The sequence below is a fragment of the Phaseolus vulgaris genome, chromosome 6, assembly GCF_000499845.2.
Source record: "Phaseolus vulgaris cultivar G19833 chromosome 6, P. vulgaris v2.0, whole genome shotgun sequence".
Classification (NCBI taxonomy): domain Eukaryota; kingdom Viridiplantae; phylum Streptophyta; class Magnoliopsida; order Fabales; family Fabaceae; genus Phaseolus; species Phaseolus vulgaris.
In genome coordinates this window covers 28364486-28434529 of record NC_023754.2, presented here as the reverse complement: position 1 = coordinate 28434529, position 70044 = coordinate 28364486, and the positions used below count along the sequence as shown (strand labels likewise).

At 32.9% G+C, this 70044-nt stretch overlaps 10 protein-coding genes across 21 annotated transcripts in view; 2 read left to right on the top strand and 8 right to left on the bottom strand.

The window, feature by feature from the left end:
• Positions 1 to 2048: 2048 nt before the first annotated feature.
• LOC137832570 (ethylene-responsive transcription factor 11) lies at positions 2049 to 3073 on the bottom strand. The gene has a single exon (XM_068640795.1). It carries the CDS (start codon positions 2975 to 2977, stop codon positions 2318 to 2320), a length of 660 nt encoding a protein of 219 aa, XP_068496896.1. The 5' UTR covers positions 2978 to 3073; the 3' UTR covers positions 2049 to 2317.
• An 11702-nt stretch (positions 3074 to 14775) lies between these two features.
• On the top strand, positions 14776 to 17279 carry LOC137832562 (uncharacterized protein At4g28440-like). Its single transcript, XM_068640782.1, has 2 exons — positions 14776 to 15252; positions 16801 to 17279. The coding sequence occupies exons 1-2, from the start codon at positions 15003 to 15005 to the stop codon at positions 16989 to 16991; spliced, it is 441 nt and encodes a 146-aa protein (XP_068496883.1). The 5' UTR covers positions 14776 to 15002; the 3' UTR covers positions 16992 to 17279.
• A 2394-nt stretch (positions 17280 to 19673) lies between these two features.
• On the bottom strand, positions 19674 to 22472 carry LOC137832561 (protein NUCLEAR FUSION DEFECTIVE 6, mitochondrial-like). Of its 6 annotated transcripts, none has more exons than XR_011084586.1 (5): positions 22189 to 22472; positions 21993 to 22114; positions 20837 to 21339; positions 20149 to 20195; positions 19674 to 19949 (listed from the first exon to the last, which is right to left on the bottom strand). XR_011084586.1 is itself a non-coding variant. In XM_068640780.1 (4 exons), the coding sequence occupies exons 1-3, from the start codon at positions 22329 to 22331 to the stop codon at positions 20188 to 20190; spliced, it is 273 nt and encodes a 90-aa protein (XP_068496881.1). In that variant the 5' UTR covers positions 22332 to 22403; the 3' UTR covers positions 19674 to 19949; positions 20149 to 20187. The 6 variants fall into 6 exon arrangements, 2 of the variants coding, with proteins under 2 accessions (XP_068496881.1, XP_068496882.1); XR_011084588.1 differs by having other exon boundaries at positions 20837 to 20907; positions 22189 to 22403; XR_011084587.1 differs by lacking the exon at positions 20149 to 20195.
• Positions 22473 to 23054: 582 nt separating this feature from the next.
• Positions 23055 to 26880, bottom strand: LOC137832560 (uncharacterized). Of its 2 annotated transcripts, none has more exons than XM_068640777.1 (4): positions 26727 to 26880; positions 26238 to 26418; positions 23702 to 23860; positions 23055 to 23543 (listed from the first exon to the last, which is right to left on the bottom strand). In XM_068640777.1, exons 2-4 carry the CDS (start codon positions 26247 to 26249, stop codon positions 23313 to 23315), a joined length of 402 nt encoding a protein of 133 aa, XP_068496878.1. In that variant the 5' UTR covers positions 26250 to 26418; positions 26727 to 26880; the 3' UTR covers positions 23055 to 23312. The 2 variants fall into 2 exon arrangements, with proteins under 2 accessions (XP_068496878.1, XP_068496880.1); XM_068640779.1 differs by having other exon boundaries at positions 23055 to 23540; positions 26727 to 26876.
• A 3500-nt stretch (positions 26881 to 30380) lies between these two features.
• LOC137832559 (protein E6) lies at positions 30381 to 31533 on the bottom strand. The gene has a single exon (XM_068640776.1). The coding sequence runs from the start codon at positions 31487 to 31489 to the stop codon at positions 30653 to 30655; it is 837 nt and encodes a 278-aa protein (XP_068496877.1). The 5' UTR covers positions 31490 to 31533; the 3' UTR covers positions 30381 to 30652.
• A 4232-nt stretch (positions 31534 to 35765) lies between these two features.
• On the bottom strand, positions 35766 to 39600 carry LOC137832558 (uncharacterized). Its single transcript, XM_068640775.1, has 9 exons — positions 39369 to 39600; positions 39110 to 39237; positions 38777 to 38824; positions 38496 to 38609; positions 37245 to 37313; positions 37075 to 37131; positions 36702 to 36842; positions 36283 to 36363; positions 35766 to 36166 (listed from the first exon to the last, which is right to left on the bottom strand). Exons 1-9 carry the CDS (start codon positions 39499 to 39501, stop codon positions 36110 to 36112), a joined length of 828 nt encoding a protein of 275 aa, XP_068496876.1. The 5' UTR covers positions 39502 to 39600; the 3' UTR covers positions 35766 to 36109.
• Positions 39601 to 40760: 1160 nt separating this feature from the next.
• LOC137832557 (uncharacterized) lies at positions 40761 to 57428 on the bottom strand. Of its 5 annotated transcripts, none has more exons than XR_011084584.1 (22): positions 56512 to 57405; positions 55151 to 55265; positions 54189 to 54289; positions 53967 to 54058; positions 52235 to 52370; positions 52035 to 52103; positions 51787 to 51888; positions 51385 to 51483; positions 50322 to 50432; positions 49178 to 49384; positions 48690 to 48839; positions 47531 to 47626; positions 47380 to 47436; positions 46771 to 46917; positions 45687 to 45746; positions 45496 to 45600; positions 45003 to 45164; positions 44758 to 44831; positions 43980 to 44095; positions 41573 to 41664; positions 41250 to 41370; positions 40761 to 41165 (listed from the first exon to the last, which is right to left on the bottom strand). XR_011084584.1 is itself a non-coding variant. In XM_068640773.1 (22 exons), exons 1-22 carry the CDS (start codon positions 57175 to 57177, stop codon positions 41013 to 41015), a joined length of 2997 nt encoding a protein of 998 aa, XP_068496874.1. In that variant the 5' UTR covers positions 57178 to 57428; the 3' UTR covers positions 40761 to 41012. The 5 variants fall into 5 exon arrangements, 3 of the variants coding, with proteins under 3 accessions (XP_068496874.1, XP_068496872.1, XP_068496873.1); XR_011084585.1 differs by having other exon boundaries at positions 48732 to 48839; XM_068640773.1 differs by having other exon boundaries at positions 43980 to 44103; positions 48732 to 48839; positions 56512 to 57428.
• Positions 57429 to 59248: 1820 nt separating this feature from the next.
• On the bottom strand, positions 59249 to 63597 carry LOC137832556 (uncharacterized). The gene is made up of 8 exons (XM_068640770.1): positions 63293 to 63597; positions 62893 to 63022; positions 62441 to 62554; positions 62260 to 62313; positions 61816 to 61862; positions 60824 to 60934; positions 59605 to 59659; positions 59249 to 59514 (listed from the first exon to the last, which is right to left on the bottom strand). The coding sequence occupies exons 1-8, from the start codon at positions 63392 to 63394 to the stop codon at positions 59498 to 59500; spliced, it is 630 nt and encodes a 209-aa protein (XP_068496871.1). The 5' UTR covers positions 63395 to 63597; the 3' UTR covers positions 59249 to 59497.
• Positions 63598 to 65898: 2301 nt separating this feature from the next.
• On the top strand, positions 65899 to 69286 carry LOC137832555 (uncharacterized). Its single transcript, XM_068640768.1, has 3 exons — positions 65899 to 66355; positions 67017 to 67465; positions 68650 to 69286. Exons 1-3 carry the CDS (start codon positions 66191 to 66193, stop codon positions 69056 to 69058), a joined length of 1023 nt encoding a protein of 340 aa, XP_068496869.1. The 5' UTR covers positions 65899 to 66190; the 3' UTR covers positions 69059 to 69286.
• Positions 69287 to 69540: 254 nt separating this feature from the next.
• Positions 69541 to 70044, bottom strand: part of LOC137832554 (homeobox-DDT domain protein RLT1) — a 10794-nt gene continuing 10290 nt past the window's right edge. For both annotated transcript variants that reach the window (XM_068640766.1, XM_068640767.1), the window contains one exon: positions 69541 to 70044. This exon is cut by the window's right edge and continues 552 nt beyond it. In XM_068640766.1, the coding sequence (XP_068496867.1) occupies positions 69826 to 70044 (219 nt within the window). In that variant the 3' untranslated portion in view covers positions 69541 to 69825.

Below are 70044 nucleotides of genomic sequence, written 5' to 3'. Positions count from 1 at the left end.
TTTTAATATATTATCAAAGTCGCATATTGTTTTCCAATAATAAACTGAAACTTATTGATGGAAGTATGTATTTTTTGTCTGATTGATACGTTTCTTTATGAAATTTAGGAGAGGTTTAATATGATAGTTGTGACAAGAGTCACGTGTTCCATGAAAAATAACGTAAAATAGTTTGATAAAAAACATTATAAAACACAGTTTAATTTCTAACAGTTAATCAATCCACAATTCACGTTCTTTTATACCAAGCCTCTTGAATAAGGAAATTTCAATTCTGCTCTTTGAAAGCTCAAGATTGGACATCTATTGTGGATCTAGAGGGTTGTTGAGTTTTTCTCCCTTTTTTGTTATAGTTTTTGCTACTAGATTTTTTTAAAGTTTTTTTATTATTTGAATGTTCATATTATAAAAGGTGATTGAGTGTCTTTGTAAATAAGTAAGAAAAATATTATATAATATTTTTATCATTTTCCTTTCTCTCTCTCTTTTTTCATCTTTCTTCTTTTCTGCATGCTTGCATATGATCCACCGATCTTGCATGCACTATCACTGTTAAACGAGAGAGATAATAGAAAAAGTTCAATATGGGTGAATTAAAGAATGATGGTGTTTATACATTACCTTTAATTCAAATTTTAAAACGAGATAAATTACTTGAAATTGATTTTCATAGAAAATAAAAATGTCTCAATCTCGAATTTACTTAAGACAACGTTTAAAATGGATTATTGTGCTCTAATTATTATCTATTTTAAAAGTTGATGTTTCTATCGTAATTTTATTCTTAAAATACCAACACAACAACGTATCCTTCCACTCCCTCGTGACATGCGTTTTAGGAATTATAAATGATATGTTTTCCTTTTGATAAAGTCAAACAAAATAACGATAGATGCCAAATTTTCTTTGGTGTGATTAGTTTAATAAGGTTACGAAGAAAGGAGAGGAAAGAAAAACAGAAAACAATACAGTAGGATTCAACGAATCAAAACATCTAAAAGATACACTTCGTCATAAATGGTTAATTTTAATTTTGTGTTGCACAATTATTCTTCATGAGAATTAGTCCTGTTTAAAGTATACGCTGGAAGTAGATGTTTTGTAAAAGAGATTTATTTTTAAAGAATTGATTGCGTATTGAATATATCTGATCGCGTTATGGTTGCTCTCTCTCTCTTTTTTGGGTGGGTTTGGCAAGGAACCTTCGTCCTTTGTGGAATTAACTAATGTTTCATCATTCGTTTCGGCCGCAAAGTCATCTAATCAAGATAAAGTCACATGTTCAGTTTCGACCAAATTTAAGGGTTCCAAAATATTTAAACTTCAACGTGCCGTTCAAAGATATAATAAAACTCCACTCAGTTATACAATTTTACCTTACATAAGGTACACATATCCTTATATAGTAAACATTGAGTGAAACATAGTGTGGATTATAAAATATACAAAATACTTTTATTTACATTTGAGAAAACTAAATGAAAACAAACATATACTGTAAAAGGAAAAATATTTAATGTGAATGCTGGTTAAACGTAGAAAAGATATTTGGCTTATTAAAATAGTTAATCGAATATTATGAAAAGGATTAAAAGTAATAAAAAGTTGAGATGCGGTGAAGGAGATTAAAAATTGCGTTGGTAGTGATGATGGTATGGTGGTAACAGATGGATTTGTTTGAGATGTGTAATGAGGAAGAAACGTAAAATGGATCCGTTATCTGGTGTCACATCTGTAAAGAAATAGAAAGAATTAAAAGGAGAATAGATTTTAGGATGGAAGGAATGAGTGTGGCAGTGGGACACGTGTGGTGTGACCTTCTACTTTTGAAGAGAGAAGCAGGGCCGGGGCCAGCTGTCACGTGGCGGCAGGTCAAGAAATCAACGCCACAACAACGACCATTACTACCAATTCCTATCCCTATCCATTTTTTCATTCTAAAACAACAATTCTAAAACTACTTCACAATCAACATCATCACAATTTTTCCTGTTAAATTCATTCAACCAAGAACATTACACCTTACAGAATACTACTCGCCACTAATCAAAACCAAAAATAATAACCGTATCTTCATTTAAGAAACAACAGCATCAAACCGACGCTTCGGTTCTTCTTCTGTCGCAAAAAATACAGACAATCATATGCCTACCTATTCACATACTACTATTCTTTTTCCTTTCCTTTCTGTTATTTGAGCTCATCGGACGCTGCTATTTTCTCTACTTATAAAAAACCTAAAGAGAAATTCATAATCCGAAAAACAAAAATCAAAATTAAAAAAAAAAAAAAAAACTCAAGGGTGTCAGATTCCGGATCAGGCCATCTCCTGTGGAGGAGGGTGGTTAAGGTCAAGATCGAAAATTCTAGAACCGTTCCCCTTAACATCGCCTTCGCTGTGGTTCAGATCGATCACGGAGGACGAGTCGGAGTCGCTCGTCGTCGCGTGGAACTCACTCGCCGCAACGGGATGCTGATTGTAGCCAAACCCAAAGCCACGTGGACCGCCCAAACCGGCGCGTAGGACAGCGTCGAAGTACAAAACCTGGTTGGCCGCCGCCGGGAAAACGGGAAACTGTTGCTGGAAGGGGAAGCGTGCAGCGGAGATCGCGGCTGGGGCGAGGTTGAGGTCAAGCGGGGAGGAATCGGCGGCGACATCGCGGTCGCGGCTGGAGGACTCGACGGTGCTGCTCTGGCTAGGGCTGGCGTTCTTGACATTATTATCGGATGGAGGAGGGAAATTGGTCTTGGCCTTGGGGCCGCGAAACTCGCGAGCGGCGGCGTCGTAGGCACGCGCCGCTTCCTCCGCCGTATCGAAGGTGCCGAGCCAAACGCGGCTCTTCTTGCCGGGATCTCTAATCTCAGCGGCGTATCTCCCCCAGGGCCTCTTCCTGACTCCTCGAAAATGCGCCTCCTTGACTCCGGCGTTACCGTTAGTGTTAACCTTAACGGCAGTGGTCTTGTCCCTGGGAGCCATAATAGCTTTGATTGAATTTAATTTTGGTTTGTGTGAGAGAGTGAGAAGAGAGAGAGAAAAGAAAGAGCATAGATGATGGATGCAGCCGAGTAGGAGGGAGCAGGTGGGTTTTTATAGATTAGAGGGGATGGGATGGATGGGCCATGCATGATGGATGATGAATCAAGAGGAAGAGAGAGACAGAGTCAACGATGAATTTGACTGGGATGTGGGAGATGGAAATTACCATTGTAGTCCCCAAGTTACAAAGTTACGTGGCATGTGGGTTGTCCAGAGAGACAGCAGACAAAGCAGTTGGTTTGGTCTCATCATCACATCCTCCACCCCACTTATCCTATGCCTCCGGACAACCCTCTCTCTCTCTCTATCATAAATCATTTATTAATTGATTTCTAAGTATTTATTCTGTGGTTAGCGTTTTTATGGGGTCGTCTGGTGGTGATTTGTCTGAATACGGGCAGCTTTTTATTTTATGGAATATTGAATTTTGAAAGTGCAAAACATTTAATTTAATAAAAGAAAAGTGTGTGGATTTGAAAATGGGGAAGGGGAGAGGATAGGGATGGATGGATAGTGTAGTAGTACGTAGAAAAGTTGTCGGCGGAATCTTCTGTCTCGGCGCGTGACTTGATAGTTGGATCTAAAATGAATTATTGGTTGATTTGAGAATGATTTTGAAAAGAAAGAGGGTGGTGGCTGCTGGGTGGCTGGCTGCTATTGTTTATGGGCATGGGAACCGCTCACTCGTTCCCTCTCCCAATCACATCCACACGGATCAAGACATATCAATCTGCGGCGGCTAATTATATTATTATTCCAAACCAATCACTCACCCACTCATGCTTCAACGCCTCTTCCTTACCCTCACTCCACTATCTATTTTCATTCCCCTTTTCTTTCATCTTCATTCCCCACTTTTTCTCCCTTTTCTTCTTTTTTTACCTTGTATTTATTTACACACAAATCACTATCTATTTCCTCAAACATAACTTCTGCTACACTCCTACCCATCAATTCAATACTTAAATTAAGTTAAGTAACTTTTCAGGAATAAGGGACTCTTCAATTTCCTCTCCCTCTACTAAAACCATCTTATAACTACTGTGTATTATCTGCAGTTTCGTAAACGTCTATATGTTTGGGCAAAAACAAAAATCCTAAATATCCCAAGTTTTGAGACCAAAGAAATCATGTCAACTCCCTCCAATAATTAATTTCCACTTTCCAAGACACCATGATTACAAACCTTATCTTTCATGATAATTTCATGCATAGTTTGTATCATTTTCTTAATCACTAATACAAATACATGTTAGCTTCTGATTTACACATATTTTAACCTTGTAATATTTATTATATTTGTGTTTTATTTTTTTAAATAAGATAACTATTATATCATACTTTAAGACCTTAATCACAAATCAATTTAATAAAAATATCATTCCATAAGTGTGCTTGTTTTTATTTTGAAACTTCAAGTGAAAATATTTTGACAGTTTTTATTTGAAACTTAAATGAAAATATTTTAATAGTTTTTTAATTTCAAACTTTAAAGTAAAAATATTTTAAGTTGGATAAAATTAATATTAGAATATACCATGTGAAAAATAATAAAATAATTAATACAAAATTCAAGAGTTTTAAATTAACTTAAAATGAAATCATAAATATTTTAAAATATATTTTTATCAATAAAAATAATGATTTTTACTTTGATTTTTTTTATCTCTGCCCATTGTATGATGGAACACAATATTTTTAACGAGTATTTTTAATAAGATAAATTACTCTTTAATTAAAAAAAACATATAATCAGATAATTTTATCTTCTAATATATAAAAATGCTTAGCTCTTCATATATTTATGTAACTTCAATACTTAAAATAACTAACATGGAAATTTATTTTTAACTTTTCAATTATTATTTTTTAAATATTTTGATTCTTATTTAAAAGTCAGGATTGTAATTATATAATAAAAACGCTTTCAAGATTTCTTTGGATTATTATTTTAGATAATAAAAAATAAAAATAGTAAAGAAAATATAAAATGAAATTAGCAAAATCTAATTTAATTGTATTTGTTTTTATCTTAAATTGTTTTCTTTTTTATTAATTAAATTAAAAATATTATTATCTTAAAATTTATAATATGACAAACAAATCAGTGGATTCTTGTAAAAAAATCACAAGTAAAAAGAAGGAGAAAATGAATAAGAAACACATCACATCAGTGTGGCGGAGGCAGTAAGAGAATAATGGGCATTAATGAAGATTGATCCATTAGTATGGGTTGAATTGAATGCTAGCGTGATTAAAGGTCCATGGAAGTGATTTATAGAAAGAGGTTGAAGAAGAGGAGCACGTGTTTAGTTTAGTATAAAAGAAAAAGGTGAAGCAAGTAAAAAGGAAGTAAGAGGAGAGAAAGCATGTGGTCAACCTTGGTTTGGTGTGAAAGGGCAATAATTTCTGTGTTCTCCACTAAGTGAACACGCAAACAGGCCATTGCCTAATAAATTAAAAAGCCATACACCAAGAGACCAAGAGATACACACACTCCATTAATAACTCACAGAGCCACTCCCCATTATTTACGCACACCTTTCACCCAAGTCCACATTCACAGGTATTCTTGTCTCACCAAATTACCATTAATTCAATTTCATTCATCTTAGTCAACTATATTCTGCTTCCATGTTGCTTCATCTAAGCTTATGCAAATTATTTTATCTATTTTTTCCTTTAGAGTAAGAATTTAATACTATCTCACTAGTATTCTTAGCTATGATCACATTCAAAAGAAAAAGTTAAATATAAGAATTAAATTCATACAAATTTACCCTTAACAAAAAGAATTAAACATATTATTTTACTAAATCTAGCAGTTGGGATCATTCATCTTTGTTTAAGTTAGATTCTTAAGAATTCCTAAAAAAAAAAAAAAAAAAAAAAAAAAAAAAACGTGTGAAGACAGAGTCAAGTGGTCCATTGTATCACCACTCAAAATCCAAAGGAGTAATAAAATTCTTATAAATAACAACTACCAAACTTTGAATTTTTAATATATATATTTAGTCCCGTTCTGAGATAGAAGTACTCTGTTAACTTTGAGCGAATTGCAGACCCTACCAAAACAAAACAAAAATGCACGTTAAATTTGGGTTTTTGTTTTGACGTGAAATTCTTACGTGTTCCGTTCCGCGTACAAGAATTTCCATCTTTATCCGTACCACTGTATTATTTTAGTTGGCTCCTAGTAGCAGCAGCCATTGCTATATGTCCAACATGTGTCAATAACAGAGTGTGGAACATTTTTCTAACTAAGACACGACCCAGTACAATGCTTCGTGACTGGTCCCACAACATTCAACATGTGATTAACACGTGTTCCTTTTTCTTACCTTGGAGCAACAACGCTGTTAGACTCTAGCCTTTGCATTCACACCATTATTCCTTGTGGCTCCTTATTACTTCCACACCTTTCAGAACATTTAAATCAGTTTTCGACTACAAATTAAAATAGAGTTTTTTTTTTTATTGCAAAAACTATTTTGGCAAGATTATTTTTTCTTTAAAAATGTGTTATACTTACTATTATACAGTCGAGATGAAATAATTTTTTTTAATTATGTTTAAAGAGAAATGAAAAGTAAAGAAGTGAAGGATTTGGCATTGTAGAAGAAGAGAAACATCTTCCCTGACTATTCTACTACTTCCTGCCAAACGCTGCCGTCCTCCCTTCAATAAACGTGTTGACGGATTAATGAATTTGACTTTAATGTTTCTTTAGACCCAATCTCAAGCTCAAATTTCATATAAACAGAACTACTAAAATATTGTGATGCACTTCATAAATAATTACCATTTTAAGACATTCATGTAAGGACTATTCCTGATATCTCACTGTATTAAGATTGTTTCATCTTATTCTCAGTACGAGAGATTCCTACTATAAATATAAAGAAAAATAAAAATCATTAATTAATTTGTTATATTTTTAAAATAATATGTTTAATTATCAATTTTATACTAATTATTACATATAGTCATAATATTTGATAAAGATAAAAAAAATCATAAAAAAATATTGTATACAATTCATCAACTTGGGAGAAAGTAATTGGCTGAATGGATTTTAATATTTTAACTGTTAATTACTTAAAACTTGTGGAGATTCACAACAACAAAAAATGCATGACCATGGTTTTTTTGTTAAACAAGTAGTGATACTTGACTTAACAATTAGTTTCTATTGTTTTGTTTAAAAAAGTAAATAATACATGCTTGGTGGAGAACCAGAAGCCCATGAACACTGAGAATAAAACAATCTTAAGTTGATAAAATACAATGGGTTTGTTGGAGAAGACTATGATTAAATTCTCACAAAAAGTATGTACTCGAAAAATAAATATAACTTCAAAGGTGATTTTGTCATGAACTAAATAAAATGTTTCATGATTGGTTCAAAGAACCAAAATTGGTAAAAGATGCAATAAAGTATGACTGGAGAAGTCAAAAGTTGTACTGGAGAACGTTACAAGAAAGTCCATAAATAGTTTAAAACAAAACATTTGAATCTGGTGAGGCATAGACTAACAAAAGCACCATTAAGATAAACTAAAATTCAGAAAGTTAAGTAATCATCGTCTAAATCTAAGAGCAACATGAGCATCTTGGGAAATTAAGTACAAGTAAATGGTATTGTTATTTTTTTTTCTATTATAACACGCTTGCAGTCCAAGTTAATTCATTCAACTCGTACGTAGTACCTTTCCTGATTTTTGTGGTTGGGGGTTTCATATTCTTAAACTCTGTTCCCATTTGTCAAACAAAAAAAAAATTATTCCCAACCAACAACATTTTTTCTTTTCCACTGAATGATGAGTATTATTGTAAATCTACGACTAAAATTAACTACCCAAATGTGAACCTTTGACTGCATCATAAATTGGCACTGAACCTGACCTGAGATTTTTTTCCCCTAATTTGTTGTATACCACACAATGATAATTTATAGTCAGAATTCCTTTGGAACAGCTGGTTGAACAAGCAAGAACGGAACTGACTTAGACATGTTAAATCACCATTCAACGATTATCCCATTGGAGTTCAAACTTTTTAGTCTCCATACATGCCTAATATATTAACAATGTCTTAATGATTAATTATATTTATTTGTTATTTCAATTGTTTTAATTAATTAATTAGTAAGTTTTAACAAACATTTAAATGACTGTGCACATCAGGAGAAAATAATGGCAAATATAGGGTCAAAACATTCAGAACACCCACAAATTGGGGTATATCATTACAAATACTAAGCATGTTCAGAATTTGGTAGTTTGGAGGGCAAGAGAATACTAAAAATGGAAAACAAAAGCAATTGACTTGACAAACATATAAACCAAAAATGCAATTACGTCTCTGTTTGATTGGTTAAAGAAGCCCACCTCAGTTGAATAAAGTTAGGAGCACATTTATATGTTCCATCTTATTTAATTTCCCCCCTATATTTCTAACATCAAACTTTATTTTAATTGGATTTTAAATATAATGATAAAATCATTATTGTAACATCTCTATTTTTCTCCCATCTAATAATATAATATGCATGAATTTTCTTTTAATATAAATATTTACATATATCATCTATATAGTAGTTCAAAATACATAAAAAAAAATCATATTTACAAACATGTAATATATATATATATATTTCATCTATTTGTTAGAGAGCTCTCTCACTTGCAGCCTCATATGCTTCCGTGTAAAATATATGATTATCACAGATAAATAAAACAAAAACACAACAAAGAAAAAAGTAAGATAACTATAAAAGAATTTGCTATATAATTTCAATTAGCAAACATAAAGTGTTTAACGGTCATACATTTATACAAAACCATAAGTGTTTATCATAATTCATCTTTCTTGTGTCAGACTTCTACTGACTCTACTTTTGAAAGACTCGTGTACTGAAATTAGCATTCAGAGACTTGCACCTGTCAAACTACTCCATGTGAATTCACACAGTCATTCACATAATCATTTTAAAATCTTATAATCTAATATAACAGGGTAAACTCATATGACCTGAAAGACCATATTATATTTCAAATCGCACACAAAATCATATGAACTTCATTTGACTCTCACCAACTGAATAACTTCATCTGTGTTTCCATTATATCATTAGGGTCACAGTTGTCTCATTCACAGGACACTTGAAAAAATAGGAAATGACACAATTCCCATTATAATGAAATAAAATTAAATATTGATATAAGGATAAAATAAAAATAAAAATTGAAGGAAGTTAAAGAGTTAAATATTTTGAAAATTTTAAACAATTGAAAATTTAAATATTCGAAATTTCAAAATTTGAAAAGGTGAAAATTATGTAAATATTTTTTAATAAACATTAAAAACTATATAATAAATTACTAAAAAAAATTGTTATTTAAAATATACACCACAAGTATATATTTATGAAAAAGCATAAACAATGATGGTTTTTTTATAATAGTTAAACCCCTCACGGTTTTGGCTTTATACGTCACCTCAAAATATTAAAGAATAAAGGTGTATATAAACTTCCTATGGCCTCGATTTCTAAGAGATGTGGGACTATTGGACATACCAAAATAATAATTATGCAAGTTAGTTAAAAAAAATCAATTACATTAAAAAAATTCAACAAAACATTAACAAATTATACTTTCGGTTACACAATTTCTTTTTATAAAAACTAAGAGTTATACGTCAAATTATGAAAAATAAAACAAAAAAAATGTATTCCTCATAAAAATATACATTATCGCTAAATCAAATGAAGTATGAATTGAATTTTATGAAAAGAAAAAATATAATTTTTTTTAATAAACATTAACAACTATATATTAAATTACGTCAAAAAAAAAATAAATGTTATTTAAGATATACACCACAAGTATATATTTATGAAAAAGCACAAACAATGGTCATCGGCCGTAACTTCACAACTTATCACCGAATTTATCAAAAGACATAATTAACATGAATGAAGTATCAAATTCCAATAAAAATAAGATATATATTATTTTGAACCTCTTTTCATAAGCTTATAATAGTTTAGTGCATTGTTGGTGTTCTGCGAACAAGGGGAAAAAAACTAGAGCACTTCATTTTTCACCCCGGGAGTGAGAAGCTAATAGTTTCTCTATAATATAGCTTTATATTTTTAGGTAATAATTTAATGTTTTACAATTTGGATATGGATATCATTAAAAGGCGTCTTAGAGGGGTTGATTTGACAACATCAGAGAATTTGTGCGCTCTGGGGTTGTTACACTCCTCACGGCTTTGGCTTTACCAGTCGCCTCGAAAGATTAAAGAATAAAGGTGTATATAAACTGGCTTTTGCCTCGATTTCTAAGAGATGTGGGACTATTGGACATACCAAAATAATAATTATGCAAGTTAGTTAAAAAAAAATCAATTACGTTAAAAAAATTCAACAAAACATTAACAAATTATACTTTCGGTTACACAATTTCTTTTTATAAAAACTAAGAGTTATACGTCAAATTATGAAAAATAAAACAAAAAAAATGTATTCCTCATAAAAATATACATTATCGCTAAATCAAATGAAGTATGAATTGAATTTTATGAAAAGAAAAAATATAATTTTTTTTAATAAACATTAACAACTATATATTAAATTACGTCAAAAAAAAAATAAATGTTATTTAAGATATACACCACAAGTATATATTTATGAAAAAGCACAAACAATGGTCATCGGCCGTAACTTCAAAACTTATCACCGAATTTATCAAAAGACATAATTAACATGAATGAAGTATCAAATTCCAATAAAAATAAGATATATATTATTTTGAACCTCTTTTCATAAGCTTATAATAGTTTAGTGCATTGTTGGTGTTCTGCGAACAAGGGGAAAAAAACTAGAGCACTTCATTTTTCACCCGGGAGTGAGAAGCTAATAGTTTCTCTATAATATAGCTTTATATTTTTAGGTAATAATTTAATGTTTTGCAATTTGGATATGGACATCATTAAAAGGCGTCTCAGAGGGGTTGATTTGACAACATCAGAGAATTTGTGCGCTCTGGGGTTGTTACACCCCTCACAGCTTTAGCTTTACCAGTCGCCTCGAAAGATTAAAGAATAAAGGTGTATATAAACTGGCTTTTGCCTCGATTTCTAAGAGATGTGGGACTATTGGACATACCAAAATAATAATTATGCAAGTTAGTTAAAAAAAAATCAATTACGTTAAAAAAATTCAACAAAACATTAACAAATTATACTTTCGGTTACACAATTTCTTTTTATAAAAACTAAGAGTTATACGTCAAATTATGAAAAATAAAACAAAAAAAATGTATTCCTCATAAAAATATACATTATCGCTAAATCAAATGAAGTATGAATTGAATTTTATGAAAAGAAAAAATATAATTTTTTTAATAAACATTAACAACTATATATTAAATTACGTCAAAAAAAAAATAAATGTTATTTAAGATATACACCACAAGTATATATTTATGAAAAAGCACAAACAATGGTCATCGGCCGTAACTTCAAAACTTATCACCGAATTTATCAAAAGACATAATTAACATGAATGAAGTATCAAATTCCAATAAAAATAAGATATATATTATTTTGAACCTCTTTTCATAAGCTTATAATAGTTTAGTGCATTGTTGGTGTTCTGCGAACAAGGGGAAAAAAACTAGAGCACTTCATTTTTCACCCCGGGAGTGAGAAGCTAATAGTTTCTCTATAATATAGCTTTATATTTTTAGGTAATAATTTAATGTTTTGCAATTTGGATATGGACATCATTAAAAGGCGTCTTAGAGGGGTTGATTTGACAACATCAGAGAATTTGTGCGCTCTGGGGTTGTTACACCCCTCACGGCTTTGGCTTTACCAGTCGCCTCGAAAGATTAAAGAATAAAGGTGTATATAAACTGGCTTTTGCCTCGATTTCTAAGAGATGTGGGACTATTGGACATACCAAAATAATAATTATGCAAGTTAGTTAAAAAAAAATCAATTACGTTAAAAAAATTCAACAAAACATTAACAAATTATACTTTCGGTTACACAATTTCTTTTTATAAAAACTAAGAGTTATACGTCAAATTATGAAAAATAAAACAAAAAAAATGTATTCCTCATAAAAATATACATTATCGCTAAATCAAATGAAGTATGAATTGAATTTTATGAAAAGAAAAAATATAATTTTTTTTAATAAACATTAACAACTATATATTAAATTACGTCAAAAAAAAATAAAAAATTTATTTAAGATATAAACTGGCTTTTGCCTCGATTTCTAAGAGAAGTGGAACTATTTGACATACCAAAATAATAATTACACAAGTTAGTTAAAAAAATCAATTACGTTAAAAAAATTCAACAAAAATTAACAAATTATACTTTTGGTTACACAATTTCTTTTTATAAAAACTAAGAGTTATTAAGTCAAATTATGAAAAAAAAATGTATTCCTGATAAAAATATATATTATCGCTAAATCAAATGAAGTATAAATTGAATTTTATGAAGAAAAAAAAAATATTTTTTTTAATAAACATTAACAACTATATATTAAATAACTTAAAAACAAATAATGTTTTTTAAGATATACATCACAAGTATATATTTTAGAAAAAACACAAACAATGGTCATGAGCCATAACTTCACAACTTATCACCGAATTTATCAAAAGACATAATTAATTTGAATAAAGTGTGTAATTCCAATAAAAATAAGATATATATTATTTTGAACCTCTTTTCATAAGCTTATAATAGTTTAGTTCATTGTTTGTGTTTTGCGACCAACGAGAAAAAAACTAGAGTACTTCACCTTTCTACTTGATTTCCTTGTCGTCACTTCGGGAGTCAAAAGTTGATACTTGTTATTTAATCGAAGGAAGATAAGTGAAGTAGTTGTCGAAGATATATGCCAACACACTCCCCTGCCAATATAAATATTTTTAATAAACTTTAACAACTATATATTAAATTATATAAAAAATAATAATGTTATTTAAGATAAACACCACAAGTATATATGTATGAAAAAACATAAACAATGGTCATGAGCCGTAACTTCACTGAATTTATCAAAATACATAATTAACATGAATGAAGTATCAAATAAATGTGTTAAAATATAAATAAATATGTATAAAATATAAATATATATTTTATAAGTAAAAGATCTCATAGTTTTATTAAAATTGTAATTATTGCATTAAACCAATAACAAAATTTAATAAACTCTACAAAAATATAAAAAATTAGTTGAATTAATTTTATCTTACAAACTATTATTCAATTACATTAAGAAAATTACTATACGTAAATTATGTATAAATTATCACGTTTTAAATACTCTGTCCTATTATTACTTTTATTTTTCATATTTTTTAAAGGATAACCATTCAAACTTATATGCTATAAGCTTAAGTTACATATTTGTTTGACGTAAAGTAATTCATTTCTGGTAGAGAAAGTTGATAAAATAATTGTTTTTGGGCCCATGTTGGGCTTAGTTTCTTTTTCTTTCTGTAACCCATTTTTGTTTTAAGATTTCTGGGCTCGTTTGCTTTAGGCCCATTTTCTATTTTGTGTTCCGCATATCCCTGTGTATTATTTTTGGTCTGCAAGCAATAATATACAGAGAAGTTGATTTTGTTGTTCTCTCTGCCCCTTTTCTTCTAGGGCTTTCTTGCTTTGTTTCTTTCTCTTGGGCTTTTGTTTTTGCAATGGTCTTCCGTTTGAATAGAATGATACATTCTAAGACTCTTTCTTCCTACACTTCCATTCCTTCACCCCATACTAAATGTGAAAATACCATTTTATCCTTTTTTTTTCACCCCCTTATATTTGAAATAATAAGCATATGGATTATGTAATCCGGATATATTCTGGATTACATAATCCGGAAGTCAATTTCATATTTAGAAAAGACTTCTGGATTATGTAATCCGGAAGCTAATAACACATTTGAAAAAAAAGCTTCCGGATTACATAATCTGGAAGCTAATCTTATGTATAGAAAAGACTTATGGATTATGTAATCCGGAAACTAATCACAAAAAGACTTCCGGATTACGTAATCTAGAAACTAATTCTGGAGACTTCGGATTATGTAATCCGGAATATTGAGAAGGGTATTTTTGAAATATGAAAAACTTATGGGGGTGGCACAAGAAGGTTTGGAGGTGAAAGAAGAAGCAGCCCATTCTAATTAGACCACGAAAATTATATGTCACACATTCTTTATAAACTTTATGCATCACTACTTGCTTTAGCAACAGCTAGCCAGTGCTGCAGAATGAAACACAGCTCCATCACAATTTACCATGGCAATTTGCCAACACCTTCTATAAATTTATTTATGCATAAAACAATTTAAATAATGGAGTCTTTCCGTTTTCTTTGTTCTTATTTTCCTTTCTTAAAAAGACATGGTCATAAAAAAAGTTTGTCTAATATATATGCAACATTGTAAAAATGAAAATATAAAATAATTAGACTACAGCTTTACATTAAGGAAAAAAATATAATAAAAGTTAGAACGTGTTTAATTTTTCTCAATTTCTATTTTAAGTCGTAATTAATCTTAATCTTTATATTTTAAAAAAGTGATGATTTTGGATCTTATGAATTTATAATCTGTGAATTAAAGAAAATGTGAAAAGCGAGATTATTATTGTAATGTATAGAAAGTAAATAAAAGAATATTGTATATAAAAAAAAATGGGAAACAGAAGTCACGTGAGGTTGGAGGATTGGAGTGGAAACGACGTGTCGCTTGATTTAGAAGGGAAGTGCAATGGAAGGTGCGAAAGAAATGCATAAAACTGGTTGGTTTAATTGTAGGGCTTGTGTTTGGTAGAAGAGTGTTACAGAAAAGAGTGAGTGAGCGAGGAGTGAGTGTGTCTGAGACTGATTCATTTCATTCGGATCGATCGAGTTTTCTATTCCAATGGCATCCTCCAATTCCACTCAGCAAGATGTCAACAAACCTGCCAAGAGAAAACCCGTCTTCACCAAAGTGGATCAGCTCAAACCTGGAACCAACGGTCACACCTTGGTGGCTAAGGTCTTGTCCTCCGACACCGTCGTGCACAAACCGCGACCCTCCTCTGCCCATAACATCAAACCCACTGTCATCGCCGAGTGCCTCATCGGCGACGACACCGGCACCATCATCTTCACCGCTCGCAACGAACAAGGTACTCCAATTTCACCTACCCATCCTTGCAAAACTTATTCTTTTTTACTTATTTCAATTTCCCTTTTATCAAAATGGAAACTTTTCACTTGGGCACTGTTTTATTTGTCTCAATTTTGAGTCTTTATTTTCATTTTGGGGTTTTCTTTTTGCGATCTGCATTGTTATTGGGTTTGTGAGATTGCGCGTGTTTGGTGCTCTGGTTTCAATTATGCATCTGGGTCTATGATGGTGGTGAGTGGATCATAGGTGGCTGATTCGATAGATAAGATAAGCCCTTTTTCCCATATATTTTTGGTTGGACTGCGTGATCCCTTAATTGTTTTTAATCCGAATAATCCTCATGAAATCTCTTTCTTTTGCCTTACTGATCTTAATCCAAGAGGTTTGATTCGGTTCTATAATGTGTCAACCAGCGTAGATTTGGTACTTGTGCTTCTTGCTCTGCTCCTGTGATGAATGACTGTATTTCCTCTTTGAGGTGTTGATACGAACTATGAATATGATTCGATATTCTGGGTGAATTTTATTGTGGGAATGGAAGTGTGATTGTGGTAATATTGTTCCTTGTGTTTTTGTGATGGAAAATTAGTTTTGCTTAGAAGGTGATGCTAACGATTTTAGGTGTCTTCTTTTTAATTTTTGTAGTCCTAATTCAAACTACTTTTATCAAGATTTTAGTTCATGCTTATTTGCACCCATGAAGCTCGGCCACTCTTCTTTCTTTAAAGAGTATCGAACACGAGACACTCGTATGACACCTCTAGGACATGTTAGATTTCTGACATATTACGGTTCAAACACAATTTTAAAAAGGAAAAATACATTAATTTTTTAAAAATTCAAGCTTTATTGTCCGTATCCTACATTTTAGAGATTTTACGTATCTTCGTATCCGTGTCCGTGTTGTATCAGTACCAGTTAATTGTATTTTCCCTTGTCCAATTTTTTTTGTTAACGTTTCTCTTTCTTTTTCTTGATTTCTTTTGTTCATGGGATTGCATAACCAGGAATGCCCTTTTCATTAGCTTATAAATTCTTCATTAATCTTCACTTCTCTGCAACTCATGGGCTTTGGCTTAAATTTTACTATCTCTACATTGATAAACATCTTAATTTTATACTTTTCCAGACCCACGTTCTTGAATAACATCAGTGCCTTTTGTTCCTGTTGACTTTATCAGTAGCAATAAGAGGAAGGAAAATAGGAGCTGGATTATGAAAATTCAATGTATATAGACAAAATATTGATCTGACATTACTTATTTTTACTCTTTTCTCCTTTCTATTTTGAACAAACAAAACCCTGAGTGACGGGTTTAATTTTTATTTGAGTATTTCATACTGTGTGTCAGTCTGTATGTGTAAGCATTTGCATTTACATAGAGTTTCAGTTGATTTCTTTTAGTGAAAGCTACCTTGATGTACTTCCTTGGTAGGTGATCTGCCTATGGGTATTGATAATTGTGATATATGTTTAGACAGAGAATCAAGGTACCAATATATGTTCTATTTAAGTGATTAGATGACCTTTTCTTCTTCTGTGCAGTTGATTTGATGAAGGCCGGATCTACTGTAATTCTTCGTAATGCAAAGATTGACATGTTCAAGGGATCAATGAGGCTGGCTGTTGACAAATGGGGGCGTGTTGAGGTAACTGAACCTGCAGATTTTGTGGTTAAAGAGGACAATAACCTATCCCTGGTTGAATATGAATTGGTGAACGTGGTTGAAGAATAATCCCGTAGAAGAGTGCAAAAACAGCTTTATGATTTGTTTGTGGTGCATTGGATACCCTCAAGGTAAAACTTAACTGGTGATGGATGGTTGGTCAACATTCTCACTTTAATTAGCTTGTATTTCCTCTTTAACATGCTTGACATCATTTTGGGTTAAGTTGATGTCTCACTTGAACAACTTTGTGTCAAGCGAACAAGATTTGCTATTATCTTCATCAGCAACTGTATTCAATGAACTTAAGTATAGTATTATGTTAATATAGTTATCCGTATCACATATTTCCTTGCAGTTTCCTGTGCATTGATATACATAGGTATGAACTGTGTTTGAGTTAATGAAGCAGCACAATCACCATTCATATCTTTGGCTCAAATGAGAGAAGACAGTGAGTGGTTAAAAAATTGGGCTGAAGTTAACAGTTCATAGTTTCTGTTTCTTCTGCAAATGAAATTTCATTGACCATATTCATGTTCACAATGTGTTTTTTCGGCTGTGTACGTCATAACTTTTTTTCCATGATAAAGAATTTTGTTCCCCACTAGTTTCTTGAATATGAAACTTAAATTGTCATAAAGTTGTGAAGGTCATAATTTTTTTTCCATGGTAAGGAATTTTGTACGCTAGTAGTGTCTTGAAGTCTAAAAGTTAAGAGGCAATTGAAAATTAAATTCTGATAAATTCGCCAGACTATTAATATGTTTGAATCGGATTAGAAGCCTACTGATTACCAGAATGTTAAAATATTCGTTGGCAGAAAAATTATTTACACATATATATATATATATATATATATATATCCATTCAAATCTATTGGTTTGATAGCGTGAAAGTTTATATTTCTTTTGTAGATGTTTATTAGAACCCAAACCGCATGCAAGAGTGTTCTTTATTGGGGAAATTCTTCCTGCATCCCATGATTTCATGTTGCACCTTCATAGGGTGGTGAAATTTTCATTTTACACTTAATAAAAAAAAAAAAAACTCACAACACCCTCTATTCATCTTCTTCATCTTTCATGTTCTTCCCCTAAATGTTAATGGCCAAGGGAGTCCTCTTAACTTTCCATTGGTTCCGTTTCAATCACAATTCCATAACAAAAAAAACTTTCTAATTCTCCCCCTTCACTTATTCTATGGGGACAATAACTTTTAAAATCTTTTTAAGAGACTCCAAAATATATTTGTATTTTAGATTGGGTAATCCCAAATGTAATTTTCTATTCTGGAATTAAAAACACTTTTTAGATTATATCATCTATTAGGTAATTTTGTATTAAAAATACTTTATGGATTTTGGATATAAAAATACTTTATGAACTGTATAATTCATAATGCATTGTGTTAGTCCTAAAATCTAAAAAGTATGAATTCATAATGCATTGTGGTGCATTCTTGAATTGTACAGCTTATACTTTTGCATTCTTATTCTGATTGGATTGATAATTTTTGAAATGCATAAAATTCAAATTTTTATATTTTAATTCTGTAATCGGAAAAATCTCTAAATTCAATAATCCAAAATTGAGAAAAAAAAAACATGAATTTAAAAGATATTTTTGGGATTTACTCGGGTATTGGGCGAAATTATGGGGCCCATTTATTGTTAATTCACCTTTGTATAGTGCAGATTAAATACATCCCGGTTATTTTCTTTTCATTTGACAAGATTAAAAGGCAGACTATCTATTGTTAATGTGATTACTAAAATGCACAAATAAACTTTTGTATGTGAATTCTTAATTTCAAAGGTCAACCTAAAATACATAAATCTTGATCCTCTCTAGTTGCACCAAACATAAAAGTTGTAATCAATTGCTCTCATTACATTAGTCATTACTGGTGGAAGAACGTGACGTAATAAATAAAGATAACATTGCAATTTTATCATTCTTTATTTTAATATATCTATTTACGTTAATGATTAAAATTGTGTAATTTAACCTTTAATTGAAGCCCTCTGAAAAAAAGTTAACGGCACATAAAATAATTTTAATTTATTAAAAAGTCAATTTCCTTTTATCTAAAAAAGTCAAAATGTTATGTATATGATAGAAACTTACTTTTATCTTTGATTTGAAATTGTTACTTATAATTAATTGTATTTAAAGTTATGATTAGGTTGTCTATTATTTAATTCATTGATTATCTTTATGCTGATTTGGCTGGTTTTCTAAAAAAAATTTATATTTCTAGTGAATATCAATCAGTGATATATCTACCCCTATAAGATTATTTGGCAAATTGATTAGACGCGTGACATTCGATGCCTCGGTCAACTTTTTAACCTTCAACTTTCCAAGTTATACACTTTTAAAATATGAAAAAGCTGTGAAGTGTCAGTGAGAACATTAAAATCAATTAGTCGAAGAACCTATATCCTGATGATAAAGCGTTCAACTTAATAACGAATATAAATCCTATTTATAAAAAGAGGTTGTATTTTTCAATAATCAACGATAATGTTGACTAAAATGAAGTGTGATTTTTTTGTTCTCGTATTAATGAAATGTGCGTTCCTATGAAGGACTAAGGAATTCAATGCTAGTTTTATGAGACAATAGGATGAAAGATTGGTTTAGCAAATTAGTATAGGTAGTGGAAGCCATTTATGGCCTCGAATTAAGTTCCTGTAAATCAATTCTGAATCTGTATCGAAACTAATCTGTTGCCGTATTAACTCATCTCATCGCACAAGCTTGTTCTTTTAACATTTTAAATAAGCGTGAGTGTAACGTTTGCATGCACTGGGAATAATGTTGAGTTAAAGAAATGTTGCAATAATGTTCTAAAGAGTAATCATACCTAAGCATGGTACCAACTCTGGCGCTTGTACAATTTAAGTCTTGGAGGTTTCATATTCAACCAAGGACAAAAATTCTCTAAACAGGTCTAACAAAGTAAACTGAAATCCATGGAAAGTATGCGCAGATGCACCCACAGACAGCAATCATCATCCATCTAGAATTCAAAAAGACAATATCTTTGAGAAAACTCAAATTCTATATATTACCATAAAAATTAAGAATCAAAAGGCCAAGATAATCTAATAGTCATACATAGTATACTAGTAAATTTAAAATGCAAATCATTTAGATACACGACAGAAATCAATCGAGGTAAGGGAAAGCAAAGCAAAATGGAAATGACGAAACATTACATGGCTAGTCCTCAAGCCTAAAAGCCAAAGTGCAAATGATCACGACCCTAAACAAGAAAACAGCCAAGTCAAAATAAAGAGTTGCAAAGAAGTGTACATGTATAAAAAAAACTTTGGAGCAGCAGCATATTAAAAAGAAGTAAGCCATTTCAACACATTGCTCATTTTACACAGAAGTGTTAAAATTTATACATTCCAAATCACGTGCTTACAGACCAGCATCTACCATAATTTCTTATATCATTAACAATTTCCAATTCATCAAGAACTACAATTCTGAAATTACAGTTAGCAAACGATATATTAATCTCAAGTTTGGCGTAGTGACACTCTAACATCGCAATGATGTTTTTTTTGCACCAGCAAACTAAATAAGAAATAGCTGATAATTTAATTCTATGTATTCTTACTGAGGGTGATAGTTTGCACAGGTGTGGTTAATGGATGATGTTAAACTTCATGCATGAACAAAAACCATTCCCATACATAAACTCAACATCTTTGAGTAAGAAAGCAAAATGCAAAGAGTATGCACACAAATAGTATCTAGAAATCGATATCAAAATGCAATTTTAAAGTGAAGATGTTGCTAAGTTTGAGTCATTTATACACCTTCAGCAAATACTTGTTTGACGTTAAGTTGTACAGTAACAATTAAAATCCCAAAAGAAAAAATTTACTTGACCACCTTTTTTCAAGTGCATCTAGATAAAACTTTGCTCCAACCCTCTGTCATTCATCATACATCATCATTGCAATCTGAGTGAATACAATCAATCAGTATGATCTTCATGTGATTATCTCTTAAGTGAATGTTAGCTAATATATATAATAAGTATAGACATTTTAAAGAATGGGATGCACTAAATGTGACAATCCATAACTTCTTCTAAGAGAAAGAAAGAGGACAATTTCTAAATAACTTAAAATGAAAATTCTTTGTAACGAGAAATCCTCGCAAATAAATTAAACATAATAATTAGGGAACTACTAAGAAATACCATTGTATAGCACCATAGCCCCACATTAGTTTTCATGAGAAATGGTGTTCATTTTTACATTCAACTAAGAAATTTCATGCTCTCCCTAATCTACAGAAGTCAAGATCTCAACGCTTCAAAACCAAAAATTTGAAAGAAATCCATGTGACACCATCTCTGATGCTTGATCTTCATCTAGTCTTCTCTTGCCCTACAAAGAGGAAAAAATATACATCCTTTCATTGTGAGAGCAAGAGAGAGAACCTAACCCAAAAAAAATGAAATGTTTGAACAGCAAAATAGTTGCGCATATGCACCCAACACTTTCATTTAAAACAGTCTGTTCACACAAACCTTCCCCACCACAGAAAAGGGAAAAGGACAAGAAAACATTTTTTGTTTAGCAAAAAATTTAAATCCTATTTTTATGCAACCCAAGAAAAAAGGAAGAAATTCACTATGGCATTGCGTAGTAATGAAAGTAATGCGTCAGACTTTCGCAGGGTATAAATAAATTTTCTGGGAAACCTAGAAACTTAGACAATTCGCATAACACAGCATGTATAATACATGGAGTTCAGCTACAGAAGTCAAAATGGCAGAGCAAAATCTTTCATCCCTAGATTCTAGACCAATTAACCATTCATCAAAAAAAGAAAAAAAATAACAATTAGAATTTAGAATCCACAAGCCAAGTAAAATGAGCATGTTTGCAGACAATCAGGTAGGTCCAATAAGTTACAATAACATTTCATTTCAGAATCCAATGTTGGCATTTCAGAAACTTAGCTCTTCTATCATATGTATACCATACATAATTAACTACGTTGAAGATAATGGAAGGAAAGTGTTTGGAGGGAATACCTTCAGGGGTCCAACCGTAGGAGTGGCGAGACACAGAGAGCATCGAATTCAGCAATGCGGAAGCAGTAGCACTGTGATAAGGAAGCATCGATTCCACGCAGAAACTCGCTTCCACCGGTAACCTGTCCCAAACAAAAGAATATTTTAATCAAATTGAAAATGTTTAGGAAAATGCGATAGAGAGGAGCGGCGTTACCTGAAAACACGATTGGAGATTGAGGTTTGCTTTGGGAGACGAAACGGAGATCGTGCCGATCGCGGTTTAGCTCCGGCTGCCAGATTGGCTGCACCGGCTGCGCGGGAGGTGGCGGAGCGCAGCAAACATCTGGCGGCGGACATCGTGAAGAATCAACAGGAAGGGGTTTTGGCTTTCTGGGTTTTGATATTTCCTTTTCATTAATTTTTTTGTTTGTTCCTTACTTTTGCTCAAGAGCTGTGATATGGGCCACCATAGTGCTTTTGGGTTGCTAAAACATTGGGAGATTTCTTTTTGCACCCCCTGTAAATATAAATATGAAAATCTTTCCTTTATTGCACAAAAAATGTTTCCAATGTAATCTGAAAGATATTTTTTATTTTTAAATTAAAAAATTTTAAAGTCACTTTTTTATAAAAAAAATTATGAATTACATAACTTAAAATTTATTTTTATTTTTAAATTATATAATTCAGAGGTGACGTAGAAGCTGTAAACTATACAAGAACAAGCAACAAGTGCAAGTATTTCGGATCTCTACCTATAACTTCTAGTGTTAGTGTCTTGTTTTTTCTTGGCATGAGACCCTATTTATAATTGATTATTCCTCTTTAGGTTAATAATTCATATTTGTTTACTGATTAACGTTTAACTGTGAATAAATAATTTGAGTGTAAATGAAAAGACTATTGATCAATCAAGTTGGTGAAGTATCAACCAATATACATATGTATTAGAAAATCCGTTTTTGATTTTCCCTTAATGTATGAAAACTTCTTGGATCAATAATAATCACAGTACCAAGATTAGTCTGTACAGAACACACAAAAACAAATGAAGAAAATAATGGTAGCACACGTGAGAAATATAAGAAAATGCAGTCTATAGTAGTAAAAGGGCAAACATAAATGCAATTAAATTTGGATTCCAGTAAGAAAATACAAGTAACCTTCTTTTATTATTTTCTTATGGTATGAAATAAAAAAACGACACAACAAACTTGAGAAAGTTAAAACGGGTCATGTAAGAAAAACTGATTGAAATAACTCGAAATCGTCACTGGATTTTGACTAGGAACAACAACAGATTTATGAATTTGTATTCCAAAATGTTACAATGGTGTTCTAGTTTCTTGAACTCTTCTTACTCTTTCTAATCTTTAGCAAGGGTATGCAAATGGCTTGAGACATATCCACTTTAGAGTCTCCAGAACCAGAAACCTTTGCTAATTTCTTCTTCCTTTCTTCAAACCTTAGTGAGTTTGGGAAGTACAAGCGTCCTCTTTCTCCTGCTCTGATTCCAATTAGCTGAGCAAGGGAAACACTGTTGTCTTGGAAGAACGATGCCGTGGACTTCTTGTTGCAAAACAAAAGCAGTAGAGTAATAAGCTATAAAAAGCATTCTAATTTATGAAAATTTAGCATTATTTAAGTTCAAAATGTTATTCATTGAATACCAACGAGTAAAAACAATTTTTGAAACCAACTGTGGGAAAGGAATAAGAATAGAATACCTCTGTATCAAGGTTAGAGGATGAAAATGAAGAGAAACTGGTGGATGGCACGTGCAATTGGTATGGTGCCACTGAAGTTGCAGGGAGGGATTCCCCAACTCTAAGTCTCCTGTTCAAGAAGCCAAGTCCAAGTGGCCAACCAATTGGCATGTCATCATTCTAAGAAGAGATCACAGTAGAAATTGGCAACATTAGATACTTTAAAAAGTTCAATTAGCAACATCTGTGCATGTCCAAAAAATTCAGTGCCTTAATTACAAGAATATTCAAAAGAACAAGGTCAAGATTTAAATTTGTGATGAATAAAATGATATCTCCTCTGTTGGAACTCTAAAATATACAATGGATATTGTCCGTACATAACCAATTTATTTCACCATATTGAATGATTTCAATTCCAGAACATGGATCTAGTTTATCTCAGTAAAGATCCTGCTTACCACATTCTTATGATTGAAGTTTGGAAGAATAAACAAAACGGGTAGCGAATTAAACCCAAAAATATGTAAAATGTGAAACAGACCCTCTTTATAAATATGAATTGGATGGTGTCGGTTTCTCTTAATCTTGAAGAAGAAATGGCAATTCATCTAATAAGAAAAAATGGGAAGTTGTACTGAATTGGAGAAATTGTAGGGATGTTTTTATTCAATAGATAGTAAACTAACAAAAGAGTAGTGCAATATGGAAGGTACCATTGTTGCCACTTTTCAGTAAGGGTAAAGAGTAAACTGTTTGATATTCTTAGCATTGCTGGTTTTCTATTACTATCCTCCATGTGGTAGAAGTATATATTACACGAACCTAGTTGATAGGACACCACAACTCTTTCATAGCAGAAGTGGTCAACTCTTAAAAATATTTTTTTAAAGCTACTAAGCTTTTGTACTAATAATGAATATCCATCAAAATAATCACATACAGGGATCAAGTTGGCAAGATATTTGATTTTGTCCATAGGGTCCAAGGTTCAGACAACTCATTCTGATAAACTGGGTAGGTAGGTTCCATCGCGGTAAATTCTGAACTTACATATACTTGTTTATATACTTATTTAAGAAAGACAAAACATAGCATTAGAGTTTTACAATGTTAAGCTTTATTACCAGATTACCAAAGTGAAATACTAAGAAGAATAGTACTAACAAGTTAAAAACACCTTAGTAAGAGTGTATGAGATAAATAATACTAACAAGTCACAACTAAAGCATCAAGTGTTTTTTACAACTTTACTGGGACAATTGTTTGTTCCTTCTAGCATTATGCCTAACTGAGGCTTTTTTATCCTCTGTGAAATGGTGAAAGAAAAATATAGTGGAATTATTAAGGGAGATAAGGTTGGGAAAAATTGAGGGAGATTGAACTGTCGGCATAATTAGCAAATATATGGGTTGATTTCTCAAGATATTTTCAAATATATTTCTCACTCCTATGGTACATCTTAAACTGTTCCTTGTTTTGTTCCCTCTTGCTTTTAGATTTGGCCCACTTCATGTGCAATTCACTCGGACTTATTACTTACCAATATAAAATCTAAACAATAGTTACTCAAAATAAGATGGATGTTGTACATATAATTTTTGCATTGAGGCAGACACTTCGGTGAAACTACACCTACACCATCTAATTATGACATGTTATGCTTAAAATTAACAATTTTATCTGCCTCTCTCCTTGCTATAACTCTTTAGCTACTAAAAGGATCAAATTATTATTAACATCTTGATAGGGGACCCTTTTTCACCTCTTTTTTGTTTTTTTGTTTTTTTTTTTGTTTTTTTTTCTGTTCTGCATTAAAATGAGGACTATTAGGACTGATGTATCAGTTCAAGTTACATTCCTAACATTAAGTTCGGACAGCAAACTTTGATGGTTTTAATGAAATGTTAATCCATGTGACTACTGATTCGACAACTACTACCATTATGATGGTAACCAAAGACAGTAATGGGGTCTTTTCTCTGTGTCATTCCAATCGCAAAATTCAATTTTTCTTCAAATTGGTGGACATATTTATCTTCTTTTCATATCAATCCATTCACAAAAATACAAACTATGCATCTCGGATGACATGCAATATCACTTTCATAGATTGATCCAAAGCATGTCAAATCCAAGAAGAACCAACAACAAACTCACACAATAGCAGAAATTCAATCCTCATTTCATAAAATCTAACAATCAAGAATACTAGTAATCTAACAAGATCAAACAAAATAAAATCTGTGCCCCGATAACTGATTCTTATCTACTGCATGAACGGACTAAGCATTCACAGAGAACAAAACCAGAGGCTGTTCAGTTTCATTCCAGTTTAAACACTTGACAGAGCAGCATATTGACATTTTTGTGGATCAAATTGCATTAAACAGCCCCAAAAAATGTCTTGATCTTTCGCTGACAAAACAGTGAAACAACTGATAAACCATTTGAAAAAAGGAAGTATATGGGGACAAGAGATGCTGAATGCCAAAAGAAAACGAAAAAAGAAGGCACAATGTGAGAAAAGATACAAAGGAAAACACAGAATTAGTACCTCTTCAAGCATGGTGTCTCTGCCTTCCCCAGAGAAGTTTATGGGAAAATGATGATGATCGCAGAGAAAACTCCAGGGCAAAGTAAAAAAAAGTTTTGGGAAACCAATGGTGAATTTACGTGTCTCCTAACTAGTATTCTTCCTTAAACATCAGACATTTAAGAACCTGGTCCCACTGGACCTGCAGAACATTGCTTGAGCTGAGCTTTGTTTTATTGAGAAACTGTATGTATATAATTTGATTGTACAGTAAAATAAAATATACAACAAAGAGGAGGAAATGTATCATACAGGATCTATCTAATAGAAAGAGGTGAAGAAAAAACAATACTATAAAAAGGTATGAAATGATTCAAAGAACCCTTTTATTTTATCCCAAGAATTTAAATTTTCATAAGTAAAATGGAAGTAGAGAATTTACATAACAAATAGGTATAACAAATATAATAACAATAACAACAAATACAGCAACATATGGTAGGAGTAAACCTTTAATTTAGAGCCATTTCAGAAATTTCTTAGCATTTGACACTGTTAACAGGTTTTAGTGAAGAAAAATTAAAAGGGGTGATGTATGTTATGTTTTTTGGGGAGCATTTAGCTTTTGAGTTTGGTGGAGAAGTAGACATCAAAACGGTTGGGAAGATATATCCGAGTGATGCTTGGCGTGGCTTAATTAGCAAAAGTGTTGGATTTTTAAACACTTTTTGTCGCCATTGATTGGTAAAAAATCGCTGAAGTAGCAGGTCAAGAACGATGAACAAGTTACTTCACGGTTATAATCAGTAGTTGCTTATTGCAACACGCAACTCAAATTTATGCTCAACATTACACGACACTGAAATTTGTTTACTCTGAGTACTATTTGGTACGACACTCTCATCTTTCAATTGTTGGTCTTTTGCATCTTTAATTTCTGTAAAGTATAGTTAAATTAATTTGTTTATTTATAATTCTCTTTTTTTTCTTTATGCTGCTGACATTTATTAAACATGTCTTCGTACATGTAAAACATATGTTTTTCTTCCTTTTGCGTACCTGAGTTGATGTTTCAAAATAAACTTGTTAAACATGTTTTTTTTAATAAATTTATTGTTTTAAGATTTTATATCTTGAAAAAGACTTATTAATAAAGATTCTTGAAAAGGACTTGTTAATAATTATTTTTCTAGCAATTTTTATTTATTTCACATTTCATTCCTTACTAAATTTTAATTTGGTGGTTCGTATACCTTTAGTGTATTAGTTGGATTTGTAATCTATCGTATCCTACGTATAACCACAATAAAAATACAATACACATGTAAAAATCAAATTAAGAAACTTACACATAAGTTTTAGTTCTTTAATAAAAAACTAATCTTGATCATTTGCCAAAATCTAATATTAGATTTTATCCTAATATTTAAAATCATTTAAATTTTTATATATAATTTTGGTCTTTCATCAAACAAAAGTTATTTATCTTAATTCTTACGCTTAACATGTCATTTATCATTTTGATTCTTAAGTAAAAAATGTAATAACATTAAAACACTAAGAATTTCCTAATATATGATTTTTTTTAAGAAATTAAAATTTAAAATGAAAAGGGACAGAATGAGTTATAAAAAGAAGAAAAATGAAATTATGGATAATAAAAAAAGTTATAAAAAGGAAAAAAATTATAAACATAAAATAAAGAAAGGAGTTAGAAGGGAAGAATAAGTTACCATTTTATAGAATTGTATAATGATTATAGAAAGATATCATAAGTGTACACGAGTTTTTATAGATATTTGAAGTTACTCAAATCTTACAATTTGTTTTATTTATAATATATTTTATAACAAATTCTATATTTATAGGGAATTATGGGTGAGTTTCAGATATTGAAATTTCTTGTTTAAATATTCTTTCAATAATTTAAAAAATGGGCGTCTTTTTATCAATAATAAAAAACAAATAAAAAAATAAAAATCTTGACAAAAAAAAACATGTATCCCTTAAAAAAAAACTTTAACAAATAACAGAACGAAACCGAATCTCATACCCTCTCATATTGGGCTTAGTTTTTTTTTTCTGTAACTCATTTCTGGGCTCGTTTGCTTTAGGCCCATTTCCTTTTTTTTGTGTTTCGGCAGTTTCTTCCTGCACTCCTACATAACAAAAAGAAGGCAATTGCTTCCTGCACCATATCACTGCACCCGATTCCAGCGGAAAAGACGAAACTATCCTTAAAAAAAATTTCCAAAATATGTGTTCCGGATTTTTTTTTCCGGAACGAAATTTTATATTACGGATTTTTTTATCCAGAATGAGTTTTTCATTTTTGTTTTCGAATTTTTATTTCCGAAACACAATAATCTCTTTTCTGGATTTTTTTTTCTAGAATGTATTATTTATCAATTCCGGATTTTTTTGTCCGGAATAGAATTTTAAATTTTGTTTCCGGATTTTTATTTCCAAAACTCAATAACCACCTCCGGATATATTTTTCCGAAATATATTATTTTCAATTCCGGATTTTTATTTCCGGAATAAAGGGCATTTTTGGAATTTTAAAAATTGTGTTGGGTGCAGGTTAAAATGTGTTGGGTGCAGGGAGCATTTGCCCAAAAAGAAACTGCCTTGCAGGAAGAAAATGTAGGTGTTTCATATATCCCTTTGTATTATCTTTGGTCTGCAAGCAATAATATACAGAGAAGTTGATTTTGTTGTTCTCTCTGCCCCTTTTCTTCTAGGGCTTTCTTGCTTTGTTTCTTTCTCTTGGGCTTTTGTTTTTGCAATGGTCTTCCGTTTGAATAGAATGATGCATTCTAATTAGACCACGAAAATTATATGCCACACATTCTTTATAAACTTTATGCTAGTTTATCTCATCACTACTTGCTTTATTCTTACCAAATTGCATAGAACCTGGAAAATAAACTGGGACAGAGAGGGGAAAACAAAGGTAACATCTTTATCTCAAATGATTCTCTGAATCCACCAAAATACAATTTCAATGCCTTGTGTTGTGTCAATCTGATTCACACTTGCTCACTCTTCTTGCTTTAGAACAATGCTCATATAATTCTCTGCAAACTTACAATTATTCACAAATTCACTTCTTTCTACAATTGCAGAAATGACTCTCCCTATAGCCCTATTATTATTATCATTATTATTTGTATTATTATTTGTATTATTATTACTATTATATAATTCTGTAATAATAGACCACAATTATTACATCACATTTATTATGATTGTTATTGTTATAAATAACCATCACCAATGTTATGATTAAGTTGTTTTATTCTACGAGTCCATGTAAGATAATTATCTTTCACATTATAAAAATAATTGCATTTAACTTGGTAGTTATTAAAATATAAATCTCAATGTCCTGTTCCACGATATAAATGGTGAAAAATCGTATTAACATAAATGAACAAGAAAATATGATTTAATAGTGAGAAAAATACACAATTTGAAATTTGAACACATTTAAGAAGTAAAATTCACATGGTTCAAATCTTTATGCACACTTTTCTCACAAATCCTTTTTTGCACTTACGAAAACATGACAATATTTACTCTTATGTTTTTCACAAGGTTGTAACAAATTTTTTTGGAAATAATTTATTTTAATAAAGTTGCATTACCTTATTTGACGTGTTTCTTTAGGTACATTTACACATTTTTCTCAACACAGTTAACTCTTGAGTTCAGAGTCAATGATGATTTAAGACTTATATGAATAAACAAAGTCTTCTTTCCCAAAACAACAACATGTTTTTTCCTTACCGTAACCAGTGGAGGAATTAATGGCATGTAGATTTGTTTGAATTCAACATCATAAATAAATAACAATAACTTGGGCTTTAAAACTATCCTCGTTTGTAAGGAACCCTTTTTGTAAATTATTTTCTGAAATGGTTGGCCAATACACTGCAATTTATGAGGCAGCAGATAAAGACAGATACCATACCAAGCATTATAGCCGCAATCAATAATTAATCTGTTACCTACACTTCACGTACCTTCACTATTTCTTTGTTGTCTTGCCACACCAATTAACCACTCATCAACCAGTAATATACTACTTCCACAAAGTTATTCTCACTAGTGGAACAATTGTGTAACTAAACAAAAAAGGGAAGAAAAAAAATGAGGAAGTAACATGCAAGCTTAGGTAACATTATACAAGTTATTAATAGGTGATAAGCAAAAAAATTGCTTATGCTCTTGCAGTTCATGCGATATTTCCAGATCATGACAGAGACAATGCAATTCGTGAAACAAGACTTAATAGAAGTACTACTAAGTAAAAAATAAAATAAAAGCCCCCCATAATTATCGTAAACTGTTACTCTGTGTTTTCTTGAATCTAAAGCACAATAAAAACATTAAACATCCACACTGGTACTCAAAAGTATAGTGATCCAAGCTCATGGCTCAAAGTTCTCATGTTCATCTTCAAACTTCTCCTGGTTCTGGTGCCCATTGTAATTTCCACCTCTGTTGTTGTACCAGTAGTTAGTGTCCACTCCCTTGGATGAATCTTCATAGTTAGTGGTAGGATGCTGCTCTTCCGCGTAAATATCATGAAAATACCTTCCACCTTCCAAAAACCTTGTGTCACTCATACCTTGCTTCTCTCCGTTGTACCTGTTAACGTTACCATTATAATTGTTGTTGTTGTATTTGTGAGTGGCGGCATCGTTGTTGTAGTACTTCTGGTTGTCGTTGTTGTTGTATTTGTAACTGGCAGCATCGTTGTTGTAGTACTTCTGGTTGTTGTTCTGATAGTTGTTGTAATTGTTGTTGTAACCTTCTTCTGTGTACTTTGTGTCGCTTAACTCATCTTGGTCACCCCCATAAGAATCCTTGTTGTTGTTGTTATTGTAACCGGTTTCTGCGAACCTGTTGTTGTAGGCATCATTGTTAAAGTACTTGTTGTTCTCAAACTCGGTCTTGTAGGGGTGGTAAGAAGTGGGGGTGGTGTAAGAGGCAGCATTTTTTGTTGTTGTGGTGGAAGGAGCCTGGTTAGACTCATCATGGCCATATAGGCCATAGCTGTTTTCAGTCTCGGGAACGAAAGGTGGTTGCTGATCTACCTTGTTTACTTCTGGTGCCTCTCTGTTGGGAAGTTCTGTCTCTTTGACATTGTTGTTGTCGAAATGGGAGACTTTACTGAAGAACTGGCTGTCTCTTGCAGAGATTTGAAGAGCCAAGAAAAGGGTGGTGAAGAGAAGGAAAGAAGTGTAGTTTGACAAATGAGCCATTGGTAACCCAAGAGAGGGAAGATGGTCTATACTGATGAGAACTTGTGATGCCTAACTATCTTTTTATAGAGGTTCTTAAACCTTTCCTTTTCTCTCTCCTTAAATTTTTTTCCCACTTATTAGGTGTAAATGGTGCAAAGTTGGATGGTTGTGGACCCTCTCCAAGAAACTTTAGCTCATAATATTTGGGATCCCATCTAGTAACTATTTGATTTGAATTTAGGAGCGTATTGATAAGAGATTTCACACTAATAAGATCCAATTAAAAATCACATAAGGAATTGAAAACACCTTCAATCCGAAACCTTGAAGACAATAAATTTAAGTAAATCTTATTTTTTATACCATGCTCAACTTTTTCATTTTTATTCAATATAAGTGATCACATTACACTATCATTTTGTTAATAATCATATTTTGAAGACCGTGGACTCTACTTGTATGGTTATGGAAAAACAGCATCATTGCAAGTACAAAAGTCCAGTTATTAGATTTACAGCTTTCTCTTAGGCACATCCTAAGAAAGCTTAACATTTAATTAGCCTCTTTCACATTTCCTTTAGTGTAAGCTAACTCTTTATTGATCAGTAGTTGCGCCATATATTATGACGCAACCATTGCATTGATATGTGGTAGCTTTCATACCGTTGGATTCCAGCCTAATAAAAAGGTTCTATATTTGATTTTCGTTCATATCCAGAGAGGTCCATAAAGTGTATTGATGGTGCTATCTGTTGTCAAAAAAGTATGGCTAAAACGATGCAACCGAACTCTGTAAGATTTTGGTACTGCATTTTATTCATAGATTATGTACAGACAAGAACACGTAAAGTGTATTATACGTTATAAAATTACTAAAGTGTAATCTCTGAGGCCCTCCTCTTCAACTCGTATTTAAAGGAAATAAATGGTTAGGCGTGGTAGACCTGACCTATTGATTAATGTTAAATAGATTCCATTGTTAGCTTTCACATTTAGTATTTTTGGACATTAGTCATCATATATCATAACTCCATGGATCATAGTATTTCCACCAACGAAATTACGGTGATTGATTAGGTTCAGTCCAAAATAAAACCCATTTGTGAAATTAATCAAATATTTATATATCTGATAATGTTCTAAAAGAGTTGAAGTTTGGAAGAAGATAGGGGACAAGGAAAGAATGAAAGAAGGAGACAAGGAAAGGCATTGGCGAGTAATTATGCGTGGATTGAGGAGTTGGTAGGACATGAAAATAATAACATTTGGTGCACACTGCATGTGCCTTCCATGCTTTGTCTATGTTGAGAGTGACGGTCCAAAAGTAAGTCTTGTTCAATCTTTCTTTGTGAATGTGCATATACATACTCAAAGTCAGTGCATTAGACTTCTGTTTTGGTTTTGGCCACTTAAAAATTATAACTGAATTTGAGTTACACTTCCAAATTTTTGATTGAATAGTTAAAGTATTTTGACTTTCTTAGCGTTTTTGAAGAAGACAACTAGCAAGTAGCTTCAAATTTCTCTGAAAAGAGTGCACTAGGTTCTGAAATCTAAGTTGCTCAATCAATCTTTGACAGATGCTTTTAGTTAAGAAATCAAAAGAAATAGTTCTTAATAGAAAATGAGATTATAATACATCCTCACACTCTAACTACTAATTAGGATGCTGTTAAGTAAAACCTTTAAAATTAATTATTTGGGTTAATATCAGGAAAGAAGACCCTGTTGACAAATGAAATAAGCTGAATTAACTTTGTAAGTATGGATGTATTATTACTCCAAACTGTGACAAAACAAAATGGGTTCCTTAGCCTAAATAAGCATACTTTTGCAAGTGCATGGAGTTGATAAGATACAGGAGACTTTATGACTGTGTCAGGTGTAAGAAGTGATGGAGTGTAGTTTTCTTTTCTTAGGTTTGTTGAGTTACTAACCTGCTCTAATACATTTTCAAGGTGCAATTGTGTGTCATGCATGCCAACAACTACTTTGTGGCCACCCATATGAAATAATTAGGGAGGGTGATGTTACTAAATTTCTTCATGTAGGTAAATGAAATGAAGGAGTGGGGGCAAGGTGGGATCTACATATAACTGAATTGGTTACATTAACCTGAAACAAGAAAGAAAAGTCTTGAATAGGTTGCCAAAATCTTGCATATAATAGGTGGAAGTCTCAACGTGACCATAGATTCCAAATCAGAGGTTTTTATTTTATTTTAAGGGTGAAAGCAGGGTTGTGGATGTGACTACATTATGTTCATATATTACATTTCTGGCAAACAGTTAAAGCATTTAGGAGAGTCACGCAAAGAAGAAAGAGTGGAATGTACAATCTGAAAGTGAGAAAATTGTGGCACAGAAGTTTCCATGTAGATCTGATATGTGCCCTCCTATGAATAACATTTATATTTGTATTTACAAAGAAAGTGGTTTGATTGGGGTGAGATTTTGATGTGGAATTTTTCTTTTTTCTTTGCTTTGTATGAGATGGTCCTGAAATTGACTGCGTAATTGGCGGAACTCTACTTGTCTTTCCAGCCAGTTTTTTCCAGAAGAAAATAAAATAAAATTGAAGAATGAAAAAGGACAAAGTTGACGAAGAAAAACACATTCCATATCAATTAGAGGCGTTAGTCCAAGAGAAGCACGATTCCATTTTCAAAGAGTTAGCTGCCTTATTCAGAGCACTTGAGATGGCAACTATGAGAAGGAAGTGTTTTCTTCCTTTATGTTAACCACTCAACCCAACAGTAACAATCATGAAGAGATATAGTAAAATATGTGAAAATCACAATTTGTTCATAGTGGGTGTGAATCAATCTAGAGGTGGAAAGGGGTTCCAAATCATAAGCGACAACAACAAAAGATTTGGTATTAGAATGTACAAAGCAGGGTTAACATTTTTGCGAAGTTTCCTGGCCATTCTCTTCCTAACATAAGCTCTTCTTTCTTGGGGTGCCCAGTTGGGGTCCTGGAGTCCCTCTGCGAGAATCAAGGGTTGGGGTTGATGGAAGGGACACTTGGATCTCCAAGAGGTTTGAGGAGGAGCAGTTCCCAACACCCTTTTGAGGAAGAATGAGCAGAGCCATTTTCTGAGAATGTTGGGGTTGGAGCAGAGAAAAGGAGGGTAGTCCCAGTTGAGGTAACAGGGGATTTGGGTGGCAATAAAGAATTGGGAGTGGAGGGATGGGGTGGTTGTGGGGCTCGTTAAGATGTGAGTTAAGGCTTGCAGCCTCTGCTCCCATGATGCTTCTTCCATGGCCCTCCTGCTTCACACAAGACACAAGGATGAGGTTAAGATCAGATAAGGTTTTTTCAAAGGATCAAAATTCCACACTTGAGTTTGCCTCCCTCATTCTCCCTGAACTTAACAACACACTACACACTTCTACTATTATTCCCCACACTCAAAAACAAAATATCCCTCTTTTAATTTTTAATCACATTAGTCTTTAGTAAAGCTTATGGCGTGGTAGGAATAGATAATTATACTATTTAAGCGTCTGATCACAGGATTACTCTCTAATTCTTAATAAGGAATATTCAGATTTACAAAAAATTAAAAATAAAACACTCACATGATCCACACAAAAATATATAAGTAAAATTGACATGTGTCCTAGGAACAAGAATGGGAGTTTATTTATCCGAAAATAGTGTATCAATTGTTTTTATGTTAAACCTAATTCATTATATAAGTAGTGGTTCTGCTTAAATGAGATGCAGACCGTCCTTTAGTTTAAACTTAGTAAAGTTAATAAAAATGGGTTTTAAGAAATAGTATATTTTATTGTAAAAAATAGTGAAACTAAAGATATAATTATTTTTTTATGTGCTTGATTTAAAGTCAATATTGTAAGAAATGTATTTAGTTAGTTTATCTTGAGATGTAAAGTCAATCTTAAAATGTATTTAGTTTATTTAAATTTTGGTTTTTAATTAGTTTTTTCATATATATATATATACACATACAATGTAAAGAAAGAGGGGAATTAAAAAATATATATAATGCAAAGAAAGAGAGAATTTGATATTAGAAAAGAGATATTTCAATATACATTGTATAATTATTAAAATTGAAGTAATGTAACTTATATTTGAATGTTTTATTATGAAAACAAATTAATTAGAACATTCATTAAAAAAAATCATCTAATATAAAAATTATGTAAAGTTGTTTCGATTCAGAAGTAATTCTTCAACATAAAATCAATTACGTGAAAAATTACATAAATAATATTATAATATTCGGTATTTCAACATAATTTAAAAAAAAATCTAACGTAAAGTTAAAAAAACTACACGCGTACTAAACTATTCATTGTTACTTTGCTTCATTTGTTTGTTGATTTGACATGACTTTCCCTACTGCTTGTATTTCCAAATACAGTAATCCATTCACCTCTCTAGATTTACTTTCCAGAGGGATATGTACAAGAAATAAAGTTGCATGAAATGCTACTATTCTCTGCTATTTGCAACCATACACTGATTCAATATCAAAACTAAATTAATCTACCATCACTGAGTAGCATTGTAGAAGGAGAAAAGTGTTGGAAGAAAGTTGTGAGTAGTCGCTGTAGAAACAAGTATTCCTGTTCAGTTAAAAAGAAAAACCTTGCGAGAATGGCAATTACGAAGAGAGCAACATCCAAGCACTCATTAATGGAAAGATGATTAGAGAAGAAGCCTGAAAACATGTAACATTGGTCAAAGAATTGCACAGTTATAAAGAACTTCTGAAATCCTAGAATTTATTCATCTAAGTTTTCTACTTGACAAGTAAACTGAAAGCTTTAAGCATACCAGGAAGAAGACTAATTCATCATTTGCAAGAGATGCAGTCAATTCATTTCTCTCCATCTGATCTTTGATAAAAGCTTGAAGCTACACATGTTAAAAAATTTGCAGCGACTTAGAAATTTAATGTCTTGAATGAGGAAAGCCCTAAGATGCTAAACAATAAAAACTCTACAGGCTTCATCCCACAAGACACACACATTAACACAAAAAATTGAAGTTCAAAAATTTGAAATTCAGAATGCACATGCTGGAACAGTAGTATGATAAACAAAGAACGTGATACCGAAGCATCAAATATCAAGTTTGTGTGGAGAATGAACTTCTCATCCTCATAAAAGAATAAAAAACCATTTTCATCCACAAATTTGAAATATCTATCTAATATTGTTAACTAAAAGCTTTATATAAGTTTCCATGCAGACCTGATGATGATACATTTTGGTCAGTGAAGAGCATCTCTTCAACTTATCTATAGCCTGCGAGATGAATGAACTGACTGCAGTCCTTTCGCCAAATACAAGTGAATCAAGTGCCCGAAGATCATCAAGAAGGATGTTGAAAAACTACGGAACAAACAATGATAAAGAAAGGGAGATAAGAAGTGATGGCTAATGGAATATATAAACGTGCTTATTTCTAGGAAGCTTTAGCAATTTCTCACATATCCTTAAACAAGAAATACCACCCTGGACGATTGTACTAAATACCATTGCAGACTTGATAAAATGTTAATTATCTGTATATTAAAAATTTAGTAAGCGCTCAAACTACATATTCAAAACACTTAAAACTTACCTTCAAGAATGTACATCTTGTAACGCTTGTTAGCCTTCGAGCCTTTAGAGTCCTCACCTTTGCACATACACAAGTGAGGAAAAAGAAAATAAATAAAAAGCTAAAAAAAAATGATGTAATCCTGGTAAGGTTTCCCAAAATATATAAACTAGAAAGTAAACTGTATATACTCTGGTAATGTGAAGAGCCTGCTCAAGATGCTGAACTTGAATCCACTGTTCATTCACAATTGCATCCATCTGAAACGGAAAAGACGAATAACCTCAACTAATGCTAGGATCTATAATCTCTTGCAACTTAGTCTCATTAATGTATAGGAAAATGTTAAATTGCAAATGAAATATGCCAATTCGCAGTGAACATTATATAAACTGAAATTTGTAACTAAAATACATTGTACATTGAACTATAATTAATTATGTTTTCCAAACTGACTTTCGTGCCACACACTTATACCTTCAATTTGATGTATCATGCCGACCAGTACCAGACTATCAGGACTTAGGATCCCAGATATAAGGAGATCACAGAAAGAGAGTAGAGAACTGATAGAATGGCGAGAGTTTTGCAAATAAAAGGGAGAATCTCTCCAAGGGTTTTCCCTTAAAACCGAAGATAGTTCTGTCATTCAATTATCAGAAAATGAATATAACATCAAGAACAGTGAATCCCTATTTAACCCAACCTCCAGTAAAAATCTGAGTCATCTAACGGCCTAAATGATAGCTAGCCACTAACTATCTTTCTTAGATGCCTCCGATTCCTACGAGGTATATCATCCAAACCCCAGCGCCATTGGGGTTGGGCCCTAATACCCACACTAAAGAGCTTACTACTTGGCAGTTCACTAGAAAAGGTCAAGTTAAAAACTCAATTTACACTACCATATAGTTAATTTAAGCTCAAGCCACCGTTTTCCCTTTTGGTCCTCATTAGACTTTTGAGATTGAAATTCCTACCAAAATAATAGAGAATTAACAACATGCAACATAAATTCCCTTATAAGTCTGCGAAACCAAATTCATTTTGAAGCAATAACAATAATATAGTATAATAATGAATGATCAAGCATTTCAGAAAAATAAATTGACTCCTGTACAGAATATTTGCAGTTGCCTTCAATACTAAAGGCCTTTTCCAGGTATCCACACTCTACAGTTCTTTTTTGTATGTGAAAAATTCCATGGCTATATGTAAATATACGATTTGGTGACTAATAAGGATAAAATATAGTGAATACTTACCAACTGCTCGGAAATCTTTCATTTCTTTTATATGCACAAGAAAGAAGTCTCACTGAATGGACCACATTAAGTTACTAACCACCAGAACCAGAAGATGTAAAATAGGACAAATCATACATGAAATAAAACAAAATAGAACAACATAAATCATGATAAATGATAGCATAACGCACAAACCTTTTCAACTTTTGAAGTAACCTCCTCTAGTTTCTCCTCGGTTTCTTGAGCTTTAGATTTTAAAATATGAAGATCAAAGTTGTTCCTTTTCAAGGTATGCCAAAGAAGTTGTACCTATGCATTTTCAATTCTATTTCTCAAATCAGTCGAACTTTCAATTAAATCCATGAATAAATGCTATAAATTATTTTCGGCTATAATATATGAACATAGTAATAGAGGGGGAGTGGGGAGGGAGTATAGTAATAGAGCCACAGTAGCCTTGGATTGGAGGAAAATACCTCTTCCTCCAGAGCTTTATTTTGTCTCTCGACAAGCAATGCATCAGACTGCAAGAAGAACAACACATGGTTTTAGAAAACAAAAAACAAATAAAAAATAAGTAGGCATCGATATGATGAATAAATTTAATCATATATTTTCGATTATCCGACCACAATAACAATTAATAAACTATCAAAACAAAGAACAAGAGGAACTTGACTTGGTGAAATACATTGGATGAATAAGGTCAAATTAAGTGAATAAGAAGCTCTAGCAAAAGATCTATAATCTAATAATAAGATAATGACCGCTTTGCAATTTCCCCCCGTTCTAGAAAATGTAAGACAAACCTTCATTGTAGAGAGAGTAGATTGCAGATGGTGAATCTGTTCCGACAATTCATTCATTCGCTTATCACACTCCTCCAGGTACACATCACTTTCTTTTAATCTTTTATTGCTTTCTTCAAGAACCGATTCTGCATTGAAATTATCCTCAAAATGAAATACAAAAAGAAGCATAAAATGGACACCGATATGCATAATAGAAGCAAATATAAGACCTATAGTGATCCAGATAAGATGAAGTAGAAAGTTGAATGAAAATGACCTAAGTGAGAGATTTTGACGTTGATTTGGTTGATTTCATGGTGAATTGGTTGGGCAGAAACAGAAAGCGAAGTGTGAAGAAGAAGAAGAAGAAGGATGGGAATGGAAGTAAGAAGGTATGGCAGCGCCACCATAGTGATGCAGTGCAGCTGCTTCTCTTCTCTTCTCTTCTCTTCACTTATTTTCTCTTCTCTTCTCTTCTCTTCGCTTCTCTTCTTAATTTCTAAAATTATTGAAATTTACAAATCTCAAAAACTTTAAACCATCCCTCATTTTTTAACTAATTTAAATATACAGATTAAAGTAATTTTATAAATTAAATTCGTCATTTACTCTAAAAATATATTTTAAAAAGTCATTAAGCAACGAATTAAAGTAAGCCTTAGTTTTTCATGTTTTAAATAAAATGTGAATATGCAAAGATATTTCCATTTTTTAAATGCAAATAAATGTCCATTTATAAGATGAACTCTATAAAAAAACTTTAAAAAATTGTTATTTTTCGGTTGAATATAAAGCTTAAAAAACACTTTTTTACTTGAATAATTGTTTATGAAAGAGTCTTTCTTTTAAACATAAAAGCTCTACCTTCAAAAATATAAATTTAATTCTCATATAAAGCATAAAATATGTGATTAACATACTTAGTAAAAACTTTACTTACTTTATATATATATACTCTATATAAAATTTATATATATGATACTGGTATAAAAACCTTTTATATATCGAAATTATTTTTAAATTAAAAAAATGCTTTTATTGTGCTTAGAGATTTTTTTTATATTTAAAGACAGTCTATAAAGTCCTCTGAAATTTTAAATATGTTCTACAATACAATCAAGCGTCTTATTTTCCAAGGTGGAGCTAATTTCCAATTTTGTCTCAAATGTATGTTTCTGTTCGAAATTCTTTCTCTGGGAATTTTCAATATCTTTTTTAGACAATTTTTCTTCTAAATTATGTTGAGAACATCATGACATGCGTTAAGTAGTAAAAATCAGAAAAATAAAGTTTACTCATTAAGCGTATTTTATTATGTCCTACATTAGTTTTGCTACACACACACGTGAAGATGACATATTTCTACTTTCTTATATATTATTATTTAGCCACCAACGTGAAATCATCTTGGACAAATAACTATTCTGTAAATAAATTAGTTAATTTTAGATTAGTTTCCCTAACTATATATGGTGAGATACAGATATAATTGACAGCTACATCCTATGCTTAAGCACAAGCATTTTATTGAAGAAAAAAACTCTTAATTGTATAATTGTCACAATAGAATGCAAGCATTTTAATGACTCGAGATTAGTGAAAATTGGAAAGATGGGGAAGTTTAAAGAAACTCAGATCTCGAATGTTTGTCATCTAGTTCAGCTGGATCGACGTCCAAAAGCAATCATAGCTAGGACAAGGATTTATATCTAGTATTGATTTTCAATTTTTCATCCCAAGATACATGGTATAGTAAAAGACATTCCTTTCTACACTTCAAAATATCAAGGCGCATGAAAAGCTGTATTCTGAGTTATTTGGTTATAAAATAAAAGGGAATGTAATAGACACTTTAATCTATAAACACAGATGATCGCCAATTATTAATCATTTTTAGCTTCGTCTGGTGGTACATTAGTGATCAGAGAGGGCATCGGCTTGGATCAATTTTCCATGTCCTCTCTGCATACTCTTGAATGGTCCTGTCACTGCTAAATCTCCCAGAACCAGAAACGCTAAGGATACTCATCTTGATCCACTTCTCTGGTTCAACAAATGCTTTATCTGCAGCAGCCTGTTATCATATTTAATCAAGGTTAACTTCTAATATTAAATACAAAATGATGGTAATATAATAAAAAAATTCAAATGAAAGTACCTGTGCCTCGAGGTAACTCCCAAAATCAGAGCCAAGTAGATAGAAATCTTTACCGATTTCTACCGTGTCACATAAAGATTTGAAGTAGTCTTTATAACCAAAATATCCATCTCGAACCATCCTGATGTCATATTAACAGCAGTTATGCATAGGAAAAAAAATGAACAATTAAGAGTAACATTCCTTATTTTAGTATGCATACTTTTAGGCAGAGTAATATATTGATAGTAAACAAAATAACAATTGAACCATGATATTTTATCTGCAATTGTTAATAATCCACTTATTCTTTAAAGATGGAAGTTATGTACCAATTTATTTACCTTAGCACGCGAGCAAACTGTAGAGGTACTTTTAAAGTAGATATTTTCTCACGCAGTTCTGCAACTTCTTGCACTTTTGCACCAAAGAGAAACTGAAACAAGTGTAGACATTTTGAATTGAAGTTGTTACACGAGTTATGATATTACAATTATTCATTAAATGCAAGCATGAAATCATATTTCCTCTTTGATAGGCAGGCAATCACAAAGCCAGGGCTGAGTCTAGTCAAGCCAACTACAATATTATATCCCTTCTAGGAAGCAGGGCAGTATACATAGGCATTTAAAAGCATCATCTGATTTAAGGGGCCATAAAATTCAAATTACAAATCTAATCCATAATTATCTAAATCTATATCAGTTTTAGTCCATTAAAATGAATTTATTTCAAATCCAAATCCAAATCCAAATCCATATTTTTGAATTTTAATGGATATGGATTAGATAAAGATTGGAAATATTTTTGGATTATCCAAATTGAATTTTGGGTTCAATTTTGACTTAGCCCGATCCAGGTTGAGCCAAGACAATCCGGGCCCAGGTTGAGCAAAGTCGGCCCAAGTCCACGTTAAGCAAGTTGTCCGGGCCCAAGTCGAATCGAGTCGGTATGGGTCAAAGTCGAACCAAGCCGTTCCAGGACAAAGTCGAGCCGAGTCAACCCTAGGCTAAGTCGAGCTGAGTGGCCGATATTGAGTTGACCGGAGTCGGTCGGGGCCAATATCAAGCCGAGTTGGCCGGGGCCCATGTCTAGTTGAGCCGATCCAGGGCCGATATCGAGAAGACCGGGCCAAGGCTGATGTTGAGCCGAGCAGGTCTGGGCCGATGTCGAGTCAAGCAGGTCCAGGTTGATGTCGAGCCGAGAAGTCCCGGGCCTATGTTGAGTCAAGCGGACCTGGCCCATGTCGAGTCGTCTGTGCCCGGGTAGATGTCGAGTTGTCTGGGCTCGTGCCAATGTTAAGTTGAGCGGGCCCGGGCCGATGTCGAGCCGAGCGGGCCCCCTGCTGTTGTCGAGCGGGTCGGGTCGTTGTCGAGACGTCCAGGCCCGGGCCATTGTCGAGTTGTGTTGGACCGGGTCGATGTCGAGCCGTCAAGGCCCAGGTGGATGTCAAGTCGCCAGGGCCCGGGTCGATGTTGAGCCATTCGGGCCCGGACTGATGCTGAACCGTCCGGGCATGGGTGATGTCGTGTCGAGCAATTTCAGGCCGATGTCGAGTGGTCCGGACCTGGGCAGATGTTGAGTCTTCCGAGCCCGGGCTGATGTCAAGTCGTTCGAGCCTAGGTCGATGTCAAGTGGTCCGAGCCTGGGCTGATGTCGAGTCGTCCAGGCCGAGGTCAATATTGAGTCGTCCAAGCCCGTGTCGATGTCAAGCTATCCGGGCCCGGGCCGATGTTGAGCTGTCCGGGCTTGGGCCGATGTCGTGCTGAGCGGTCCTAGGCCGATGTAGAGTCGTCAGGACCCGGGCAGATGTTGAGTCTTCCGGGCCTGGGCCTAAATGTCAAGTTGAGTGGCCCAGTCCGATGTCGAGTCGTCCAAGCCCAGGCCAATGTCGAGTCGTGTTGGACCGGGTCGATGTCGAGTCGCCGGGGCCCGGGTCGATGTTGAGCAATTCAGGCCCGGGCTGATTTTGAGTCGTCCGGGCCCAGGCCGATGTTGACCTTCTGGGCCCGGGCTGATGTTGAGTCGTCTGGACACGGGCCGATGTCGTGTCGGTCGGTCCCGGGCCGATGTCGAGTGGTCCGGGCTGATGTCGAGCTGTCCAGGCCCGAGTCGATGTTGAGTTGTCCGGGCTCGAGCCGATGTTGAGTCGTCCGAGCACGTGCCAATGTCGAGTCGTCCGGACCCGGGTAGATGTTGAGTCTTCCAGGCCCAAGCCGATGTCGAGTCGTTCGAGCCTAGGTCGATGTCGAGTGGCTCGAGATGTCAAGTGGTCTGGGCTGATGTTGAGCCGAGTTGGTCCGCGTCCAGGTTGAGTTGGCTTAGGCCCAGTTCGAGCCAAGTTAGTCTGTGTCCATATCAAAATGAATTTAATGTAATTGATAAAGTGAATTTAATCTAATTAAGAAAGTGGATTTAATCTAGATTTAATCTACTTTAAATAGATTTTAAAAAAATCCAAATAAATTTGATTTTGTTAAAATGGAATGGATTAATCCAATCCATTTATTTGAATTTGGATTGAATCTAGATTGGATTTTGAAAAATCCAATCCATAACCACCCGTAATTTGATTACAGATCAGCACATCTCCCAAGCAGAGTGACAGACAGAAAATTTATAGACGAAAAGAACTTAGGAAATATACCAAAGCAACTTGATTCCTAAATTTAAGAACCTTCCCTAATATTCTGAAGAGCACTATTTGATTGTGTTCAGAAACATGAAAACATCATGTATGTCATCACTCACCAAGTTATCTGACCCTATTTCTTCAATTATTTCTACCGTAGATCCATCTGCCGTAGCTAAAAGTAAACAACCATTCATCAAAAATTTCATGCTCCCAGTTCCTGAAGCTTCATGTCCTGCAGTGCTACAAGATAATTATTGCTGTCAATATGTAAGAAACTTCTATTGCACTTCTCAAAACTAAATTTGAAAAAATGGCATGGGAGGCAGGGTGAATGTATGGAAAATGTAAATTGCACAACATTGAGTAAGAATAAGATTGGCTAGCACACAGCCTAATGTGTCATTTGGTAATTGGTGCAAGTGAATATATTAATACCATATTAAAAAACCTCCAAGAGCAGTTGGATTTGCTAAATGATGAAGGATTGAATAGCATAAAAATACTTTGTTCTGTGTTTGGTTTAAAAAATGATGAGACATGACAAAACAAAAGAGGAAGAGGAGGTCTAAATATCTTTAACCCAAAAAATAGAGGATATTTTCTTGTAAGCATCAAAACAACGGTAAACAACTAGCAAGCCCAAGTGGGCTATCATATGTATTCCATCTGTGTATAGTATCCCCACTACCTGGTCCTACATCACTCTCCCTATCTCTTTTATTTGAAACTTAGTACATCATCGTTCTCCGTATCTCTTTTATTTGAAACATAGCACTCGTTCTTGATCATTGTGAGCATGGCAAATATCAAGCATCATGACAAATGAGGCAGAAGGCTAATATATTATGAGAATAAAAAAGGGAACTACGATGAACTCTAGCTAAATTAGGAGACCTTAAATGTTGAGAAAGGTCAGCCCCTGGTATTACCAATTCAGCAACAGAGACATTATAATCAGGGATGAAAACCTACAAAAATAATAAAGAGACTGGATCAACAAGAGATGTGCCAACAAAAATACAGTATACTTAACAGGTCCATCTTCAGTTGCACTATATAGAGAGAGAAATGCTAACAAAACGAAAGAACAAGGATAACAAAAAAGAATCACAAACAAACAGTATTGACTACAAAATCACCAATTTCAGAAGATCTCCGATATCAGTGTCATTATTGATTTTTTCTGCCACAGAATGACAAAGCTTGATAATCTTCTTAGCAATTTCATAACCAGGAGCGGCTTTGCCACCAATTATGCAAACGCGGGGTACAACTTTCCTCCTGTCATTCTTGTCCATATTCTGCAAGAAAGCAAGGAATAAAGGGAAAAAAAAGTAGTTGATGTCTCAGTATAACTCCAAGTGGAAAATGATGATCAGTATGCATGAGTGTATGATCAGTTTGTATGTAAGAGATTCCGAACTTAAACCCTAACTGGGGAATATCAGATTCTAGGTGCTAAGCTAAAATTTTTTTGCTCAAGTGAAGAAAGAACAAAAAGCATCATAAATAGTGAAAAATGATTTTCATTCCAAAGAAACATGTTTTTATTTTAGTGGGAAAATATATTTTGCTATTAGAAAATATAATTTATTTATAAGATCTTTTAGCACCAAAGGAACACGCATTTACCTTGAGACAATCATATCTATGGATTATTCCAAGTATATTAAGCAATTGTCTTTTGTATTCATGTATCCGCTTCACCTGAACATCAAACATTGCATCCAAACTGACCTGCAATTGTGAAAGATATAGGAAAATAACTTCTACTGTAGTAATGAAAAAGAAAAGAAAAGTTCAGGTAAAACTGTCACTTAAACCTTCACACCACTCATTGCTTCAATGTATTCAGCAAGCCTCATTTTATTGACCTTTTTAACCTACAATATCAAAAGGATACAAAGAGATATCAAGCACATCATATGATGCGTATTGGATATTAATCCCCTGCAAAGTACGAAGAAATAGGGACAATAGAAGAAAATGCACAAAAGAGTAATAAGACAAATGCTTGCCAAAGACAGAGAAAGGTTCTCTAGTCTCCCAATTCCCATTCAAAATCTCCTCCTCTGTAACATTTCCTCTCTTCTAACTAACTTCCAGTGTCTCCCCTCAGAGAAAGATATTAGCTAGTTGGTACCTCCCCTACTGTTTTGAGTCTTCCTGGATACACCTTAAAACGCTTATCCCACTGTTAGGAGTTAACTTCCAATCAATTCAACCCACTATAGAAGCTGCCCTGTCCTAAAGGCCAAAATAGGGGAATTTTTCCTGGATGGAAGCAGCTGTCCCCCAGGTTTCCTCCTCTACTGGTTAAGACTTCCAAAGGATGAGCCACTCAATTACGTGGCTTCCCTGATGCTTGCCTTTCGGGGTGGCTAGCACAGCCTCTGGACAGGGGGTTTCGGATTCTTCAATCTCCAATCCAGAAGGGAGGATAGTCACAACAGAGCTACTCTTCAGAGAACATTAAGTGAGAAACAAGGAAGACCAGGTGAATGCAGGCAGAACATGGCAATTAGGGCTTGGAAGCAACCTCCCCAGCTTGAGAGAGAACCTTGAAAGGGTAAAAGTATAGACGAGACAACTAGGGATTAATCTGCCAGGCAACGGATTGCTTCCTATTGGGTCAAAGTTAGCATAAACCTAATCAACCTCAGCATAAATCACAAGACAACGGCAAATATCAGCATATCTCTTCATTGTTTTGTGCAAGCTGCAAGTGGAATTTGAGCTGACGAAGGGTTGTTAACTAACAGTACCGTAGACACAGAATCAACATGGGGTTTCTCCAAGTAAAAATCGCAAACAGATGGGGATGTTGACATAAACAATTCCAGTAACTATCATACTGGAATTCTGCTGTTCCATATAATAAGTAATAAATAAAACTTGAAAAATTACCATCTTCCATTCTTGATGGAAATTAGGATTGTCAACATGATCTCTCAATCCTGTCAGAAGGTCAGCATTACGTATCCAGGCTTCAGTTCCTAGCCACTTCGATATAAGAGCACATAAACTGGGATTGCTCACCACAATCCACCGACGCTGACAAAATATCAATTCATTGACTCATTAATTGTTGCACAGTGCACTATAATCACACATTTTTTTAATGAAGAATAGTTGCAATTGTCAAGAACCACAAACAAAATTTACTCTGAAGAGAAATAATAACAAATAATTGCAAAAGAAGCATTTTAAACTTATTTGGTCAATGGACAACACTATTTAAGATGTAATCAAGATACACACAAGTCTCCCAACAATGGTACTCACAAGGAGGTAACAAAAAATCATTTAGCAAAAACTAGATTTGTGTATTTCAATTGAGTATTGACAGCCTTTATAGTTACAGACAACAATTCTATACATAGAAAGGTAACTTTTCCAACATATAAAACTCCATTCCTGAGTAAGCCACGTGAGCCATTTCATATAACTATACATTCATAGAAGGAGAGCAACAGTAGCATTATAGATTCACTGTAATAGTAACTGATTTTCTACCTGGGTTACACCATTTGTCTTAAATTGAAATTTTTCTGGCCATAGCTCATAGAAGTCCTGCAAAGTCAAACCAGTAATTTATTGCTTTATGATTTCACAATCAGCCAAGGTGATAAGAACAGTGAAGTGATTTGGTACAATTAATTCATACCTTAAATGTTGTCCTTTTCAGTGTATCTAGATGTAATTTTGAAACACCATTCACAATATGGGAGCCAACAATTGACAAGTTAGCCATCCGAATGTTCTGGAAATGCAATACATAATCACAAAAACTATACATTAAACAAACCCTTCCTTGAATAACATATCAAGAAAACAAGCATCCCAATTACAAATTTCTTCGAATTTGGAAACAATGTTTCAATATGCTGGAATTACTATCCCACAGTGCACAAGAATACAGAAGCATACATCTGTTGTTCAGGCTAGAAGCTAGTTAGTGCAATAGCTTATAAGAAAAAAGACATCCCTAAGTTGTATCATATGATCGTGAATTACCACAAACTCCTCTCCTAACTCACATAATTCTTGCAGATGCTCTTCATTTGTATGCCATCTAAATCAGGACTCACATGCACTGCAGTCATTTTAACTCAATGCCTAAATGGTTGCTGAATTGAATCTAAACTTTATGTGCATTCAGGAGTTTATAAATATGAAAATAATAAGAGTGGTATAAATCATGGATTAAAGCTGTATAGCTAGTTAATAAATGCAACTTTTAGAGAGACAAGAGGAACACCTCGGGGTAAGAATGGCTACTAACTGAAAATGGCTTAAGAAAGTGAGCACAACTAATGCTGAATGGATAAGGGTGGTAGCAATTGACTCCAATCTACAAATTAAAATATATGAAGATATCTAAGATTATCTTCTAGAATTAGTTTCCCTATTTCCTTGTTGACCTAGAATTGGTTACAGTTTGTTCCCGGCTCTCTAGATCAGTCTTTCTCATTTTGTGATACTAACGGGGCAGTGTACCTGATGAATGCAAGTCCAAATCAGGAGCGGCTGTCCACTTTGGTCCAAACCTTATTTCATGGTGGTCCCATAAGTAACAAGTTTTTTCCAGATCCAGCACTAAGGCTGAATGTGGCAGCCTAGTCATGTTACAGCAGATTTTTGGGTAGGTTAATCCTAGTATAATATCATATTTGTAACCAAACCACTGGATTTCACTCATTCCTTAAGCTTTATAATAAAAATAGTATACATTACACTAGACATTATCTGATAGTTAAATTGAATAACTTAAAATATTTTAGAGTGGAAAAGATAAGCACATGCAGAAAGAAATTGTAGCCTACCAAATTTACCAGATTAAGCATTGACAAGTTGTTCAAGAATACCTTCACAGCACCTTCTTCAACAATTGACATCCGGGACAGACGGTTGTAATCTAAACCAATCTTTTTCTTCAATTCCTCCATAAAATTAAAATTTATTTCATATAAAATCTGAAAAGAGCATTTAAAATATTTGTAAATATAATCATACTACAATAAAAGATTAAGAATAAAGAAAGTATTTTTTGAGACAATAACAAAACAAAATTTAGATTCATCAACATTTCCATTCCGAATTACTGAAATTTATGGTTTAACAAGGAAAACTCCCTAGAAAAAAAAAAAGTGGACCATGCAGTCAAATGTTCCCATCCTTTAGCCAAACATAAAAGGTGAAAAAAGAATCAAACGTACCTGTTTGCTGTCATTTAATTTGCTGGTGAAATATATATCTAAGGTAAAATACTGCATAAAATACAGAAACTCAAGACATATTTTTATGAACATACTTGTAAATGACGAGGGAGAAGGCTGCCGAGCAGATCAACAGGGATTTTCTCCAGTCCTTCAGCTACGACTGTGTGAGTTGTAAAAGAGAAAACTTTGCATGCAATGTCCCATGCTTTATTCCAGCCCAGGTGTTCTTCATCTACTAATATTCGCATAATTTCAGCAATTGAAAGGGATGGATGGGTGTCATTTAGATGGAGGGCAACCTAATACAGGAAGGGAAGAACATAAGTTGCAAGACAGTAGTGAGAACTTAATTATGTCACTAGTGATAATCTAATGCATAAAACAAGTTTAACTCATGTCCGCTTTCACATATACTGAAGCAATAGATAGAAATCTGGCATGGTGAGTAATTTAGGATAGTCACAGAATAGTTAGCAGATAAAGTTGTAGAGATAGGAGCTTTGAATAGGATGAGGGGAGAAGAGTGGGAATTCTGTTTGTTATCATGTGGGAACTGAGCATTAGCTTGGTTTTAGCAAGGAGAGAAACCATTTATGAAAGGGAAATCCTTGGAAGGAAAACCCTCTCCTTAGATCTTTGAAATTCACTAAACACTGGACTCTGCCAAAGCATTCTTTTTCCTTTTCTTTCTCCGATTTTCATGTCTCCCTCTCTAAAAACTATAAAGAACCCATTTCTAACCTGGTATAACCTGAAAACTCCCTCAATCCTAATGGAATAAAATCACTACAACAACAAAAAAATATTTAATTACTCATTTTGTTGCTATAGTTACAAAAAAACATCCTTCAAGTACTTGTACTTAAAACATTCTTTTAGTCCCTACACTTACCATTTTTAATCTCTTTTAGTTCCCACAGCAAGGACAAAAAGAGATTAAAAATTGTGTGGAAACTAAAGGGATTTTTTTTTAAGTGTAGGGACCAAGAAAAAAAAATTTAAACTGCAGGGACCAAATGAATAATTATACAAAAAAAAAGGAAGTGGTGTCAATAAATGACCATGGGACCTGGAACTTTGAATGATCAGTTGATTTTGAGAACCTTCTCACCATATGAAAGAGGAACATTTAAAAAATATGTAAACTACGTATTATTGATAGTATTGCAATAATGATTAGTAATCACCATACAATTAACAACCAAATGTGGAAGTACGAAATATTTGACAATGAACCTTATCTGGCAACTCATCAAAGTTATTATGTGCTTCTTTGAACCTTCGGATGATATCTTGCAAAGATGCCGAGACAAAGAAATATTGTTGCTTCAATCTCAGCTCCTTCCCCTGAAAAATATACTAAAAAGTCAGTGGTGACCCAACAGACATTCCAGGGTGGGCAGTTGCACCCCCTCAATTTTGTAAAATTACAATTAAATATATTAAATTTTTATGTTTTATCATCCCATATTTGTAATATTGACCCTACAACCAAGCGAGAGACCCATATGTTAATGTATGAATGTGTAATTATACTATTTGTCATCACTAGTCTGGGATCTTGGATCCGCCACTAGTCGGTCAGTGGTAATATGATAAGAGGGATTGAATACTCCTCATCTTTTAGAATGGGGAAAAATGATTACGAAGCCATAATTTATCACATTCATGAAAAATTTAAGTGACTTAATAAACTTCCCAATGTAATGTTTCTACACCAGCTGGTATGCCAAACAAGACAGTCAATATTGTGTGGGAGACTACTAAAACAAGCTAAAATAGAATGTGTGGAATCTTGCACTGAAAGCTTGAGAAACATAAGTAATGCACAACACTACACATTGACGAATGAAAACTGAGAACAAAAGCAGAAGATGAAAAAGAAAAACTGTGTTTGTTCAACAATTGGCACCAAATTCCTTCAGTGAGCTTTCACCATAAACTTTTGCAGATAATAAATTCTATAAACAAATACGTTAAGTCAATAAAAAAGAGATAATTTTCAATATAAAAGATTTTAAAACAACTACACAAGCCACAGAAAGATCAGTGCAAGAATCTGCTAACAAAGTAAAGCCTTATACGTAAATTATCTAATACAATGAGGAAACAATGAAACTATAGTAATTAATCTTGAATGAAATCAATATTGGTGTCCCTGTTTCTTACAATCATAAACCAACAACCAAACATATGGCACTGCTAGCTTTTTATTATCAATAACAGAGACAGTGTACAAATTCTGAACAGTTAAAGGCAACAACTGCATCAGAACATAAAAATAATAATAAAGGCATACCTGATGATTACGGTCATCAGGGTACAAAACATTACTTATAGTTTCTGCCCTTTGTCTGTTAACAACAGAATTAATGTAGTCTCCAGTGTTATAAGCTTCCTACAAAAACAATAGGAGAAAAGGGTTCAATAGTCTAAGCCCAAACAAAGAAAAATATATGCCAAACTAAACAGAGAATAATGAACTGCAGCAGACCACTTTTCATCTTATTCTATGCTTAGTCAGTCTCAGTAAAGGTATGACCATATTTAATTAATGCTTAAAATTGAATAATTTATTGAAAAAGCCGCATGACCATACTTAGTTTTTCTTTATTTGCTTAAAACCTATATTATGATACAATCATGCCTATATTTCATACTCGAATTTGGAGCAGATGCTTATTCATAAGAGAATAATTACCAAATCAAATCGATTACTAGGTTTAGCAGCCCATAGTCGAAGGTTGAGGGTATTTCTTGTCCCGTAACCAGGTATTGGGTTGTCATAAGCCACAGCTTCAACCTGTAGTTCAGAAAGAACAACTTTGTCATCAACATTATGCACATTCTAAGAGTCGAAATGAAATGTAACACAGGTAGCAGTAGGCAAAAATCTAAAATATTAAAAAGAAATGTAATTACAAACCAAATTAAAAATATTATTCTTACCGTCTCTCCAGGGACCCAAACTTGATGTTTTTCTCCATTCAGATCAGCCTCTTCAACAGTCCCATAGAACTAATCCATCCAGTATAACAAAGTTGCAGTCAGTTTGTAATTTTGAGGTGATAAAGTGAAAGAAAGGCAATAATATGAACAGAAACCATAAAATAATTCAAAAAGGCATAAAAGATGGAAGCTGGGCAAACCTTCACTTCATATGTTACATGAATCCGCTCTATCTCCCAAGGATTTCCAAAGTTCAACCAATAATCAGGTTGTTCATGTTGAAAGCCCTCCACTATGACCTGACGAAACAACCCATATTCGTATCGCAGCCCATATCTGCATAGTGAAGATCAATCCCACAAACTCAGCGGACAGCAGCCTGTCTTTATATAATAGCCATATTTGTTTTCCATACAACAAAGAGCAAAATATGTATACTTCTCTTTTCTGCACAGTTCCTGAATCATCAAGTAGGTTGGAACTTGAAACAAGTATAAGAATAACACTCCAAAATTAACTGATCAATAGGATGTAAACTTTTATAGTACTCAAGGTTTCATAGGCACAATTAGTACAGAAACTGGTAAAAAGTATTACTGACGATAAATACAATTCCAAATTCATAGTTTTAGGACAAGACACTCAGAATGTGAACTACAATTTAGGCACTAAGCAATTGAGACACAAATTCATTCTTATTTGGCAATAGCTACACACGATGAACAAACTGTCGAGACTTGGAAAACCTTTGTCTTGTGTTGGATACGAAATTTTACAATTTTTAAAACATTTAAATACATTGAATTTAAATTAATCATTTTAAATTATTTCATTTTCCAAATGTTCTTTTGAATAAGACAATTCAAATTATTGAGTTTTAATTTTCTTGTTTGGATAAAGTAATTCAATTACCACCAAATGCCAATGTCAAATAATTGCTAATAATTAAAAATATCAATATTGATGATATTTGTTACTCCATCTTGGTTGATATAATTTTTTGGTCCAACTTCGTCAAGATTTTTTCAACTGATATTGATAAAGTTTGTTCTCCATTGACGTAGATCAAGATGTTTTAGTTTATGTCAACCACAATTATTTAGACTAACGCCAAGTGAGGTTATTTCTACAACACTATTGGTTGCGTTGCAGCCATCATTGACAAAAGAAATCCTAGTTAATGTTGGCCGAAAACTATTGACAAAGAATAATATTAGCGTGAATGTAGAAACTAATTAATGCAAACATTGACAAAAAAAAATAAGCATGATAGACGTCAATCATAAAAATATAGTTGCATCCGCAGAAAAATAACCTCCCCAACATTGGTGGAGAAAACATTGCCTCAAGTGAGAAATAAAAGTGGTTCACAACAACAACAAAGTAATCCTAATAATACAAATAAAAAAAAATAACTCAACCACACCAATAAAAAAACTAGTCGACATCAACTGAAAAATACCGCTCCCAACAATGTCTCGGTCTTAGTGAAGTTGATGATGCCCCAAACAAAATCAAGTTAAAGAGAAATTACAAAGAGAAGCATTTTAAAAATCTTACTTTTTAGGTGCAATTTGAAATTTTATAGTTTTAAGTAATCCAATTACTCTCTTAGAATTCTAGAATTTCAATTTATTTTGAAATTCCTTACCCAAAATACATATTTTGTCATAAAGCATTTCAAGTTTTCTATAAAAAAAAATTAACCTCTTAAAAATCCCTATCCAAACACACTATTGGGGCATCATCACAACTAAATATGGCCAAAAAAAACTAAGTATTAGATTCCAAGCTTATAAGGCCAATTTCACAGCTGACAGACTATATCTACATTTAGAATATCCATTAAAAAGTTAAAACAGTAAGGTGAAAACATTACTGATTCAAACCTGCTAGAAATTTTTTACAACAAATATGAAGGTCACACCATACCCCCATGCAGGATAATCCAAAGTTGCCAAAGAATCCATTTGGCATGCTGAAAGACGAGCAAGGCCACCATTCCCTAAGGCTGCATCTCCTTCCTGGTCAGGGAAGTCACATAAGTATATATTAAGGGATAACAATAACCACATGGAATTCTCACTGAGATAACATATCTATAACAGTAGACTGGGAAATACAAAATGATTAAATTAAAAACATTAATAACACCTGCTCGGCCAAAACTTCAAACTCAAATCCAAGTTGGCTTAGGGCCTCTGCATATTGATCCTGGATGCCGAGATTGATTACACTATTTGACAAAGAACGACCTGATATCCAAAAAAAACATGTGTTCTCAAGAATTGGATACAAGAACAGCAGCAATTGTACACTTTCATAAGCACCACCATTCATCAAATGAATGAAAAGAATGTGGTATCAGTTTATTTATTTGTTTGACTTAGCTATAACAAATCTAAGAAGAATTTTTGGACTACTATAGTTTCCTTCGTATTTAAACCACCAGAATACTAAATCGTATAGATACTTATACCAGAACACAAAATATATAATAAAAAAATGTTATTCACATTGGTCATACATAATAAGCTTTGACAGGAATTAGTTTGTGCATTTGCTTTTCTTTCAAAATAATAAATATTTCTTATATTGTTGTTTTTTTTTGGTTATTGACTAGGGTATCTCCGATGGAATTACTATCAGACTAACCCCTTGGACAATGTAGCAACTAGGAGCCCCTTTCAGATCTGAAATTTGGTCCACCCACTCAAGTGTCTTGCTCATTGCAGCTCAAACCATTACAGGTAAATATATATTCTATTATGAGTTCTCTTGATTACATAGAATCTCGTAATTAATTAATAACTAACAAGTAAGGAAAGACTTAAAAATGAAGAAAGATTTCTGAATCACTTGAGGTAAACCTCGGTGTAATTGCTTAAAAAATCATGATTAAGGAAAGGAAAATAAGTCAGAAAATACACAGCGCCTAAACAGGAGATACTGTCCAAGAGAAAGTTTAATATACTTTTTTTATCATTCATAGCTGATTAAACTTATACATGGAACTTGCACATGCTTATAATAAATATAAACTAATTTGGTTCAACAAATAAATACTAAATAAAGGCTAATGTGCCAAACAAAATTTAGGGCATCACTTTAACTACCCATAAGAAACTCAAGAGAAAGGAAGTAGAGGCGTTTAGGTTTTGTTCTCTTGAAGTAACTGTGAGTATCATGCCAGCGTTCAATCAACCGATCTCTGACACTGTGTGACAAAGCCTACAAATATCATCACACAAAATCAATTTTTTTATGATATCCACTAAGAATAGGCAATCAGTAAGTAAAAACACTTGTATTATTTTATGCCCTTTATAACCTACAGAATTAGATCTCAAGATGTCAAACAGATAATAGTGGAATAAGCTTTAATGTTATATATCTGAAGACTGAGTTCCTTCAACATCAAAGTTTGCTGGATAAAATGAAAACATGAATAACAATATGCCATGTATTCCTTCAAGGTCAATACAAAAAACTTCTATAAACATATCATAATGACACTTCTATCATCAAAATTGCTTAGTCACCCACTCATTCTACCAACATCCTTCAGTAAAAGAAAGGGTCCAACGAACACTCTAAAGAGTGTTGGTTCAGGCGTACTAAATATATCATATTAAATACTCATTTACATAAAAAGGCATGTGCAAACTAATCTTCGTGTTTTTTTATATAATAAATGTTTTCTTTCCAAATAAATACTCAGTTTTTTTCCATAAAAAAAGAAAAACCGCAGTAAACTTCTTGTTTTTCAATAGGATTCCTAGAGATGATTTTTAAGGGTGTTCAAATCCGAACCGATTAAAATAAAAAAAAAATTAAATTTGGATATTTTTCTCAAAAAACGAGCTATTCGAATCAATTTGTGGTTTGAAATTTCGAAACTAATTCAAATCAATCCAAAATAAATTATTTAAAATATTATTATATCATCTATTATTTCACTTATATACGATAGATGTCTATGCGAGAGAACAATTTAGCATATTTGATCAAATAAAATAGTCTAAAGCACATATAATATAACAGATAGTTACAGTGGGCTTAGGGCTTACAAGGTTTATTCAAAAACTTTTCCTAAATATATGTTTCTAAATTTGAGAAATAAATTAAATCTTTATGACATACCTTCATTAACAATGAAATACCTTTTTACTCTCAAATTATATTTACCAATACTACACTTTTGTTTAATTTTCTTTTTCTCTAGCTCTCACTATCATCACTTTGTAGATCTTATCATTGATCCTGCACAACTGCTTTAGATACTTAGAAAAAAAGCCACTGTAGTCTACCTAATTCGTCAAGAATTACTTGGCGTGGAGTGTGCCTGGTACCAAAAATCTTTTCTTATCTCGTACTCTTTCAAATAAATTGCACAAATACAATTCACTTTTTCCCTCTTGCAAATCATAGAGAAGGACATACATAAATCAAAAGCAATGTAGTTGAAAGGCAGAACCTGATAGGCTTCGAAATCGTCAAAATTAAACCGTGATCTGGCCACGGTGTACTCAACATGATTCAGAATATCCTTTTGAAGACTGAAAGGGTCGTTCTTGAGAAACCCATCCATTAAGCTAAACATTCTCTCTGCTTTCGCGCGACGCTCGCCGTCGCCTTCCACCAGGCCAGGTCTCCTCACCACAACCCCTGGATTCCCCGCTGCCGGTCTCGCCACCAAGACCGTGCCGTCGCCGTCCCCACCGACTGCTTCGGCCAACGCTCGCTTAATCCTCTCCAGGCTGTCGGAGTCCTCGATTTTGTTGCCATGCGAATCGGTGACGAAGAACTTCTTCACGAAGAAGTCGCCCTCGAATTCTACTGTAGCACGGTCGACGGTGAGGCCCAGGACCTTGAAAACCCTGGTGATGACCTGGAGAAGGCCGATTCGGTTACGGGCGCGGATGACAAAGGCGGTGGAGTCACCGGCGTCGGAGTTGTCGACGGCGACGGGTGAGGAGGAGAAAGCGGAGTCTCTGGTGGAAGCTTGCAACGGGATGCTCCGGCGAGCAGTGACGTGGGAGACGGAAAGCGAGGAGAAATGTGAGAGAGAAGGGAATGGAGAGAACGGATTGATGAGAGATGAGAGTGAGTGAGTGAAGAGAGGGAAAGAAAGTGTTTGCATTTTGGGGAAGAGTTCAGAATGAGTGAAGTGGTGACATGAGAGTGAGAAGAAGAAAATGAGAAAGAAGAAAATGAGAAAGAAGAAAGAAGAAAGAAAAGAATAGCGGGAATCGTGATCTTTCAACTAACTACTTTTAAAAGGAGTTTGTCTTTCCGATAAGAGGAGGCAAGAATCCTGTGATATCATATGCTTGCTACTCATGCCCGTGTCTGTTCACAAGTCAAACCCAAAGCTTATTTTTTGGAATATGCAATACAAATAAACAAAAAAATAAATAAATATTAGGACCACATGCTTACACCTTCTAAATATATTTTCTATTGGTTAAAATTTGTATTTATTTTTTAAAATAAATTTCTATTTATAATTAAAATATTATTGTATGTGTTCTCACCTCGTAGACAAAGGGTATTCAGAGTGTTTATGCAATTTTCACATTACATATAATAATAAATTCATCAAAAAGTTCATTTAACGAAAAAATAGAGAATTTTTTAGTTTCAATAAAGTGCATAAATGATAAGAAACAAATGATTATATATAATTGATAGTGACATGAAACTATTAGAACAAAATAGTATTTATTAAATTTTGTTTTTGAAAGATGTTGGAGAAGGTTATGATTGAAATTAGTAAATAAAATTTAATAAAATTTGTTTTTGTTTTATCTTACATCGATTCATGCATTCAATGTCCAGAAGGAACTAAAATTTATCAAATTTTATCTATAGATAATTGACATGGTTAATGGAAAAATGTATATATAATTTATTTTTAATTTATTCTTGATCTCTACTACTAATGGATATGAAATTATTATTTATACCAAAATAAATCATTCAATTGTAGTTTAATTGTAGTTTAAGGACGATAATTTGTTTAACCTTTCAAGTACATTTTAAAAACAAAAATATGACAAAATTTCAAGTTTTGAATTGACAATATCATGAATGTTGTGATTATCTCTAACCATGTTATCTCAATCGACTTAAAGATTAAAATATTAACATTGTACATGGATATAGAAGAGTGGTTTCAAACCAATCTCACTCTCCTTATAACTTGATTAGAGGGCTTGTTTGAGTATGTTTAATAGTGTCAAATCACTTAAGAGTTGAAGTTAAACACAATTTAAATATGTATTCCTCCTTTAATTATTTAAAAAAAATTGTTATGGAACTCCAAAATAAATTCAAATTCAATTATTAACCCTAATAATATTTACTTCAACTGACTTAGGTCGAAACAACTTTCATTTTTAAATTTAAAGATATTTTTAGAGTATTTTTAGTGAAAAAATATTATAAAGTCTATTGTTAATAAAAATATTTAATATAAATTTTGAAAAAAGTTTTTTCAAATAAAAGTTATGGAGATTCATATTAGAATAATACTTCTATTAATTAAAAAAATTCACCAGGACTATGGAACTACCAAAAGTATAAAGATCTAAAGGGAAATTGGCGACTCGATCTTCTTTATTAACCTTTATCTCTCATTTTAATATTATAATGAGTATGTCAGGAACACTTCTAAAAAATTTAATTGTCATCAATTAAAATTATCTTATGTACAAATTAAAAATTAAATTCTAAAGGTTTAGCTTATAGGAAAAAATAATTCTTAGTTGTCTTTCCTATCTTTCTTCAAACAAATCCTATAAGCTAAATTTCATTATTTATGTTGGTGGATTTGATTAAACTTTTAATGCCTTTATGACTTAGATGCTCTAAACCCAAAAACATGAAACAAATATTTCGTCAGAACTATTATATCAACTATCAAAAGATTACCTAAATGAGTTAGGTGATATATATCAAATGCACTGGTGCAATTCAGGGTTATCTATCAATATCGTATATTAAGTTCTTATTGAGGATAAATGTAATGCATCATCTGTATAGTGTGTGTTCCTATAGAACAGGTGTTTAGGCAACTTGGAAATTAGCAAAATCGTCTGATACAAAAGACTTACTTACCAAGCTGATGTTAAACGAGATTATATCGGTCATAATATGAGAAATGTGACATTCGTTTTGGTCTCAGAAAACCTAACATAACAGGATTAAAGTTACTCAAATAGATTAAAAACTAACACATTACTAAAAAATAGTTGCTCTTTTGTACAAGTTTTCTGTAAACAAAATTTCTTTCTGGTCAAGTAGTATACTTGTTTAAACTAAACATTTACAAGGAGGTAGAGAAATTAGCATAAAAATAAAACCCAAATACGGTTAACGTACAATTTGAACTCCCAACCTGTTACATTACAGAAGGTATAGCTGTCACGGGAGGAGCAGAACTTTCTCCATACAGCTATTTAATAGATTGGTTCATCTGCGATAGTGGAAAATATTTGTGTAAAGTGATTACACTATTAAAATGAATGTAAATGATAAATGCAATGAGAAAGTAAAGTGACAATACCGTCCCCGTCATCTACATCATTGTAATCATCATCGTCATCGTCAAAATCTATATTCTGCAAAATTTTAATTGAGTTAGATACTTCAATATTTTACTTTTTCTTTCAAACATGGAAACGAAAAACACAGCCTAGCAACCGTATGCTAAATAAGATAAGACAACATACAGGCATAATAAGAAAGAAGAGGGAAAACAGTGAAATAAATACCCTTCAAACTACTACCATCAGAACCTCCCCCAACCCAACTGATAAAAATTTACATGAAGTGATAGATTCCCTATGCCGCCACCATGTCAAATTAAGCAACTACCAAAATCTAATTTAGTAACAAATCATTGAATGCTGAAAAAAGTTCATACCACCACCTGTTGTCGAAGGAAGGAAGAAAGTGCAATAATATGTGAAAGCAAATTCCAAATTCATAGAATTCACTTCTATAATTTAAAAGAAACCTCAAAAATCTGAAAGGAACAACAAGATAGACCAAACATCGCAATTCTCATCATCTAGTTGTCTTTTCCCTTCAAAGGTCAAATTATTTTCTATTGTTTACTTCCCAACTGCTTGAAGAGCATAATATGAGTAACATTTGAACAGATGCCAAGTTTGATATGGAATCCACTTAAAATTTCAAAGAAACCTCCCAAAGCATTGAGCAAGCATAAGATAGACTAAATCCTTGATGTTCCTATTTTCTAATTCTCTTCTCCAATCCTACTATTTTCTTCTTTTCAATTTTATATTTTTGTATGGGGTCAGAAGGGGCAGAGAACCATTGTGGATAGCTAATGAATCATCAGTTGGATCTGCAGGACCACACGCACTCACAACACCCAATTTTCCAATTATATTTATGCAAATGAGAGACACTTAGTTTCTCCTACAAAGAAGGGGGAAAGATCAAAGATGATATGCTGCTACAGCTAAAAAACTTGCTTTCATTATCAACTTATGTGTTATCAGTATATCTAGTTAAAAAATTCAGGTAATGCTCTAACCTTGACTCCATTCAACAAAAAGGTTTGAAGATAGACACATGAAACCATATAAATGCAAGTTTTTCATGGTCAAAAGCTGGGCAGGTTTAGTTTTTTCCATCTTTACCTTTGTCTTCAATTTGAAAATTTTGCTGGGTAAGTTTTTGTGACTAAAATGTATTATTAGAACATAGAGACAAATAGAAATTTTAACACATCAAAGAAAAGGCTATAGCGGAACCTGATTATAATCATCATCACTCATATCTTCGTCATCCTCCTCTTCTGCATTTCCATCTCCATCTTCATCTTCTCCTTCTTTCTTTTCGGTTTCTTCGGTTTCCTCTTTTCCCTGCAGGTGAAACCATCATCAACATATTTCACTGGAAAAGGAAAGGTAGTCCAAAACTAACATAAAAAAAACAAATACAATATTCATGTGGACCAAATGCAATCTTACTCCCAAAACTAATGATCTAGTTTTCAACATTCCTTGAACTTAGCTAATGGAGAGTTGCATCAATGGGAGTAGTGGTGATGGTGGCAGTAACAATGATAGTGGATGCAGAGGTAATAAATTGACGGAAACAATGAAGAAAGGGATATTAATGGGATTAGCACTGGTGGTGACAGCAATTATGGTGTTGGTGTCAAGTGACAAAGGTTGTGGCACTGTTTGCAATGATGGTGGCAATTATAGTGGCAAGGTGAAAGCAGAAGGGGAGGTTTTTAAAGGAACCAAACTGAGGTTGCAGTAACTTATTTCACCATATGTGAGGATCCGAAACTGCCTCTTAATAATTTGAGCTTCTTTCAATTTGAAATCTTAGGATCTAGAAGAACTGAGGATATATTCAATTAGTGATAGCTCAATTCCTTGAAAATGCTATCAGGAATTGAAATTTTGATTTTACAATATATTCCAAGCCAGAAATTAAAAATTGTAGGTTCCAATTACATTCCAAAGGCCACAGAAAACCTTAATGTGTACAGAAAGTGATAAGCATCCAAGTACACGGGAACCTACCCTCAAAAGCTAATTATTATAGGAAAAACCTTAAATTCTTTACCGAGCATCTTATAATAACCAAATATTATTCAACATGGACATAGATACCCCTTAACACCCAAACCCCTATAATTAGTATGTTGCGATGAAATGAATGAAAGTGTTAGTGTCTTTGTTAGCACACACACATACACAGAAAATAGTTTTAAACATAGGTGCTTTACCTGGTTTGTTTTCTCTTGTTGTTCAAAGAAATCCATTTTCTTCATCTCTGTCACACAAACATCTTTATCAGTCTAAAGAGAAACCAAGGGCTTACCATCATTATTATAAGTAAACAACGATCCACTTTATAGATGTAGATAATATCCCAAGCAAGTTCCATAAAATGTTTCTATCAAATAAATAATAGTTTCAACACCGTAAGCTATGAAGCATTTATACAACGATATTACAATCTATAATAGAATGCTGCATTCATAGTACATATAACAATCAGAAGAACAACACATGCAATTCTTGAGTAATGAGAATTTCATAAATCTCTCTAAAGAGAGTGGAAGTTGTTTACAAAGATTAAGCTTGTTTTGAGCTAACCTCATAAATTCAGAATGTATTCACAATAGTGATTTAACCACATAAAAGGAGAAAGGTCATGATTACTAAACCTGACTCTGGGTTCCATCGAAACTTTTTTCGTTTTGACGCCCGCTTGGTTTTACCTGAAAACACCAATTTAAGTTTAAATTATTTGCTAACATGAACCTTAAATGCATAATAAAAAAACAGTAGGGTTTTTTGAATGTAAAATATAACCACTGCCTTCACAGTCCATTCCATTATTCATACCTTGAACCAACTCCGGAGGAAAATCATTGAACGTTAACACTTGTGACAGAGAGTCACGGGTAAAATCGTTCTTCTTCTTGTCAGAAAATCTATCTATGTGCATCGTTTGCCGCTCTGTTGATAAAACAAGAAAATTAACCCAAAAAAAGAAAGTATGCCCGTTAGGGAATGAAGGAGGCTGATATTTAGGATAAATATGGTTCAATGAAAGCGTAGAAAATGTTTTAGAAATAGTATGTCTGGCTGTATGATGGTGTAAACCTGCTCATTCCAGGAACCATTTCATTACCAGCTGGTGTAGGAAGCATAATTTGGCATTATAAGCATATCAGTTTGTCACAAGATTTTCTCTGGTTCAGATTCTTTACACAATAATATAATAATGAACTGCAGTAAAATGATTTAGTTATACCCATGTCACAATGCACATGTAAAGACAACTAAATGCTTACTCTTTGAGGTTGTCTCCTCCAAAAGATAAGGAGAGGCTTTCCAGTAATTTTGTAGCTTGTTACTCCAATTAAGCAACTTTTTGGTATTAGCATCTATCTCACCTATTTTAAACTCAGGCAAAGTAACATCCTGCATCATCGGATAGACGGTGACAAGCAATGAGCATAGGCACTTGATTATGCAGACAAAAAAGAAACATAGAAACATACTCTTTATTTGTCAGTTTCAAATTTACTTTGAGGTAATTTTGAGGTTTTAATAAACAAGAACTGAAAAGCTACAAATCATTTATAGTATAGGTCCTAACATTTGAACAATCACAAAAAAGAAAACAAAAATTGGTGAACTATTAGGGTATGAATGAATTAATATAAACAAATGAAACAAAAAAAAAAATACCTCAGGAAAAAGATCGAATGGCACTTGAGAAGCAAATGTAGTAAACCCACCTCCTCGTCCCCATCCCCCCCGCCCTCCTCGTCCTCGCCCTCTGCTCGCCATCTCCACTCAAAATCCAATTCCAAGTGCAGATGTGTCCACAACAAAGGAAGAATTTACAAAACAACAAAACCTGTTTCGTTGATGGCCGACGGTGGAGGAAGCCAAGGGAGGTGGTGGTGGCGATGGCGGCGACGCTGTCTGTGATGCTGATTGTCGAGTAAGTAATTCTTTCTCTTTACTGTTATGTGAATTTAACGAATAATTTGTAATTCAATATTTGATTTTGTTTTTATCTAATTTTTAGAGTTTAAAAACCATGACTCGTTTATCATTTATAATTTTACTTTTTATTATAATGTAGAAATAAAATAAAACTAAATTAAAAATATTAAAAAAATTAATTAAAATAAATATTATTACATTTCTTAATTTTAAAAGAAACTTTAAACACACTTAAAAAACTAATGGAGTTACTTTAAGAAACTAATTATTTATTAACCATGGTATTTTAATAATATTATCTTTCATTAATGTGTAAGATGTGTATGTTTGTCCACACTTTTTTAAGGTAGAAAAAACCCTTAACACAATTTAACAAATAATTATCAAAACATCAGCACTAAAAAACAGTTAAAGTTAAATTGTACAAAGGAAAAGGAAAAGTGTATAAAAAATTCAATTATAAAAACGTGTGATTTTTATTAATCGTTATTATATATGTTATTTATAGATTTTGGATTCAAAATAAAATAACTGTTTATCTTTTAAAATTGTCAAAATAAGTATGATAAGATAGAGAAAAAGTCTATTGGATTGGATCTAACTTTATTTTTTATTTTTCTGGAATTTTTTGTGTTATTCTACATTAATTTTGATATATGAAACAAATTTTAATAGGCAAATTTTCTTGTGCACCTCCATATCTTTCTCTTATATTTTTTTTATTTTTTTATTTATTTTAATAATATTCTTAAAATATTTATAAATATGATAAAGAGTGTAGTGTTTTTTTCAATTTTAAGTTATGATAATTATTTGTAATAAGTGGTTGGTGATTGAAATAAGTTTTATGATATGTTTATATTGTTCTTTCGTTAACATCTCACCCATCTAAATAATAAAATTGCTTTATGAAACATTGTAAAAAAAAAATGTTGCTATAGAAGGAGGGTATAGCAGTTTCAGGAGTACAACTGAGATTTAGTTAAAGAAAATGAGGTTATTTCATTTATATTTATTTAATTTTTTTTAAAAGTTAAAATTGATTTTTTTATAATTATTATGAAGGTGCATATGGAATTGAAAGGAGAATTTATCATTTTAATATTTTAACTTTTATAGTATATTTGTTTTCAAGGAAGAGGAACGAGGAAGAGAATGTTTTTTCTGTTAGATTTTATATTTTCTTTACTATATAATCATTATAGATTATTGATATATCTTTAAATTTCCTTTTCCACGCTGAAATCACCTCAAAATGGGAAAATTGGGTAGATGTTCATAATTGTCTAGAGGAAAGTGTGGGAGAGAATCAATTTTTTATTTATTTTTTATAGTAATAAATCAATTTCAATTTAGATTGAAATGTTTTAATTAATATATGTTTATAATCTGTATTTAGTTTTTATTATTTTTCTCACTTTTAAATGATTATATATTTTTCCGCTTTGAAAACGATATATATTTTTGTTTATTATCTAATTAATTTTGCTTTTATTTTCCTATTCCTATTTGATTTAATCAGAGGAGTGATAATGGGATCGTATCATGTTTTGATTACATTTACAGTTGAGAGAATAAAAATTTACAGAAAAAATAAAGTTTTTTCAAACCAGTAAAATTAATGGCAACATGTTACAAAAAAAAGTATGTTAAATATATACTACATTTTGAAAGGTTAAAAAATCTTAATTAAAGATAATTATTTTAAAAACTAGCTTAATATATAATATTAACGTTATAAATATCACAAAAATATTAAGAAACCACTAACCCCAATTTACCTATTTTAGGTTTTTTTTTTTTTAAATTAAGTATCATAAATTTGAAAAAGTTTATGTAACGCACGAAATTCACCATACATCTACAGTCAATGTTAAAAATAAAATATTATTAAAATATATATTAAAATGTAAAATTAAATTTACATATATTATAGTATAAACTTAAAAAAATCCTTCATTTCATACAATTACAGATTTAAACAATTAAAGTTATTAGAAATGTATAAAAATATAAATAAATTGGGTATTTTAGAGAAAAAAAAGAACCTTATGTGTGTATATATATTTACTAGCAAAAATAATTATGTTATTTTGCATAGAGTTAATATTTATTTTAGTTTGTACGAAGAAATAAAAAAAAAATTAATGTAAGGTTTGAAATAAATGTAAAAATTGATGTGTTTATTTTCCTAGGAAGTGATAAGGTGTTATAATGTAACTATATTGTGGCCCCCACCTTAGAACAACTCTTTATCTAAAACTCTTTTTACGGTTCTACCCTTTTGGTTTAATGGTGCATTATTGTACCCTCTATTCAGTGTGTGTACCATTTTGTAAATCAATCTCATCAGATCTTTTAGGCTCGTGTATCGCATGGAGATATATTATGCAAATAATATAAACAGACATAAAATTTGATTAAGTCAGTTTCATAAAAATAAAAACAAAAATCCAATTTTTAAACACAGTTGACGTAAACCCATATATAATGATCAAAAGTTAAAGAAACAAAGGGTTCTTAAACAAAAAAGTTATCTCCTCAAAATTTTGCACAGTTTATGTTTAAGAATTGTTGATGATCAGATAGGTTGAGGCTGAAGAAAGAGAAGAGTGAAAAACGGGGAGTGAATCTATGGGGATGGACTACTATGGGATTTTGGAGGTTGACAATAATGCCTCAGATGAAGAATTGAAGAAAGCTTACAGAAAGCTTGCAATGAAATGGCACCCTGATAAGAATCCAACCAATAAAAAAGAGGCTGAGATTAGATTCAAACAGATATCTGAAGCCTACGAGGTAACATCATCAATGGTCCTTGATTTGCTGTGTCGGTGTGCTAAAGATGATAGATTTAGATCCTAGGTTTGATTTCAGTCAGTGTTATTCTGCCTTGGTTAGTTGTGTTTTCCCACCTTCAGTTTCTTGTCCATGATGTTGATCCTTCCTTTCAGTTATTGGACAAGCCTTGACCTTGATTTTGTGTTAAACCTTGGTCACGGTTTAACTGCACTTCGATGATACTGTTCCTTGTTTGACTTCAGTTTCTGTTCATTTGTTTCTAATCTTGTCATGATGATTCAATATTCTTGCCAATTTTATTTGTTCTATTTTGCACTCGGTGATGGTTGATCGATCATCTGAATTGTAACTTTTCACGGTTTTATGCATCCTCTAGATTGCAGGGGCAATTACAGTAGTGTATGGTTAAAGTTTTGTATAGAGAAGTTTGCTGACTCAGTTAATTGTTTGCCACATAGTTACTTTTGTTTGTTCTAGGTAACTCACACGGTTGCTTGGGTGCAAGCAAACTGCACGCTTGTTCACATACTAAGTTGTGGAATCCTTTTATGTTTGTTTCAATTATTCATCTCTCTCCTTCAGTCTATTTTTCTTTGGGAGGCTGTGTGAACTGTGAAATGAATATGGTATATCGGTTTAGTAAGTTGGTTTGATGCAGGTTCTAAGTGATCCCCAGAAGAGAGAAATTTATGATAGGTATGGAGAAGGTGGCCTTAAAGGTGGAATGCCAACACCGGATGAAGGTACAGCTTCCTTCTTCCGAACTGGGCATGGCCCAGCACCATTTAGGTTCAATCCCAGAAATGCAAACAACATTTTTGCGGAAGTGTTTGGGAGTTCACACCCATTTGGAGGAATGGGAATGGGGTTTGACTGTGGTGGCAGAGGCAGAGGCAGAGGCATGGGCATGAGGGGAGGATCGTGGGTATCAAGGTCGTTTGGTGGAATGTTTGGCAATGACATGTTCAGAGAGGGCAGACCTATGAATGAAGGTCCACGCCGCAAGGCTCCTCCCATCGAAAATACATTGCTTTGCAGCCTTGAGGAGCTCTACAAGGGGAGTACCAGAAAGATGAAAATCTCAAGGGAAATTGTACATGCAAGCGGGTAAGTTTTCATTGCCTGTCATTTCAATTTACAACAATTTATACGTGAACCTTCTCTTAACTAAATGCCATGAACAGAATGAGTTCTGTTGTTGGGTTGGAACTAAAATTTTGTTGTGTTTATGACATTTTTATCCAAGCCAAAAAAATATGTGATTGCTACTTTAGATAGTTGTCTGTTAGATGTCTTGATTTGTTGTATTTCCCCTGCTAATTCTTCCCCTCCTTTCTTTTCGGTCAATGAATTCTTGTGGTTGGGTAAGGATTGGTGTACAAACTCATTGCTACAATCTTGATATGGTCACTGCAGTTGGCCATTACTCATTGTTGGCTCCGAAGGGTGACTGATTGAACATTAATTGGGATAAATATAGGAACGGAAATAGGCTAAGTGAGGTCAAGGTCTTGCCAAGCTTGGCTTGATCTGCTTTATAATCTCCTGACCCCTAAGTCTGGTCTGTTAGCCTTTTACAAGTCTTTTTTTAGCTGCAGCTTTTATATGTGCCTCCTGACTTATTAGTCTGATAATCTTTCAGGGTATGTTGTAAACAAGTTGTAAATATTAGGCTTACAAGTTAATAAACGAATACTAAACAAGTCAATAAGCTGACTGGCTAACAAACATGTCACACTAGAAATGGTTAAAACCATGAAAGCATATTGCATTTTATAGCCCTTACAACCAGCTCAAGTCAGATATTTAGTTGATAAAATATTGTGTTAAATAATAATATTTTTCATTAAAAATATATTTGAAGTTTTCTTGAAAGCTCACAACTGTAACATATTTTAACTAAATTATTTCTTAAAAGATTGGGACAAACCAGACTCTAAATGGGTCAAACTGCGAGGCTATGACTGTCAATTTGACATATTTCCACCAGCAATGAGTCCATACCCATTATGCAACACCTTTTCAGGTTGGAACTTTGGGCTGGGGCTGCCACTATCAATTCCTAAACACACTTAAAGGGTGAAGATATGCATGAGAGTGATTTTGACTTTCAATTTATCACTCAACTGTGCAAAGTGTGCATACCAGACTCCCTCGGCTACTCTTCTGTTTGAGCTCTGCAATTTGTTCTCAATGACAAGAAACAAAAGCTTATTCTTTCACTTGTTGTGTGTGCCATATAAGCAAGCAGTCACATTGATAATTTCCCTCCTCTACATTTGTGTTTGCAGGACAGTTTTTCCTGTGGAGGAAATATTGAACATTGAAATCCAACCGGGCTGGAAGAAGGGAACTAAAATCACTTTCCCAGAGAAAGGAAATGAGCAGCCAAATGTCATTGCAGCTGATATTGTGTTTATTATTGATGAGAAACCTCACGGCATATTTACAAGAGTTGGTAATGATTTGGTTGTGACACAAAAGATATCACTTACAGAAGCTGAAGCTCAACAAGGCTACACCATCCAACTTACAACTCTAGATGGCAGGGGCCTGAACATCGCCATAAACAACGCCACTGATCCAGATTACGAAGAAGTCCTCACCGGGGAAGGCATGCCAATTTCCAAAGATCCTTCGAAGAGGGGTAACCTTAGGATCAAATTCAACATCGAAATCCCAGACATAGTTGGTGCCTGAGTGGAAAGCCAGAGTTAAGAAACTTCTGGCACCATAAGAGTGCCAAAACTGTTGCAGAGTGTATCTAGTGTATAATAATAATAGTCTTTGGTGTTCACATTCTTCCCTTCTTTTTTTTCCTCTTCTTTTAGATGGTATGTGACTGGTGAAGTTTGTGAAATGCTGCGGAATTAACACCCGGCATATTAGATCGAGGTATAATATTTTTTAAATTATTGGTGACAAAGAGTACTTCAATTGTGCGGTATCAATGACTGTTAAATTAATTCTAAAAAACTGTGATTCGAAAAATGATCATGAAATGTGTTAGAAAGACACAAACATAATGTAAAATGAGGTGTGCGGATCAGACGGCTTGTGGTGTATTAAAACACCACAGGGTTAAGTACCAGTTAAAGTGGTTGATATATTTTAGATTTGATTTTTAATTTCTTCATTATTTCGGAGTGAACAATCATTTCAGTTAAAAAAAGTCCAAACAATAAGATATAATAAACATTTATTAATTAATGAGTGTCTATTACAAAGAGGGGAGAAAAAATTACAAAAACAAAATGAGGTTGGCAACTACTAAGCCCTCTGCTTCAAGATTCTTAAAAATACAAGGCTCCATTTTGCATGGATAATATACACTAAATCTAATCTACCATAAACTCTTCAAATCATGACATGACTTGGAGCTCAGGTGTTTGTAAAGCTGCAATATAAAAAATGTAACGCAGCCTTCAGGTGCGAATCCCTTCATTGAGAAATTAAAAACGGATGTTCTAATCGGAAGAATCTTCAGACAAAGCTGAGTATGAGCCTCCAACATTTACTACCCTATTTCCCATGCCATCTGAACCCTCACTCATAACATCTGCTTCTGAATCCTCCTCTTCATTCTCTTCAATTCCATTGTCATTGTCATCTTCAGAAGCATCCACATCTTCATCACTCATTCCAACCAAATCCCTACTCCATCTGTTGGGGGGAACACCGTTAAA

Bases quoted from the DNA above. Each gene is read 5' to 3' on its own strand.
- LOC137832556 (XM_068640770.1), bottom strand. From the start codon at position 63,394: ATGGCGAGCAGAGGGCGAGGACGAGGAGGGCGGGGGGGATGGGGACGA. The intron at 63,023-63,292 runs GTATTTTTTTTT...CCGATGATGCAG, and splicing joins CATTCGATCTTTTTCCTGAG to GATGTTACTTTGCCTGAGTT. The intron at 60,935-61,815 runs GTAAAGCACCTA...TTTCACCTGCAG, and splicing joins AACAAGAGAAAACAAACCAG to GGAAAAGAGGAAACCGAAGA.
- LOC137832558 (XM_068640775.1), bottom strand. From the start codon at position 39,501: ATGGTGGCGCTGCCATACCTTCTTACTTCCATTCCCATCCTTCTTCTT. The intron at 38,610-38,776 runs GTATTTTCCTCC...GAAAATGCATAG, and splicing joins ATAAAGCTCTGGAGGAAGAG to GTACAACTTCTTTGGCATAC. The intron at 36,843-37,074 runs GTAAGTTTTAAG...TTTGTTCCGTAG, and splicing joins CAAGATGTACATTCTTGAAG to TTTTTCAACATCCTTCTTGA.
- LOC137832559 (XM_068640776.1), bottom strand. From the start codon at position 31,489: ATGGCTCATTTGTCAAACTACACTTCTTTCCTTCTCTTCACCACCCTT.
- LOC137832562 (XM_068640782.1), top strand. From the start codon at position 15,003: ATGGCATCCTCCAATTCCACTCAGCAAGATGTCAACAAACCTGCCAAG. The intron at 15,253-16,800 runs GTACTCCAATTT...TCTTCTGTGCAG, and splicing joins CACCGCTCGCAACGAACAAG to TTGATTTGATGAAGGCCGGA.
- LOC137832570 (XM_068640795.1), bottom strand. From the start codon at position 2,977: ATGGCTCCCAGGGACAAGACCACTGCCGTTAAGGTTAACACTAACGGT.
- LOC137832555 (XM_068640768.1), top strand. From the start codon at position 66,191: ATGGGGATGGACTACTATGGGATTTTGGAGGTTGACAATAATGCCTCA. The intron at 66,356-67,016 runs GTAACATCATCA...GGTTTGATGCAG, and splicing joins AGATATCTGAAGCCTACGAG to GTTCTAAGTGATCCCCAGAA. The intron at 67,466-68,649 runs GTAAGTTTTCAT...TTGTGTTTGCAG, and splicing joins GAAATTGTACATGCAAGCGG to GACAGTTTTTCCTGTGGAGG.
- LOC137832557 (XM_068640771.1), bottom strand. From the start codon at position 57,177: ATGCAAACACTTTCTTTCCCTCTCTTCACTCACTCACTCTCATCTCTC. The intron at 47,627-48,689 runs GTAGGCTACAAT...TTGCATTTCCAG, and splicing joins TGCTTAATCTGGTAAATTTG to AACATTCGGATGGCTAACTT. The intron at 44,104-44,757 runs GTCTCCTAATTT...ATTATCTTGTAG, and splicing joins GACCTTTCTCAACATTTAAG to CACTGCAGGACATGAAGCTT.
- LOC137832561 (XM_068640780.1), bottom strand. From the start codon at position 22,331: ATGTCCGCCGCCAGATGTTTGCTGCGCTCCGCCACCTCCCGCGCAGCC. The intron at 22,115-22,188 runs GTAACGCCGCTC...TGTTTGGGACAG, and splicing joins ATCTCCAATCGTGTTTTCAG to GTTACCGGTGGAAGCGAGTT.
- LOC137832560 (XM_068640777.1), bottom strand. The intron at 23,544-23,701 runs GTATTCTATTCT...TTTTGCAACAAG, and splicing joins CCTCTAACCTTGATACAGAG to AAGTCCACGGCATCGTTCTT.